This window comes from Helianthus annuus, chromosome 3, assembly GCF_002127325.2.
Source record: "Helianthus annuus cultivar XRQ/B chromosome 3, HanXRQr2.0-SUNRISE, whole genome shotgun sequence".
NCBI classification, from domain to species: Eukaryota; Viridiplantae; Streptophyta; class Magnoliopsida; order Asterales; family Asteraceae; genus Helianthus; species Helianthus annuus.
In genome coordinates, this window is record NC_035435.2 from 149,037,278 (window position 1) to 149,109,366 (window position 72,089).

The 72,089-nt window shown below is 37.8% G+C and overlaps 6 protein-coding genes and 1 long non-coding RNA gene across 15 annotated transcripts in view; 6 read left to right on the forward strand and 1 right to left on the reverse strand.

The window, feature by feature from the left end:
* Positions 1 to 12,287: 12,287 nt before the first annotated feature.
* On the reverse strand, positions 12,288 to 17,468 carry LOC110930011 (alanine--tRNA ligase). The gene is made up of 8 exons (XM_022173218.2): positions 17,190 to 17,468; positions 16,945 to 17,094; positions 16,115 to 16,215; positions 13,424 to 13,516; positions 13,183 to 13,285; positions 13,017 to 13,091; positions 12,794 to 12,889; positions 12,288 to 12,600 (listed from the first exon to the last, which is right to left on the reverse strand). The coding sequence occupies exons 1-8, from the start codon at positions 17,271 to 17,273 to the stop codon at positions 12,541 to 12,543; spliced, it is 762 nt and encodes a 253-aa protein (XP_022028910.1). The 5' UTR covers positions 17,274 to 17,468; the 3' UTR covers positions 12,288 to 12,540.
* Positions 17,469 to 22,142: 4,674 nt separating this feature from the next.
* Positions 22,143 to 22,673, forward strand: LOC118490526. The gene has a single exon (XM_035988215.1). The coding sequence runs from the start codon at positions 22,143 to 22,145 to the stop codon at positions 22,671 to 22,673; it is 531 nt and encodes a 176-aa protein (XP_035844108.1).
* Positions 22,674 to 28,850: 6,177 nt separating this feature from the next.
* On the forward strand, positions 28,851 to 39,599 carry LOC110930010. Of its 9 annotated transcripts, none has more exons than XR_002587591.2 (10): positions 28,851 to 28,993; positions 30,063 to 31,581; positions 32,017 to 32,181; positions 32,297 to 32,416; positions 32,496 to 32,582; positions 32,660 to 32,730; positions 32,846 to 32,958; positions 33,049 to 33,149; positions 33,237 to 33,330; positions 33,418 to 34,810. It is a non-coding gene; the product is annotated as an uncharacterized LOC110930010 (long non-coding RNA). The 9 variants fall into 9 exon arrangements; XR_002587595.2 differs by adding an exon at positions 39,384 to 39,599 and having other exon boundaries at positions 28,858 to 31,581; positions 33,418 to 33,582; XR_002587593.2 differs by having other exon boundaries at positions 28,858 to 31,581; positions 33,418 to 33,582; positions 34,660 to 34,810.
* Positions 39,600 to 45,014: 5,415 nt separating this feature from the next.
* Positions 45,015 to 47,308, forward strand: LOC110932220. The gene is made up of 2 exons (XM_022175572.1): positions 45,015 to 45,019; positions 46,876 to 47,308. Exons 1-2 carry the CDS (start codon positions 45,015 to 45,017, stop codon positions 47,306 to 47,308), a joined length of 438 nt encoding a protein of 145 aa, XP_022031264.1.
* An 8,785-nt stretch (positions 47,309 to 56,093) lies between these two features.
* Positions 56,094 to 56,963, forward strand: LOC110932219 (protein ALP1-like). The gene has a single exon (XM_022175571.1). The coding sequence runs from the start codon at positions 56,094 to 56,096 to the stop codon at positions 56,961 to 56,963; it is 870 nt and encodes a 289-aa protein (XP_022031263.1).
* Positions 56,964 to 58,859: 1,896 nt separating this feature from the next.
* Positions 58,860 to 59,521, forward strand: LOC110930009 (protein RALF-like 33). Its single transcript, XM_022173217.2, has one exon. It carries the CDS (start codon positions 58,938 to 58,940, stop codon positions 59,316 to 59,318), a length of 381 nt encoding a protein of 126 aa, XP_022028909.1. The 5' UTR covers positions 58,860 to 58,937; the 3' UTR covers positions 59,319 to 59,521.
* Positions 59,522 to 71,385: 11,864 nt separating this feature from the next.
* Positions 71,386 to 72,089, forward strand: part of LOC110928087 (glutathione S-transferase T3-like) — a 1,201-nt gene continuing 497 nt past the window's right edge. Inside the window, exons 1-2 of the mRNA XM_022171300.2 lie at positions 71,386 to 71,452; positions 71,790 to 72,089. The exon at positions 71,790 to 72,089 is cut by the window's right edge and continues 497 nt beyond it. Of these exons, the coding sequence (XP_022026992.1) occupies positions 71,846 to 72,089 (244 nt within the window). The 5' untranslated portion in view covers positions 71,386 to 71,452; positions 71,790 to 71,845. The remainder of the gene's footprint in view (positions 71,453 to 71,789) is intronic.

The following is a 72,089-nucleotide window of genomic DNA, read 5'->3' on the forward strand; positions in this document are numbered from 1 at the left end:
TACCCTACAGAAGTTCAAAATTACTCTACTAGAGTAATTTTGAAGTTGCTGATAATTACCAAAATGCCACCGCCACTTTTTTGACTTTCTTTCACTTCGTACGTTTCGTACGATAACTTTATTTTTACAGGAACTTAACTCTATACAATATGGCAAAAGATCAAATACAAATAATCTTAACATACTAAACATACAAATTGAAGGAAAACCCAAAAAGACAAGGTGGCATTTTTGTAATTACCACCAACTATCAAAGTTACAACCAAAAATACCTAAAAAAACACAAATTTTTTTTTAACATTTTTTATTAAAAAATCGCAACATTTCGTTAGCAAAAAAAAAAAAATTTTTTTTTGGCTGCTACTAAAAGTAGCGATTTTTTAATAAAAAATGTTAAAAAAATAAAATAAAATAATTTGTGTGTTTTTTTTTTTAGATTTTTTTAGGTTTTTAGCATTTTAGCTTGGGTGGGGGGGGGGTGGTTTAGGTTTTTTTAGGTTTTTGGGGGTGGGGGGGTTAGGTTTTTTTTTAGGTTTTTGGGGGGTGGGGTGGGGGGTTAGGTTTTTTTAGGTTTTTGGGGGGTGGGGGGGTAGGGTTTTTTTAGGTTTTTGGGGGTGGGGGGGGGGTTTAGGTTTTTTTTGGGGGTGGGGGAGTGGTTAGGTTTTTTTAGGTATATTTGTAGAGTAACTTTGATAGTTATTGATAATTACAAAAATGCCACCTTGTCTTTTTGAGTTTTCCTTCAATTTGTATGTTTAGTATGTTAAGATTATTTGTACAAGAACTTTACCCTATACAATATATAGGGTGTGATTACACACACGTCGGCTACGTTACTAATAACACCTCTATTGATATGATGTTATTCAGTTGCTTAAAAGATGAAAATAGTTAAACGACTGTTTATATGGTTATGTGGCCGTTTAAATGGATATTACATGGCTATACACCCGGATTAATTGGAATGTCCAAAATCTAAATGCTCGTTTCAGAGTTGAGATGATTGGTGTGACGGATACCAAAGGTGTGTGTATGCAAAGGACACCACTCTTTCGTTTACATGACTATATGACCATTTAATTGTCATTTAGATGGTTACATGGCGTTTAATTGAAATGGCAAAAACATGTTTCAAAGTTGAGATTACTAATGTGATAAGTATCATAGGTGTGCGCATGCAAAAGACACCACTCTTCTAAACTCGCCCTTTAGGGCGGCTTTCTTTTTTTTTGTTTCTAAGGTTATATATTTACATATTTAAATTGTTATTAATATATAATACAACATAAACTAGTATGCTTTTAGATAAATGAATCCATGTTCACATGGTTAATATGATATAACTATAACATTTCACCTAAAAGAAAAATGCGTTTATACCAAATTTTAATATTTCTTTTCATGAAAATGCTACTCTCAACGTTGAACATCTTCTACTTACTCGAAGAAATGTGGTAAGAGAATCTTTATAAACATTTTATTTTGTAATAAAGTGAATTGATGTTTACTTTAAGCTCATTGTCAAAATGACTAATATCCAAACATTAATTTAAGAAAATCTTCTAAAGATGTTTTTATATATACATGGTAGGGATGATCATTTGGTACCGGATACTGGTATCTAATTTCCCGTATTGAATTATTTTCGGTACTAATTCAGTACCAACTGTTTGATGTTTTCAGTACAGGTACTTTCAATTCGGTACGGTATTGGTGTTTTACCGAGTTTTACCTTACTCATATTTGGTAACGTACCATACCGAGCATACCGAGCATTTTCGCTACCGGTACTGGTACCCATATTTGGCGATTTTCGGTATCGAGCTCATCCCTGTACATGGTTATGGTTATATTAAAAAGCAAATCACTCATTTAAGGGGTGTTTGGGATTGCTTTTGAAAAACAACTTATTGACTTTTCAACCTTCTTATCTCCTTTTTTCAAAAAGTCATTCCCTCCTAACTTTTCCATTTCTCCTTTTCAAAGCGTTTTTTTTTTTTTTTTTTGAACGGCAAATTTGGATCACTGACGGACCACTGGAGTATCATCGTGCCACCAGCAGAACCACCCGATCATATCCATCTCCACTAGGCAATAATGCCTATACACCAATTCAGGAGGAAACCCAATAAATATAAGAAAAACCCCCTTTGTGGTGTAAGACCCTAATACGTATTTGACTAAAAGTCGCAGCGGAAGTTCAAGCCATAAACTTTCTTTCATTATAACACCTTAACTTATTTAAAAATTAACTTTAACATAACTCTTTCACATAAATCCATCAATCGACTTATTTACTAAGTAAAAACATAGCTTATGTTTACTACATTATATACATCAACGTTCCCGTACAATCTCACTAGTGACTCGATCCTCGATCTCTGTTCCTTGATGATCCTCATGACTCGTACTACCTGCGCTCACCACATTAAATTCATAACATTAGTACGCATTATAAACATACAAGATTTATTCACGTTTACTTTTGTTCCGTTAATTCTTTACATCCCAGCTTTCCATCTGATCGTACATTCCGTGGTGAGACTTTCTCATTGTACCTGCGTTACACTTCGTTCACAAGGCACACTATTATTATCGTCAATACTCAATTTCATTGAATACATGCGTATATACTTTCATACATACTTACATATGTGCATCCGTTCACACATAACTACTTACAAACCTACGTACCTACATTCATACGTACGTTCCTACATACGTGCATACCTACATACATACATGCATACATGACTACATACATACCTATTACATGCCTTCTCACAACCCTACATACGTGCACACACTTTCGTACATACTCACTTGGATATATATATACACATACACATACTACCTACATACACACTTACATACATACATACATACATTCATTCATACATACCACTTATATTCACACATACATACATACATACATACCTTCATACGTATCTACTTAAGGAAATTCTTAACTTAGAATCCCACATTTAGGTACCATATTACTACATATTCTTTAGGATCCCACATTTAGGTACCATATTACTACATATTCTTTAGGATCCCACCTTTGGGTACCATATTACTACATATTCTTTAGGATCCCACCTTTGGGTACCATATTACTACATATTCTTTAGGATCCCACCTTTGGGTACCATATTACTACATATTCTTTAGGATCCCACCTTTGGGTACCATATTACTACATATTCTTTAGGATCCCACCTTTGGGTACCATATTACTACATATTCTTTAGGATCCCACCTTTGGGTACCATATTACTACATATTCTTTAGGATCCCACCTTTGGGTACCATATTACTACATATTCTTTAGGATCCCACCTTTGGGTACCATATTACTACATATTCTTTAGGATCCCACCTTTGGGTACCATATTACTACATATTCTTTAGGATCCCACCTTTGGGTACCATATTACTACATATTCTTTAGGATCCCACATTTAGGCCCCCTACCCGTCGGCGACGCCCTCTAGTTTTTGCAGTTTTCTGCAGGTTCGTTTCGTCGTCCGTACGCACTAAAACGCACGTAACTTTTAAACCGTTTACCCGTTTGACCTCCCGTTTCTTCCTACATGCTTGTAAATTCACATTCTATCATATGAACTTAAAATCTTACTTCCGGATTACGGAAATCCTTAACTTGCATACGTTCGACTTAACTATTTTCTAACTATTTGACCCGTTAAGGGTATTCGCGCATTAATTGGTCTATGACTGACCAAACCATCATCCCCACTTCCATACTTGTCCTAAACATTACTCTAATCGAATAACTTGCTTCTAAACCACTTTTAAGTTCGTTTACCCCAAAATACCCATCATGGGCATTTTGGTCAACCTTAAACCCATCATTTACGACGAAAGACTTTAACACATATTTGACCTCAAACATCATATTTAATTCATTACAACACTTTATTACTTACTTGTACTACGAAGTGATTACGGAAATCACTTACCTCGTGCATCCATGTTCGTAACCGCTTCCTTGCCTCATTTCGACCCGTTAGCCTTTCATGCTTGGTCCATGCTAGTGTGGTTCCTATCCTTTCATGTCGTCATGCCATAATAATGTTAGTACTCATGCTTATTCATATTAATACACATTTTCCAGCTCTTATCTACATTGACTTTCACTAACACGCATACAACATAAATTGTCAACCACATTGTTCAGTTAGACAACCTAACGAAATTCATAACATCATCCTTTACTAGCATGGTCATATATTATATATTTAGTACACATTCACTTCTTGATTGAAATTAAGTGATTAATAAAAACACATGGGGAGCATCGCCCGTTCAAGCACAATGTACAAGCTTCTAATGCATAGTCTTGACCAACACATACATTCAACCCGAATTCTTGTATGAGTTCCATCTAAAGCACATTCCTCAAGTTAGTATACTACTAATTACATCATTATCATGTTTCATTCATATATGTCAAGCCATTTCATACAATCTCACATCCTAACTTCACCTAGACATTTCATCAAACACTTGGCGTGCGTACTACTAGCTATGCACAATGTACAACTAATTTATGCATGATCTTCCAAGTTCATACATAATTCATCAAATGAAACTAGAATAAACTAAATTACATACCATACTCAACCTATCTAGCAATAGTCCATTACATACAACATACACATTGATGATTCAAGCAAGGATTTGACATGGGTGAAACACCTATGTCATCATCTTCACCATAGAAGTGGGTTTCACTTCTAATCATCAAATTACTTCAAATCCTTCCCAACACAAGTTCTATTTGGTGACTCTAACACACAATCATGCTTAATTTCATATAAATTCACGGATTAATCATAACCCACTTCATACAACTTCACCAAATTACAAATTTCAACATACTTTATGTAGAGAACTCTTAGATGATTAAGAATTTCATCACATGCATAAGAATCTTGTCCTATTTCATCCTCAATTTGCTGAATTTCTACATGTAGTTGAAGAGGTGGGTTTTGTTTATTTCTTTCCTGCTTGAACTCGACACACACACATAAAAAATGCCCACCATTTGCTAAAAGTTTGTGTTTTATTATTTTCATAGCCATATTTCACTTTCAGCCCCTCATGTTTTCATAACATGTCATTTTCATATCTAACCATTAACCAAGTTACTTTCCTCTTATTTAGTTTTATTCATTCTAAATAATTAGACTTACTAGCAAAATTAACCGACTATTATTATTGTAATAGTCTAAAATTACCATCTACCCTTACGGCATTATACATATAGTTTATATTAAAAGATATGAAATTTGGGGCGTTACAAGTCTACCACCCTTAATTGAGGTTTCGTCCCCGAAACCTTTCTTACCTTTATTTAACACCAATTACTCCTTCTTTACATGTACTCGACACAACCACGAGCTCATCACAATGACTATCATTCAATTTCAAAAACATTCCTACTAATGTTTCTTTCATGTTTATTTCATTATTCATATCATTGACTTCTCCCTAACAATTCCATACCTTCCTTATCATAATTTCGCATATCATTGTCATTTCCTTGGTCTGACAACCACGGTTCAATATACATACTTCTTTGACTTGTAATCACACACACCTATGTACTTAACTCTAACGTGATCATCCTTCTACGTTTTCTACAATTACTTGTACCATGCATACCTTTACGTTACTTTCTAACCATCTTTTTTCATTTCACTTTACAATTATTCTCACTTCGTGCATTATTTAGTTTACATACGTATGTGTATCATGTATTTCATCTTACGAGAATTTAACCATTACCCGAAATCTATACATACTCATATATGCTTAACTTTAACGTTAACCTTAATCTACCTTTTCTACATTTACGTATACCTTGCATACCTTTATAGTATCTTTAAATCATTCCGTTCATTTCACATTACTATCGCTTTCACTTCATGCATTACTTAATTCACGTGTATAGACAGTTCATATCTCTCCAATCATGAGTTAGACATTTTACTAACCTCTTTTTCATTTCCCAACCACGATCCGCAACCCTGATCGATCATCTTCTCCTCGTGCACTAGCCGTACAGGCCAAGTTTCATTCCTTCGTGTTATGAGCTTCCGCTCGTGCACGTCCTTTCACCAATACGATTGGTTTCATCGCATCAATAGTTCTAACATTATCATTAACAACATCGGCGGTTAGCATATGTCATTCAAACATTCATAACACTAGGTGATTACACACCTATAATTCTGTTACATATTTCCTGCGTACATGCTATAACACATCTTACATTCCATTTTTTACACGCAATTCTTTCATTTTAGTTACTTATTTCGTCAACCTTTGCAGTTTGACCTTTTAAGGTTAAACTGAATTTTCTTACTTATCATAGATGCATTGAAGTACACATTCGTGCTTCCTTCCATTCATGCTTACTTACAAAGACATTCATTACATCGTTTTAGTATTCTTAACAAACTTACCCTTTTTGTTCATACTTAAACCATTGTCTGGGTCATAGCCCGTCATTCATTCTAACTTCTAAGAGTCGATTTCTAACACATTTAACACATACCTTGTTCAAAACTTCCTTCTTTCGTTTTATAACTTAGGTCTGCATGCTCATTACGATCATTCTTTTGTTTCTTTACTTTACGTTTGCCCATATGACTCATTTAACACAATCACGGTCAAACTATCGACACTTCTTATGTAGACTAGTTTCGTCTTTTATACCTTAAATATGTTTCGCGGATTCGAATGCATTATTCATACCTTTCGTACCTTCTATGTTTTGAATCCGTCTTGCGGATTCAAACATTGCATTCGCATCTTTCATTCTTTGAATCCGTCTCGCGGATTCAAACATTTCATTCATACATTGCTGATCCGTACTGTCTTACGGATTCAACATTCTTCATTCTTATCACTCATACTTTTCACTCTTACATAGTACTTCTCAATTTCCCGAGAGTCTTACTACCCATTTCACCGCACGCCCACCTGTTACCCAATTCTACAGATATACCTGCGATAATTACCACGGTCTCACGAACGTCATATGCTTCTTGCGCACTGGCCAGGTGCGCAATTCACATACTAATTCCGCGCCTTCAGGTAATCATCGCCTTATGTCCGCATTAGTGGGTCTCAGTTCGTGCTACATTTTTACAATTTTACCAAGACAATATCGTTGTCTTCCGTTTAGTACTTACCCTCCCAAGGAGACTTCCTCCTTTTTCTTTTAACAACGGTACCCATACATGTCAACATTGTGTACCTGGGGTCCGTCTGTCCATTCGCATCCTTGCCTGCCTTAGCATCCACCTTAGACTGCATTCACGGATCATCCTCTCCAAACTTTTAAGCTTACCTTGCACATAGCAAACCGTTAGCTTCTTCATATGAATACATACATACACGTTTTCATTCCATTTCTACCTTTGGATCTTGATCGAGTCATGGATTGTACAGGTTCCTTATCACAAGAGCACATAGGTTTGAGTTCAAGTACCTACCTTCTCGTACTTGATTCCCTCAAACCAGGGCTCTGATACCAACTTGTAAGACCCTAATACGTATTTGACTAAAAGTCGCAGCGGAAGTTCAAGCCATAAACTTTCTTTCATTATAACACCTTAACTTATTTAAAAATTAACTTTAACATAACTCTTTCACATAAATCCATCAATCGACTTATTTACTAAGTAAAAACATAGCTTATGTTTACTACATTATATACATCAACGTTCCCGTACAATCTCACTAGTGACTCGATCCTCGATCTCTGTTCCTTGATGATCCTCATGACTCGTACTACCTGCGCTCACCACATTAAATTCATAACATTAGTACGCATTATAAACATACAAGATTTATTCACGTTTACTTTTGTTCCGTTAATTCTTTACATCCCAGCTTTCCATCTGATCGTACATTCCGTGGTGAGACTTTCTCATTGTACCTGCGTTACACTTCGTTCACAAGGCACACTATTATTATCGTCAATACTCAATTTCATTGAATACATGCGTATATACTTTCATACATACTTACATATGTGCATCCGTTCACACATAACTACTTACAAACCTACGTACCTACATTCATACGTACGTTCCTACATACGTGCATACCTACATACATACATGCATACATGACTACATACATACCTATTACATGCCTTCTCACAACCCTACATACGTGCACACACTTTCGTACATACTCACTTGGATATATATATACACATACACATACTACCTACATACACACTTACATACATACATACATACATTCATTCATACATACCACTTATATTCACACATACATACATACATACATACCTTCATACGTATCTACTTAAGGAAATTCTTAACTTAGAATCCCACATTTAGGTACCATATTACTACATATTCTTTAGGATCCCACATTTAGGTACCATATTACTACATATTCTTTAGGATCCCACCTTTGGGTACCATATTACTACATATTCTTTAGGATCCCACCTTTGGGTACCATATTACTACATATTCTTTAGGATCCCACCTTTGGGTACCATATTACTACATATTCTTTAGGATCCCACCTTTGGGTACCATATTACTACATATTCTTTAGGATCCCACCTTTGGGTACCATATTACTACATATTCTTTAGGATCCCACCTTTGGGTACCATATTACTACATATTCTTTAGGATCCCACCTTTGGGTACCATATTACTACATATTCTTTAGGATCCCACCTTTGGGTACCATATTACTACATATTCTTTAGGATCCCACCTTTGGGTACCATATTACTACATATTCTTTAGGATCCCACCTTTGGGTACCATATTACTACATATTCTTTAGGATCCCACCTTTGGGTACCATATTACTACATATTCTTTAGGATCCCACATTTAGGCCCCCTACCCGTCGGCGACGCCCTCTAGTTTTTGCAGTTTTCTGCAGGTTCGTTTCGTCGTCCGTACGCACTAAAACGCACGTAACTTTTAAACCGTTTACCCGTTTGACCTCCCGTTTCTTCCTACATGCTTGTAAATTCACATTCTATCATATGAACTTAAAATCTTACTTCCGGATTACGGAAATCCTTAACTTGCATACGTTCGACTTAACTATTTTCTAACTATTTGACCCGTTAAGGGTATTCGCGCATTAATTGGTCTATGACTGACCAAACCATCATCCCCACTTCCATACTTGTCCTAAACATTACTCTAATCGAATAACTTGCTTCTAAACCACTTTTAAGTTCGTTTACCCCAAAATACCCATCATGGGCATTTTGGTCAACCTTAAACCCATCATTTACGACGAAAGACTTTAACACATATTTGACCTCAAGCATCATATTTAATTCATTACAACACTTTATTACTTACTTGTACTACGAAGTGATTACGGAAATCACTTACCTCGTGCATCCATGTTCGTAACCGCTTCCTTGCCTCATTTCGACCCGTTAGCCTTTCATGCTTGGTCCATGCTAGTGTGGTTCCTATCCTTTCATGTCGTCATGCCATAATAATGTTAGTACTCATGCTTATTCATATTAATACACATTTTCCAGCTCTTATCTACATTGACTTTCACTAACACGCATACAACATAAATTGTCAACCACATTGTTCAGTTAGACAACCTAACGAAATTCATAACATCATCCTTTACTAGCATGGTCATATATTATATATTTAGTACACATTCACTTCTTGATTGAAATTAAGTGATTAATAAAAACACATGGGGAGCATCGCCCGTTCAAGCACAATGTACAAGCTTTTAATGCATAGTCTTGACCAACACATACATTCAACCCGAATTCTTGTATGAGTTCCATCTAAAGCACATTCCTCAAGTTAGTATACTACTAATTACATCATTATCATGTTTCATTCATATATGTCAAGCCATTTCATACAATCTCACATCCTAACTTCACCTAGACATTTCATCAAACACTTGGCGTGCGTACTACTAGCTATGCACAATGTACAACTAATTTATGCATGATCTTCCAAGTTCATACATAATTCATCAAATGAAACTAGAATAAACTAAATTACATACCATACTCAACCTATCTAGCAATAGTCCATTACATACAACATACACATTGATGATTCAAGCAAGGATTTGACATGGGTGAAACACCTATGTCATCATCTTCACCATAGAAGTGGGTTTCACTTCTAATCATCAAATTACTTCAAATCCTTCCCAACACAAGTTCTATTTGGTGACTCTAACACACAATCATGCTTAATTTCATATAAATTCACGGATTAATCATAACCCACTTCATACAACTTCACCAAATTACAAATTTCAACATACTTTATGTAGAGAACTCTTAGATGATTAAGAATTTCATCACATGCATAAGAATCTTGTCCTATTTCATCCTCAATTTGCTGAATTTCTACATGTAGTTGAAGAGGTGGGTTTTGTTTATTTCTTTCCTGCTTGAACTCGACACACACACATAAAAAATGCCCACCATTTGCTAAAAGTTTGTGTTTTATTATTTTCATAGCCATATTTCACTTTCAGCCCCTCATGTTTTCATAACATGTCATTTTCATATCTAACCATTAACCAAGTTACTTTCCTCTTATTTAGTTTTATTCATTCTAAATAATTAGACTTACTAGCAAAATTAACCGACTATTATTATTGTAATAGTCTAAAATTACCATCTACCCTTACGGCATTATACATATAGTTTATATTAAAAGATATGAAATTTGGGGCGTTACATGTGGGAATCGAACCCATGACCTAATGGTCATAAGCCTTATCCCAACACCAAGATACCACTAGGCTATGATGCCATACACTTTTACATCAATATTAACTTAAGCTAATGTGATATGCAACACCATGTCACGTATATATTCATTAATGTATTGTTATCGTGTATACATCCGTATATGTATTGTTATTGTTATTCACGTATATATCAGCATATGTATCGTTATTCGTGTATAGAATAGTATATTTAGGGCACAGGCAAGTAAAAGTAGATACATGACCAAAGATTCACGTATCTCATAGCTATACATGTGATATTATTCTAACATAACCAAATAGATATAGCACAATTATAAATATTACTACTTTCTGGAATTTCTTTAAATTTAACTCAAAAAACTTTTAAAATCTAACAATAAATTAATTATTAAATTAAATTGTCACAAACTTGTATAAATGTCAAATCTATTGATAGAGAAATGGGTGGATGGGAGAAGAAAGAAGAAAAAAGATGTTAAACTTGTATGTCATTATCAAGTTGAGGTTTATGGATCTGTAATGTTCAATAGAGACACTCTATATGTCCCCATCTTTTCTAGACATTCCTAGTTGATTAGTTTCATACACAAAACTTGGTGGTTTGCTTGGTATCCAATATTTTTAAGTAGAATATACTGATTAATTGATACTAATTTTTAATCGATGTAAAACACGTATACAGTTGATTTTCTGTAAGTATCAAATTTTGGGAGTAATCAGTTCTTGATCCTATCAACCTCATTTGTTAGGATCTTAACCGCTTACAACCAACAAAAAAGGGAATAGATTTATATATGAAAGATTTGATATTGAAAATACAAGTTTTTAATTTATTTTGTAATATACCTTTTAAGGCCCCTTATGTGCCTTCAACACAAAGGTAGGTTATAGTATAAAGATGACAAATAACCCAATAGTGTAAAATACTTTGTAACTCCCTTCTTTGTGCTCATTTGAGTAACCTGAACAAACAAACCCATAAAATCATACCAAAAAATATACGAGCATGTACGAATACGATTCTATACCAAAACAGGTATACATATTACCGATGGCGTCTTGAGAAAGTTTGTTAATTTTGTTGCAAAAATACAGAATGGAAACATATAGGTTTAGACGAAGATAGATACCAGACCTTCACGTATCCCATTACTATATACGTGAAATTATTCTAGCACAACCATATAGATATAGATATAGATATGACGATCAGAAATAATGCAACTTTTAGAAGAAAAAAAAATAGTTTTTTTTTTTTAATCCAACACATCTCAAAAACAATAAATGTATGATTCAATTAAAATGTCACAATCTTGTCAGAATGTCAAATCTCTTGAAAGAGAAATGGGTGGAGAGGAGATGAAAGAAGAAAAACTTGAATTTTAAACTTTTAAGTCATTATCAACTTTGTAATGCTCCATGGAGACACTACATACACACAACTTGGTAAGCTTGGTATACAATGTTTCTAAGTAGAAAATAAAGATTTCCTGGAAATCGATATTAGTTTCAAATAATGTATAAAAGGTGTATACAATCGACTTTCTTACTGTAAGTGTCGATTTTGGTAGTAATCGGTCGTGATCCTATCAACCTCATTTATTAGGATCTTAACCGCGCATTAAAATATAAGTAATGGAAGATTTGATATTAAAAGTACAAGTTTTTAATTTCTTGAAACCAATTAATATGGCTTTTCTTTGCCTTCATTATAAAGATGAGTTATGATCCAATAGTGTAATATACTTTTGTAACTCCCTTCTTTGTCTTCATTTGAGTAACCTGAACAATCAAACAAAATCTCACAAAAAAGATATACGAGCATGTACGGATATGATTCTTTACCAAAACGGCAAAACAAGTATATAAATATTACCTATGGCGTGTCAAGAAAATAAATTCATTTTGTTGCAAACATCTAGAGTGTATATATCTAGTTAGAATTTATAAGTATCGTATCAAAAGTTACAAGTACCTTCACATTGACAAGATCTGAAACGTTGGAAACATGTGTACCACCACAAGGGCATCCTGGAAAATCACCTAACTTCACGATACGAGGAGTGCTTCCCTGCATAGTTGCAACATCAACTCGATAAGAACCATTAGACTTTCAGAGTCAATGAGACTGCTCCAAAGACATAACTTTGGGCGCACATGGTTTTAAATCCTGGATTCGCACTGCTTATACACATTACCTTAGGAATGTATTCCGGAAGGGCCCCACCACATAGCATAGAAGCTTCTTCATATGGATATACAGCAACAGAAACCTGAAACTCGCAAAGATATGTATATATATTATAATAAATCTATCTGTACAAAAGTAGATAAATAATAATTAAAATCTATAAACATACATACCTTCATTCCCCTGGATATCAAATTGTTTGCTTCTAACTCTAACTCCTGCATCTTGCTCTGTAATTCAGCCTGTGGAACTTTTCCCTCGTATTCAACCCATGGCCTAAAGAAAAAGAACAAAAAAAAAAACGATTTTGTAGTCAGCATCAGAAAATAGGTTAGAACAAGACTGTAACGAAATTATTAGAAAAGAAAAGAAAATTAATCACAATGTGTAGCGTGTTTAATCATATTCTCATACCCATCAGGGAAATGATAGGCTTTGCCTGGCTTCAAATGGCTTAATCCTACTTTTGGGAGACATACATCCAATAGATGTCCAGCCGAGTGTAACCTGAGATATAAGTGTTATTTTGATTAATAGTTTTGGAAACATATACACGCAAGCGATGTTGTAAAAGCAGTATGCATAGTTAGGTGGTTAAGTGACATTTCGGCACGTAAGCAAGATGTAAGTGGACAAATTAAGCAGTTCATTCACCACATATAGATTAGTTATCTTCAGATTACGCACACATATTAGAGTTAACTGTTTGATACAGTGTAGCTATGTTAGGTGTTGTTCTAGATTAAGCTAACTAACTGCATATAGGGCTGATCTCGTTCATGCTCAATTCAATGCTAAATAATCAACTTCGATGATAATTAAAGCAACTTTATGTAGGCTTGGACACTGGGTTTCATTGATGATTTTCATAAATTATAAAACAATAAACTTATGTTGTTTTGGTAATTACACTATTAAAAAAATTATATTGTTAAACATATTTAGTATTATTAAAGTTGAGGTATTGTGGCATTACCAATCCCCGACAAAACTTCATTTACAAATTTGAGGTGTTGCACTTTTGGCATATGTATAGTATACATGTAAATGCTTTCTTATTTCTCACAGCTATCAAAAATCAATTTGTGTTTTTTTCATATGTCTGTTGCTTATATAGATAGATCTAAACAAAACATCTCCATATTGATCCATCCACATGCGTATAAAAAGATAGACTTAGACTTATTGGAGTAATTATTTTCATTTTGTTGGTGCAAGTGTGTGGAAAACTGAAAATTAACCATTATTCACAAAACTTTACACTTTTCACCCCTGATGATCGGCAAACAAATCCATAACTTTAGTACTTTAGTCTTTACTAATAGAATGTTTAACTGCTCTTAGTTTTGATTAAGGAAAAAAAAATCCAAATCAAATATCATCAATGCAAAGACTATAGTCACTCTATAGATTAACAGAAAGTGCTTTGGGAATGACGGAATGAAATCTAGCTACTTAACCGCCTAATCTTGGAAGCATCGTGTGAACGTTTTACCTTGATCAAATATTTGTCTTTGATCAGACTTGCTAAGTGAAGCATGCAACTTGTATATTTGGCATTTTGGCTTAGGCGAAGTTGCAGCTTTGATCAGCTTGAGCAGACATGATTTACAACTAGCAAGAGATAAAGATGTCATCTTTAATTCTTGGTGTTCCAAGAAATCTGGAAAGGAGGTATAACCACTATATGTCCAGCTCGAGACTTCCGAATCTTTTTGTCAAAGTTGGATATAGAAGTTGATCTAGACTTCCATACTGAACAACCCATGTTCAGTGTTTGGGTCCAGTAGTTGATTTGATTCTCCATTGGACAGCCGTAAAGCGGGATATGTGTATCGTTAGCTTTTATTTTTCAAGTCTTTTAAGCTTGATTTATCATATAAGGTTTTACATTTACATACCAAAGACTTTTTATTCTCTTTTTGTTCTTCTCAGTATTCAGCTTTAAATCATCATCACTTACAGTTGTTAACACGGAGACCTAGCAATTGCTATTAGCGCCTAAAAACGATAATCTAAAACCATGAACTCAAATCCTCATTTACTCCCCAATTTAACAACTTAAAGCTCTCTACTTCATTGAATACTCATCATCATCATACTCAGTAAATCCCACAAATAGCAAAGCTAAGGTAGGGTCTGAGGAGGGTAGACGTAGACAGCCTTACCTCTACCCCGTAGGAATAGAGAGGCTGCTTCCAGTGAGACCCCCGGCTCGATTGTAGTTTTGTATCAAGCCTTGGACCTAAGACACATAACACTCAAAACAATCGGGACAGAGACTGACTGGTGCATGTACCCCCGTGTCTTTCAGCTATCAACATCACCACATGATGCATAATTAACCATCCCCCACTTTTAACGTTATTTTCACGAAAATAACATTAAAGTTTGTACCATTTCACTTTTGCCCCCCGAGCGCTCACACATATATACATTATATGTGCACACCGCAAGCGGGGCATTGAATACTCATCAATGGCTTTAATTTCTTAATCATTGAGCTTCAATTGGTGAATCACAAAGGGTTCCAAATCCTATAGTATATTAATCATTTGGATCGGTTATTCAGTTATAAATCATCATCGAGCTTACATTTGTTATCACGGCGACCTGGCAATTGCTATTAGTGTCTAAGATAATTTAAATCGAAATTCCCATCTACTCCCGACTTAACAACTCAAAGCTCTCTACTTCCTTGAATACTCATCAATGGCCATAAGTTCTTAATCACTTGGGTATCAATTGGTAAATCATAAAGCTTCCCAAATCCTATAGTATACTAATCATGAGGATCAATTATTATGCTTGCATAATAACACAAGTAACCACGAACACTAAATGACTAAATGTTGTGTAAGATTTTGCTCTGTTAAAAAATAACACTTTACTAGCGCATTCAGCTCTCAACTCTCACAAAAGGGTAGCAATTGTGAAGCAACCGAGTGCAATGAATGTTGTGAAAAGAGGTACCATTTGACTAGCCGACTCTACAGTAAGCAAACTAATCTCCAACTCCAAAACCAATCTAGTTCATCTTTCCAATTTATCAAACTTAATACTTTATATTAAAAAAAATGCTTGTGTTAGACTGAAAGTGCTTACCTAGAATAAAGCTTCCGTTTAGATTCATCAACTGATAGCACAACTTGAACACCTCCCTCAAGATCCTCAGCAGGCTTCTCAAAAACACCATAATGATAAACCTAATTTGATGGAGTTTGCCAAAATCAGAAATCATACCAAATTGAAGTAGGGTTGCAAATGAACTGAACGAACATGAACAAGGCCTTGTTCGTGTTAGTTCGTTAAGGAAATAAATGTGTTCATGAACCCCTCAACTCCGTCTTCGTATTGTAAAAATACCCCTCAACTCCGTCTACGTAGTGTAAAATTTTTATTTTTTTTCGGATTTATACAAAGGATACCCTGATCGATCCCTAAAAAAATTTGGGATACGCCTAAATTTTTGGGCTAGCTCCGCCACTGCCATGAACACTTACGGAAAGAGACTTTATGTTCGTTCATTAAGTAAAGGGACGTGTCGGTGTTTGTTCGTTAATTTTAGGTAACGAACTCAAACAAACGATCATGAACGCAAATTAACCAAACGAACACATACAAGCATTCATAAATAGATTCGAACATACACTAATATTTATCAACTATTTTATTAGTGGAAATTTTAAAGTATTTAAATAAAATATATAAAAAATAAAAAACCCTAATGAACCATTGAACACAAACTAACATAAACAAAAGAGCGTAAACGAAGTTCACGAACACAAATGAACAAACTCAGACTCACTTTATTTTTGTTCATTTAACTAAACGGACGAAACATTATGTTCGTGTTTGCTCATTTATGAACACAAACGAACTTTGTTCAGAAACGGCCCTAAATTAAATTGACAGGAAATGATACAGATACATACGACAGCGTTTCTGGATCGAACATCTTGAACAATAAAGTTGAATCGAGAAGAAGAAACGTCAGTTATAAAGCCAGTGTCGGAAGGCTGGCCACCACCTTGAGGGTGAAAAACGGTGGAATCCAGTATCAACACGTGTCTGCCATCATCACCCTGTATTTCACACAATATTTAAAAAAAAGTTAGGGTTGGGGGGGGGGGGGTGTTTATAAAATGGGAAATTGAAAGCGATATAAAATAACTCTGACCAGAAAGGAAGAGAGGAGGGTAGCAGTAGATTGAAGGTTGAACATGTCTTCATGGTATAAGAGGGTTGTTGGAGGATGATCCATGATGCTAGCTAGTTGTTTGTTAGAAACTTAGAATTTGGGGGATATGTATATAGTGAGTGTTCAAAGGGTGTAATTTGTTAGATTATTTCCGTTGGATGACGGAAGTTGCAAATGGCCGCCGTGGGAGCATCCTTGAAACTTCACTCCGGAGTCCCGATTTGTTTTATTATTGGAAAGAGAGGCAATATATAATATATTGTTTTTTCAACGGCCAACAGCCGAGCATTTTCGGCAGTGGCGGATCTAGAATTCCGACCAAGGTGTAACGTGTTATAAATAAGCCGTAACGAAATCGAAAAAACGTCAAATTTTTCGAAAATTTACACTAATTTTTCCAAATTTTTTTCGACCAAGGGGTAGCGAGGGTTACCCCTACCAAAGAGGTAGGTCCGCCCCTGATTTTCGGGACACTCGCTAGACGAAATGGAGTACTCCGAGTCCACCATCAGTTATAGGGAAATTCTGGTAACCCACTCGTATGTAAGCACGACGGTGAAATTACCTGGGTGTCCTATTGCTCACATGTACCTCACTCCGAGTCCATGTGACCCGACTCCAGCGTGGGATAGAACGAGCCCAATGGTCAAACCGGTTTCAAACAGTTTGGGTGTGAAACCTCGGTTTGTGTGTCCAGGGGGTGAAATCTACACACTACGTTCTCTAGCCAGTCGTTGTAGGAATTTAGGATAAAACTCTCTTTATCTTTGGTCGCAGCTTTTGTCAAAACTACATTGTCTAACTTCGGATTTTTATATGGGTGTTGTATTTGAGTAACTAATGTTCTTAGATCACCCGTAGTGGGGCGTGGTTTTTTAAAAAAATTGAAAAAAAACGCCTAAAAACGCCCCCAACCCATTACATAGGGCGTTTTGGGGCATTATTTTTGAAAAAAAATTTGTTTAGCGTTTTTAAAACAACGCTCAATATCCGGCCAACCATGTTGACTAGCCAATGGGTTTGGGGCACTTGTAGTTTCCTTTTTTTTTAACCTCAAAAATAATTGTTTAATAATTGGAAGGGGCATTATTTGGGCATTATTTCCACTACGCCACTTTTGCAATAACGCCCTATGCTGACTGGATTGCCACGTGTCGAATAATGCCGCATAATGGAGGCATTATTTTACTAAACCACTACACATGTTCTTACTGGAAAGTTTGGGGGATTGTAGCATTTCATTGAAGTTAGGAAGTGTGTTTTTGTTGGGAGTTACTATGTATATATATGTATGGTTGGTGGCATATCACATAGCCCAGAACTTTATCAGCCCAGTAATCATCCAGCAGCCCAGTAAGCTGTACTTAGTAATTTGCTGAATATATCATCAACCCATCATTAAAACTTAATATTATTATATCTTTAGGCCAGTTCAGTCTTAAAAGAAAACTAGTAATTTTACCATTGGTATTACGGTGTGAGTTGGTTTGGTTTGGTTCATCACGTTAACAACGAAAAACACTAAAACGTGAAGTACCAAAACGAAAAAAAAAATAGATGGACTAAATATATATACTACCAAAGTTAAAAGTGTAAAAGTAAAATACGAAAGACATTAAAATGAAAAAAAAAAGATTGTCATGTGTTAGCTTATGATCGGGTAAGATGAATAGTGAGACAAAACAAGTTGTCTTTTATATGTATATGCAATATGCAATATGTAATGTAGTGTAACATGGGACGAATCGTTAAATACAATTTTAAACGGGCAAATCAAACTGGATGATTGGTTGGGTCGGCAGACATGTCAAAACGATAATGTTTGCGATTTGAACCGATTTTTTTATGGTTTTGTTTTTATATTGTATGTATTAAAAACTTTAATAATGATAGGGATGCTTCATGATTGTAATACATACGGGTAAACAGCTGGTTCAATATCTAAATCGTCGGTTGCACCACTAAACCTGGAACTTGATATCATAAACCGTGAATCGAATCGAATACATCTCGATTAAGTTGAACCGGCCCATTTACTCAGCTAGGATGGTTTGGTCGTTTCTAACGATATCTAAACACCACTTCGTACGTTAGCGTCTTAGTAATATGAATATGATTCTCTAGTTAGGCGATTGCTTAGGCTGCGAGACGATTACATGAGGTTGTTGATACTTGATTTCATAGTGTAATGGAGAAACATTGAATTGTTTACCAACATATTATTTGATTTATTAAAAACAATAAATGTATCTTTAATTGTTTGGTTCAGTATTGAAGGAGGATTGGATAACAATCGTACACTAGAGGTAGGAGGTTATCATAATGAAACTTTATAGTGGGCCGGTTCAAAATTAATTTTTTTTAACCACGGCATCCTATGATTATAGAACAGGTCAATATATACTGTAAAACCTTAAATGATTTGAGTTTTCTCATTTAAAGGTTGTGATAAATATCATATTATTGACGAAGAACCAAGAGATGAACCCAGAGCCGTCCCCAAGAATGATAAAAAAAAATTTGGGCCTTGACGAGGTATGACCCGCATCAGCTAACCTGACCCGATCATTACCTATTATTTTATTATAAACAAATAATTATAAACGGTTATTCTAGAATATTCCGTCTTTGCATGGAAGATCACGCAACCAAATCTCCAACTTTTTGGGAAGATTATACAAATCCCTAACTTATCGGAGCCCACCCTAAGTTAAGGGAAACCCTAATAGTAAACTATAAATAGGGATAAACACCTAAGGTATGAATCATCTCACTCTCTTACAATTCCTCTCTCAACTCATATTCTTTTACTCCCAAAACCGAGACTTATTCTCACGCCGGAGGGTGGTTACAGGAATAACCCCATTCCTGTAACGAGTCCTAACGGTGTTCTGTTTTGCAGTTAGGCTGTTCGGGTCGCCAGGTGTTGAAGTCCTCGTTGGATACTACCGTGAAGGTCAGTGTTTCTTCATTGGCGCCATCCGTGAAACCAGATCAGTAGCAACAACAAGACTGAACCCCAATGGCAAGCGATCAGAACATAACAGCAACACCGAGTTAGGTGATGGTAACTAACAATCCGTTGGAAGAAACAAATCCCGTTGTTTCCACGCCAGTTTCACCGATGGTAACCAGGTCACTCGACTTAGAGTTTGAGGCAAAAGGACCCCCACCAGGTTTTGCCAGTACCGTTGCTGCTTCTTCCGGGACAATAGCAACAGATTTATTTTCCTACACTCCTTTACAGATCCAGTCAGCTGGACCAATCACAACAGGCGTAAACGTCTTTGCCTCAGCAACAACCTCTAATGCACAGACTATACGTCACAGCACTGCGCCGGTTATCACGTCTGCTAGCCCCAGCGCCGTTATATCGCAGGGTGGCACGCCCCACTACTATCAACCTTCAGTTACGTACGCCATGCCACCCCTGTATTCGGCAGCGCTTACAGCGGCGTTATCTACTCCGCCTCATCAACCTGTGGTCATGCCCGCGGGAATCATGAATGCCCCAATAACCCCAGGAAATCAGGCTTATTTTCCCAGATATTACTTTGCACCCCCATACGGGTATTTGCCCGCATACAACACGCCAATGTACGCTCCCCAGGGTAGACCCCAAGGTTATACTCAGCAATCACCATATGCGACGTTTATACTGCCTTGGTGGACTTTCCCAGCATCCCAACAGGTCTACAGTCAAACTCCTCCCTCGGCGGAGCCCTTATATGATAGAGGAAATACATCTAGACCTCGTTTCTCCCCAGGAAGAGGCCCAAGCTCAACAGTTAATGTTACTCCTATCCCACTCACTGTCACCCAGGGTATCAGCCAGGGCGGGGTAACCCCTCCTGTGCAACCCATCAACGTGGAAGAAGACGAACTTACCAGGCCATACAAACCGGTAGATGCTACTTGCAAGTCCAAATTCACTCGAAGAATAGCGGAGGCCCTTATCAAGGAAAAACCCAAGATGCCTCAGACGGTAGGCAAGTACGACGGGTTGGATGATCCAGATGATCATCTCGACCTATTCAAAAGTGCCGGGGAAGTAGCCTGTTGGCCTATGCCCCTCTGGTGCAAGATGTTTGTCCAAACGCTGGTAGGCGCAGCTCGCGTTTGGTGGGATAGTCTGCCCACAGGGGAAATTGACAGTTTCGAAGATCTAGATGCTAAGTTCATCTTACAATTCAGCCAACAACGCAGACACACAAAAGATCGAAACGAGCTCCTTCACATTCGCTGGCGAGACAACGAAACGGTGGAAAACTTCATTGTTAGGTTTAACAAAGAAAGCCTGGCAATCCCAGGTGTCACAAACGACCTGGCCTGTGGAGCTTTCCTACAAGAAGTAAACGATGATGAATTGTTAAGGACGCTTCATGGAAGGGATGGCGTACCTCCCACAATTGACGAAATACTAAGGATCGCCAAAGTATATGTTAGACAAGAAAAGGCCGTGGCCGCCAGTCATGCTGCCAACAGAAAAAAGGAGGCTCTGAAGAACCAGGAAGAAAGAGAGCAACGGGGTGCTAAAGGTAAAGGTAGGGGAGACCGGTACCATAGGAATCATAGGACGGACTCGAGGTATGATAGATCCAGAAACACTTATTCAAGGAATGAGTCCTCTAAACCACGATCTGACTACCCCAACCTGAGCAAAACACCAGCAGAAATCTTAGCCTCGGAGAACCTCAAGTTTAATCCTCCAAAGCCGCTGAAAGACAATCCCAACAAAGACACAAGTAAATATTGTGAATACCACAAGGGAAGCGGCCACGATACGAACGATTGTTTTCAGTTAAAAAAGCAGGTGAATATTTTGTCAAAGCGGGTAAATTAGCACACTTAGTAAGGGATATCAAGCAGGGCCCACCCGCCGTCAAGGAAGAAAATGGTAAGGCGGCGGGAAAGAGACCGTGAGAACTCAACATGGTACACGCTGACAAGGGAAAAGGGGTAAAGTGGAGTTTCCCCACGCTCGAACCCTGGATGTTAGCAACTATGACCATCGAACCTCGCGTAGAAGATTTGCACCTTACCACGGATGCTCTAATCATATCCGCTGCAGTAGGGGATTACCGCATGAGAAGAATCCTGGTAGACACCGGGAGTTCGGAAGACATTATCTACGAGCATTGTTTCAACAGAATGCAACCGGAAGACAGAAAGCTGCTTGAATCGGTACACACCCCCATCAAAGGTTTCACTAGAGAAAAGGTGGACCCAATTGGTCAGATTACTTTTCCAGTTACGTTTGGACAAAAACCCAGAGAAAGAACCATACTCCTAACTTTCCTCGTGGTACGTGCTGAGTCATACAACAATGTGATCATTGGAAGGTTCACTCTAGGGAAACTGGACGCGATAGTCTCTACGGCGCGAGGTTTTATGAAGTTCCCTACCCCGCGGGGTGTTGCAACAGTGTTTCGTGACAAGATAGGGGAGATATTAAACGCTTAAAGATGTCGCCAAGGCCCCACCAGAGCCATTGGTCCAGAAAGATGGGTGTTAAGCACACGCCACCCGGATCAGATAGTTACAATCGAAGACAGCCTCTCTCCCGAGGTCAAAAACGATTTGAAACAGCTGCTGAGAAGGAACATCGACATCTTTGCTTTCGAACATTCCGACATGACAGGAATACCCCGCGATAAAGCGGAACACAGGCTAGCGACACTTCCAGGCATTAAGCCGGTCGCACAGGGTAAACGCAGTATGGCTCCGGATCGAAAGGCAGCGGTTGTTAGAGAGGTACGAAAATTACTCAGAGAAACACAGTATCACACATGTGTACCAAACCCGGTGATGGTAAAGAAGCCCGACGGCACATGGCGGATGTGCATTGATTTCAAAGATCTAAATGAAGCATGCCCCAAAGACGCATATCCATTGCCTGAGATGGACTTCAAGGTTGATTCCCTGGTCCCTTACAGGTATAAGTGCTTTTTGGACGCCTATAAAGGATATCACATGATTAAGATGTCCAAAGAAGATGAAGAAAAAACGGCGTTTCACACCGATATTGGCATTTTTTGTTATACAAAGATGCCTTTCGACCTACGAAATGTCGGGGCCACCTACCAGCGACTTATGGACAAAGCATTCGAAACACAAATTGGCAGGAATTTGGAAGTATACGTCGATGATCTTGTGATCAAAAGCAGGGAAGAGAAGCAAATGCTAGAAGACATTGAGGAAACTTTCCAAAAGCTTAGAGAATACAACATCAAACTCAACCCCAAGAAATGTTCTTTCGGGGTAGAGGAAGGAAAGTTCTTAGGCGTGATAGTCACCCGGGATGGCTTTAAAGCTAACCCGGAAAAGGTGGCCGCCATAACGCGGATTCCCTCTGCAAGAACCTTGAAAGAAGCGCAAGCATTAAACGGGCGTTTAGTGGCAATCAACAGATTCTTAGCAAGACATACCGAGAAATCTTTGCCATTTATAAAGACGTTGAAAGATTGCCTCAACAAAAAGAATTTCAAATGGACCAGCGAAGCGGAAGAAGCCTTGCAAGACATGAAACGTTTCATCGAAAGATTACCCATGTTGACAACGCCATTCCCTAAAGAAGTGCTCAAGATGTATTTGGCAGCGGCCCATAACGCGGTAAGCGCGGTACTCATGGTGGAAAGAGATGGGAAGCAGACACCCATATACTACATCAGCCGAGTATTAGCGGGACCCGAAACGCGGTATCCAACCCTGGAAAAGCTGGTCCTGGCACTAGTTCACGCCACTCGGCGATTGAGAAGATATTTTCAGGCGCACTGCGTACAGGTCTTGACGAATTACCCGCTACAGCAAATTTTGCACAAGACAGAGATCTCCGGAAGATTGGCCAAATAGGCAATAGAACTAGGCGCGTTGGATATTGAATACCGAAAACGAACAGCGGTCCAAGGGCAAGTAATCGCCGACTTCTTAGCTGAGATCCCTGAAGGAGAAACTATAGTGGACCCTGCCATCCAGGACATCCAAGAGTCCAGCACTGCCCGACAGACCTGGAAACTGTACACTGATGGGTCGTCATGTAATTACCCGCACTTTCGTGCGTTGTTACTACTCATTATACTCGTTACGCCTAGCACCAGAGATTCGGATCATAATGTAACTATATCAGATACATCGCTATACCGCGGTATAATCGAATAATTACGCATATTCTATCACTATTACAAGGCTATTTTCGTAAATAATAACACTCACGATGATGTTGAGTGAGGACCTATTCTACCCTCCTCGATAGCCTTGAGGTATCGAAACGTAAACAATCAACGCTAACAAGGACTTTCAGGTGAGTACCATGCCTCCAGCCATCGTGACGATGATGGCAATACGAGCAAGTAGTACCCCGATAATCCTTGTGGCATATCACATCGAAGAACGCACTCGAAGGCACGCGTAACTCGATCATCGCACCGAATAACGAATATATAGATACGTATATACGACCCTTGTGTGACTAATTATAATAAATAAATAAATAATAAAATAAATGTATGAAAATGTGTGTGCCCAAAATTATCGCAACGCACGAGCACGAGAACCGAAACACCGCTGAACGGACAGGACCGTCCGAACGGACAGGCCGTCCGAACGGACAGGCTGTTCGAACGGCTGGGCCGGCCGAATGGTTGGGCCAACCGATCGGACAGGCCGTCCGATCCGGACGGGCCGTCCGATCCAGGCCAACTTTCCCTCCTTTCCTTCCTCCTTGCCTATAAATACCCCTCAGTCACGCCAAGAGCACTTGATGTGACTGCTGCTGCTCGACCAGAAGTTCCAACCTCTTTATCTCTCGATTTCTCGCGATTCTTGTAAGTTTTCAACTCAAATCTTGTACTTCTTTGATCTATATGCATTCCTTAACCTTTCTATCTTTCAAATTCCAACTATTAACCATGAAATCAACGGATTTGGGGTGTTCTAGAGTGATGTCATCATGAAGTTCTTATGAACTTCAAGTGTTGGCCTCATTCCACCAAGAACAACTCAGATCTAAGGGATCTTCACAAAAATAAACAAGGTTTCACATCAGATCTACACATAATCATGAATAAAAGGATTGAAGGATGGTTTTCCAACTTTCTTTCAACTCTTTTACCCTCAAAGTATTCAACCTGTTGGTCAAAAATCTGATTCCTAACGATGAAACAACCAATTTCGGGTTAAACAAGGGAAAACCGCCAAGAACGGCAAGTTCTGGTGGAACGTGGTGATTCCCGGCCGATAGAACAAGCCGGTTTTGATGGAATTTCAGTTGTTTAACACGTCACAACAACGTCTCGACCAAAACCACCTAAAAACATGCAAAAATTTGTCGAAAACAGCTGGACGGGCCAGTCGATCGGACAGCCCCTCCGATCGGACAGGCTAGCCGATCGGACAGGCTGGCCGATCGGACAGCCCAACCGATCGGACAGGCTAGCCAATCAGACAAGCTGGCCGATCGGACAGCCCAACCGATCGGGCAGCCCATCCGATCGGACAGTCCATCCGGACGGGCCAACCTTCGGTCTGATTTTCGTTCAATTCCGTGTATTCCGATACCATTTAACGCGCTATCCAATAATCATGTAATCAGTCTGGAATCAGGGCATTCTCAGGCATTATCCCGTCAATCCAACCAAATACGCACTCTGAGTACACATGACTCCTTTTTATCGAATTTTGGGTGTAACATACGTTCCTTATAAATTGAACTCATCAGCAAATCATTTAATCAATCAAATTATCACCTGCGAATAACTGTTTGCATAGATATACGTGATGCTAGTTACATATGTACTAGGACTTATACTCGTGACGTCCCACCACGACTAGTATAGTACTATTGCGCCCGACGGGAATTTTGTTTTTTTTTTGTCTAGTTATGCCATCGAAGAATCGAGCATCGAGGACTTAGCTGGTAGTATCAGTTTTTTGAGTATATATGTCGTGTATTACGTTTATGCAAGTGGAAATTCGCAGCACTTTTAATCTATTATACTATTACATATCAAACCTGTATACTCGCCAATACTTTTGTATTGACAATATTTTAACGTATGTTGCAGGTTTAGTTGAAGTCTTCATCAAATCAAGCTAGGAAGTCTAGAAACTCACAAAAAATCTAGGTTGTCGGATTTGAATTGTTCGAGAGGACAAGAAATCTGTGATGACTTATGTGATTGTATTATTTGTTAGTATGGGATAACGAATGTAATAAATATTATCGCAAAATAGTTGTTATGGATTCTCTTGAGCAATCTGATTCGCCTAGTGCCGCGCCCCGATGATTCCGCCATCGGTTGGTGTGTGACACGTCAAGTGGAAAAGGGTCGGGGGCGGGTCTAATGTTGATAAGCCCAAATGAGATAAGACTGATGTACGCCTTACGTTTCGATTTCGAATGTTCCAACAATGAAGCAGAATACGAGGCGCTACTCGCGGGTTTAAGAATGGCCCAATCTATGGGAGCCACAAGGGTTGATGCAGATGTTGATTCCCTGTTGGTTAATAATCAAGTAAATGAGACATATGAGGCCAAAGATGAATCTATGGCGAAATACCTGGGAAAAACAAAGGAGCTCATGGCTTCCTTTGATAACGTCACACTCAACCACATTCATAGAGGCAAAAATCAAATAGCAGATGCTCTAAGCAAACTCGCCACCTCGGGCATGGAAAATGAGGTCAAAGTTGAAACACTACTGGCACCGTCAATCGAACAACGAAATGTTTCCGCCATTACAGCGGATGAACCTTGCTGGTACACCCCAGTACTGAGATTCCTCACCAATGGGGAATTACCTCCTGCTAAGGGCGAAGCACAGAAGATACAAACGAAGGCGTTGCAATACGAAGTGAATAACGGCGTCCTGTATCGAAAATCATACTTAGGACCACTTTTGCGGTGTGTCTCTCCAGCAGAAGCAAAGTACTTAATCAGCGAGATTCATGCGGGCATATGTGGCATTCATGCCGGACCCCGGGCAGTTGTGGCCAAAATCCATAACGCCAGGTACTATTGGCCCGGGATGCACGAAGACGCCGTTCAAGAACTCAGAAAATGCTGTAGTTGCCAAAAATTCGCTCCCCAAACACTCAGGCCCAAGAACAACTTAATACCAGTTACAGCAGCATGGCCTTTTCAAAAATGGGCAGTGGATATTGTTAGACCATTCCCGTCGGCACCCGGAAAGCTAAAATACTTAGTCGTGGCAATCGATTACTTTACCAAGTGGGTGGAAGCCAAGCCTTTGGCCAAAATAACAGCAGAGAATGCCAAAAAATTCCTTTGGGAACACATAGTATGTCGATTCGGATTGCCGCTATACCTGGTAAGTGACAATGGAACACAGTTCACCGACCGGGTTTTTCAAGAATGGTGCGCTAACCTCCAGATCCAGCAAATTTTCACATCAGTGGCACATCCCCAAGGTAACGGCCAGGTAGAGCGGGCGAATAGGAGTTTGTTGGATGGTATAAAAAGGAGGTTATGTTATGAGGGAAGCTCCTGGGTGGAAGTGCTGCCAAATGTCCTCTGGGCACACCGAACAATGCCCAGCCTAACCTACGGCGCGGAATCAATGATACCCGCGGAAGCGGGATTGCCGTCACTATGCCGCCTCACCACAGGCGACGACGATGATAGGCTCCTAAGGGAAGGCCTAGACTTGCTGGAAGAAAGGCGTGAAGCAGTCGCGATCAACGAAGCAAAATACAAGAAGACATTAGAAAAGTACTACAACAAACGTGTGGCACAGCATACTTTCAAAGAGGATGACTAAGTCATGCGCGATAATGAAGCCAGTAGGGCGGAACCCTCGGGCAAACTGGGACCCAACTGGGAGGGCCCCTACGTCATTCAAGAAGATCTGGGCAAAGGGGCCTACCGCTTGTCTAGACTAGACGGTACCGTCGTACCGCGTAGCTGGAACATAGCCCAACTGAAAAAGTGTTATTTGTAGTGCCTTGCTCCTAACAGCAAGAGTAGACTTTTTTTTGGAAAACAAGGGTAATTCATCCACAGCGATATCACCTCGTTTCATTTAAGTTTGAGTTTAATAAAGTTATTTACCTTTGTTTTTCATCGTTACTTAAACATATAATGAAAATTACCACCGCATTATAACTGCACATAACGGTAAATCACAAAAAGTACCCTTAAAACACGAAATATTTTCAAGCATATATGTAATACCCTGATAAAATACTAAAATAATAATAATAATAATAATAATAATAATAATAATAATAATAATAATAATATATGTTAAAATATTTTGTAAACTATACATAAACGTAATGTTATTTAAGCTATATTTGTTGGTTAGTAATTATAAAACATATATACAATTTTCATTATATCCAAATATATAAGAATTTGGAAACAAAATAAAACAAGTAAACGTATGTTCAAAAAGAAAAGATAATAATTAAAATAATTTTATTGAGAATTTAAAAGATAATATCAAATGGATTCCACTCTTTATTTAGTTGAATAGTCATACCTGTATGTGACAACATTGGATTTGAACATTTTTGTATGAAGCCTCCATCCAACACGTCAATACCTTCATTAATCACTCTAAACTTGTTAACTAAGGAATTTCAAGTTTTCAACTATAAAAGCCCATATTATATCTATCAAATTCATCATCTGTGAACTCAAAATATTTCTTCACCAAAATATTCATTCTGATCTTTACTTGAAAGTCATGTTTTCTATCATCTGGTTTAATTTTCCGACAAGGTTTTCGTCAATCTGATCCATCGTTTCATCTCAAGATAAGGTATAAATATATTTTTTCCTACTTATTACATTCGTTTAATGATTCTAAAATATATTACTATAGAACCAATCGAACCAAGTAATTATCCTAACGGCTTTTGTTAAAAAAAAATTGATTTTCTATCTTCGTTTTCATCTTGGTTTGTCAATATGGTCTAGAAGAGCCATGGTTTAGATTATAAAAATATTATTTTTCTCACTAGCAGTATTTTAAAAATAATAACATGTTTATATTATTCGATCATATTTAGCTTTAAACTATTGAATATGAATATTTATACTACTAGTTGCTTTTAATAGTGAATATGTAAACAATATTTGATGATTTATCTTTCAGATTTTAAATTATCCTTTGTATATATATACGTTTATTAATAAAGTTTATCTTTTATTAACTATCCTATATTATAATAGTAAATATATAACTACAAAGCAAATTCCTCTTTATTAGAGTGTAATTTTATATATGTATCTACTAGGTTAGAACCCCGTGTATTACACGGGTTGATTAAATATATTTTTATATAATAAAAAATTATATCTTTAATTACCCGTGTATAACATGAGTTGAATAAGAACGTGTACTACACGGCTTGAATAAATATAATGTAATCAGTTAACACACACAGTCGTCAAAATATGTTTTTGGTAAAAAGAACTTTGATATACTATTTACATATTAGAACATTTTACTTTGTTGTTTTTTAATTTATTAACAGGTTAACAACGTGTGTGTTACATGTGGTCGGATCAATAAAATATTAAATAGTTATTATTATTAAGTTTAAAAAATAAAAAATAAAAAGACTCAGGCCCTCAACCACCGCCATTAGAGACTTTTGAGTATGAAATGAATCTATTCACAATTCAAAGAAACGTGAATTTTGCACCCAAATATACATTCAGTCCATTAAATCCACTTATTTCTTCTTTCCCCATTTATGGCCCGTTGCTTTGTACCTAAATATTAGTTTTTATTCTTCCCTATTTAATACATGTAATCTCAATCAAGTAATCAAAACTAAAGAGGAAAACAATTACAACACTTTTCAGTTTGAATTAACATGCAGAACTAACGTGAGGCTATTAACCTGCAAATATGGCTTGTTTGGCATTTAGTCAGCGAAACGCGCCCTAGATCTCTCCTCCAAGTGGATGTTGATAGCTCGGAATGAAAAGGGGCTTGCTCCATGTGAATGGCCCCATAAATTTAAGAGATCCAATTGTGTTTGGATTACATCTCCGGTGAAAACAAAGGCAATTTTGCTTGGGTTTCAGGCAGTTTTGCGTTTGCACCGCATTTCCGTTCCATTTTGCAATACAATTGATGTCGGTCATCAAACGATAGTGGGACCCTCACATGTTAGGCATGTGAGGGAAATAAAATGAGATAATTAACTTTGTTAGTTATAAAGGATTAAACCAACAACAAAAATAAATTTAAAGGATGTTTTTAGCAAGTTTTAAATATTAAGGCTGGAACCTGTAAGTTTGAAGAAACATAAAGGACGTTTTGTGCAATTTACTCGCAAAATAATAAAATAAAGATAAGTATATAAAGATTATGTTAGAAGATAAATATAAATATAGAGATATAGTTATAGATAAACGTTGACTTAAAATATGGGATAACTTGATAAATTATTTTAAAACTTGTAATTTTTAAGATAAAAATAAACATAGATATATGGCGGGAAAACTAAAATGTAGATGCCTCTCATATCGACACGTGTCCATCAATTGGTTTCTTTTATTATATGTATAGATTATTTAATACATATATAGAATATATATTAAATTTTATACCTTCATAAACTCAGTTTGTACAAAAAATTTATCAAGTTTATCACTCATAGAGGACATAACTAATGGCAGCCGTTTTAAAAAGGTTTTAACTGTGATATATAAATAGAAGTCTCCATAAACTTCATTGACTTATGAGTATTTTATTAATTTAGATGTACTAAATGAAGATCCATAAATGAAAAGATTTTTAAAGTCTTAAGTCACTGGAAATTTAATAAATGAACAAAAGAGTACAAATCAAAAGTTTAACACCTCTAAATAATATCACAATAGGATTTTGTGATCGTCTACACGTATTTGATTGTCTCAAATTGTGATCATCGCTTAAGGTACGGATAGAATTCCTTCCTTCAATACATGTCATTTGGTCTTCGGGCATCTGATTCCTGATTTTTAAATTATGCACTAATTATATAACACTCTAATTTTTAACATTTCTAAGCATAAGAGGTTGTACTTTGTGCTTGGTTTGTGGTTTGTGATGTTATAGGTAGAAATTGTTTTCATACCCACAAAACAACAAACCCTATCTCCTGCCTTTTCATTCATCGATCATCTACTTTTTTCCTTCTTTTTGTTTTCATACCCACAAAACACCAAACCCTAGAGAGAGATAGAGACAGAGTTTAGAGGCAGGGAAGTGCAATGGCGAAGGTGATGTGGTTTGAACCTCCGCACGAGCACCTGCCGCTGCCTAAGCATCACCACCGGAGTTCCCTGCCACTGCACGAACACCACCGGAGTTCCCATCCGTTCACCGGAGCACCTCGATCGTTCGCCTAGGTATGGGATTTGTTAAATTGCTGCTTATATTGCATTAACAGAGGCTAATGTTTGATTTTGTGGTTGTTGTAGTTTACATATATAAGATGATTTTCATGTATTCTTTAGGTTTGATTTTGTGGAGGTTTGATCTGTCGATGTTGATTCTATATTGATTTTGAAGTATTATAGAGTTCACATTTGAAGAATAAGGGTTCTTACATAGTGTTTTTGAGTGTTTTTTTTTATTTTACTTTTAGTTTTATTATGAAAGTAAGGATCTGATAAGGGTTCTTGAGTTAATGTGATATTATAGATAAGCATGCATTCTTGATTTTTGTTATATGAATAGTAATTCAAAAATATAAAGATCAGAGTGTGAGTGATGCAAAGATCGCCATTGGTGATGAGAAATGCTGGTTCTGATGAGGTGGTTTTTGACTTTTTGTTTGGCAGAAACGGTGTATGCATGATGAAGCTGCACCGCATTATATTGACATGATTGATCAAACAACGTATGGGCATAAGTTTATAAAAGAGTAGTTTAATGTAACGCCATGTATTGGTTGGCGAATAGACCTTGGTCATTCGGCTGTGCAGGCTTACCTATTGGGGGCAGAGGTTAGTTATTCTGTTCTATCGATAGTCTGTAAACCACCGTTATCGATGCATCTTAGATTATAATCTTGCTACATGTTTTGAACTCATCTAAACTTGTGTTCTTATGGTTGTTTAGCTTGGATTTGATTCTGTTTTCTTTGGGCGAACTGATTACCTAGATAGAGCTAAGCGAAAAGGAGATAAACGTCTTGAAGTTATCTGGCAGGGCTCCAAGAGTCTTAGTTCATCTTCACAGGTATTTTTTAATTTTGGTATCATAATTATCGATTTTTGTAATTGGAAGTACTGCCTAACATGATCATTAATCTTGACAGATTTTCGCAGGTGCTTTCCCCGAGAGCTACGAACCTCCACCAGGTGGTTTTTACTATGAAGTTAACGACGATTCCCCGATTGTCCAGGTAACCTATTAAATAAGATTCAAGGTTTATGAATGTTAATGCAGACATGTAACGTAATTGTGTTATTTATACTGAAGGATGACATTGACCTGTTTGACTACAATTTGAAGAACGGGTTAATGATTTCGTGGCTGCAGCCTTATCACAGGTGAGCTACACACATATGTTTTAAACTTTTAATGGCTACGTGTCTACTTTTTCTTAAAAGAGTTCAAGAGGAAAGATTAACCAAATAATTATTTAACGTTTTCTTATACTATCAGGCGAACATTACTCGCAAAAATCATGTAATGTAGACAATGAGAACAGACTCAAATATCAGTATGCAGATTCATGGTTTCGGAATATGGACAAGTTTATTCATTATGTCAATAAAGTTAGTTACTCCATCAATCCTTTCTGAACTTCACATCTCTTTGCTGTTATATTTGTTTGGTTTTTGAAGTTTGACTATATATGCATACAGGATGGCCGAGTCAATGCTCTCTATTCAACGCCATCTATATACACCGATGCTAAACATGCTGAGACTGACTCGTGGCCTCTCAAAGAAGACGACTATTTTCCGTAAGTACAATTATAGAAACTTTACAATATACAATCACATATGAAGTCCAAATTGCTGATATTTTTAGCACTAAATTTGTTTGTTAGATATGCAAGCGGTATAGATGTCTACTGGACTGGATACTTTACTAGCAGGGCAGGTCTAAAGTGCTATGTCAGAATGTTGAGTGGCTATTATCTGGTGGGTGACACGTTTTTTAATTATTTCACATTATCCGTTAACGTTAATGTCTGATATTGATTTTCATTTGACTTCAATTAATATCAGTCAGCAAGACAATTGGAAGTAATGAACGGAAGGAATAAACGGGCCCACTACAGACTATTTGGGTGATGCTTTGGTGATTGCCCAGCATCACGATTGTGTTAGTGGTACTTCTCAACAACATGTGGCTAATGATTATGCAAAACGGCTCTCAATAGGTTAAAGGAGGTACAACTTAATTCTATTTTTTTTTTTTTGCAAATAATATTTTGAGTAAAATGCCATTTTCGTCTATGAGGTTTGGCCATTTTGCGACTTTCGTCCATTGCGAAATTGTTAGCGCATGGGAAGCATTTGGGTTTTTAGTTATGTTTTATTCACGGTTGACAAAATGGGCCCACGTGGGAAGCATGGGGACGGTGGTGAATGGAAGTTTAAGAGCCTCGCAGACGAGTCAACTAGACCACAGTTGATAATCTTTATTTTTCTTTCAATTTAAAGTTATATTTATTGTTATTTTGTTGATTTTTTGATTGGCATGAGAGGGAATTCCAAGTTGCAAATTTACCATATAAGCCGGATTCCAAAGTGATGCCAGAGAGTCATTCATATGAGCATTTGAACGCATTTTATGAACAGTTTACGTGTCTTGATGTCGACTGACTAGAAATATAAATCCAGCCCCCGCCGCATCGCGGCGGGTTACGCTTCTAGTTTATATTATAAAAATGTTACGAGTTTACGTGTTTATATATGTACAAGTTTAAGGTTATGTACATGTATTATGTTACCCAAGTCAGTCCCTTTTTCTGTGAGGATGACCACAGACCCATCATTGTGGCATAAAATGATGTGGCACCATCCGTGACGGTGAGTTGAGTTCACGGCGTCTCTTCTGTTTTAGTCTACGGACTTCTGTTCAGAGGCGTATAGATCGATCCTAGGAAAAAAGTAAATAAAGTCTGATATCTGGTGAATGGTCGGTGTGATTTGCCCACACTCCGTTCTCCATTCATGTCTGGATACATGGGCTAGCTACCCTGTATCAACCTCTGTAATAAAATGAACCTTCTGGACTTCTGGTAAATCTGTATATCATATTCTGATAATATTTGTTATACTTATTTAATATATTTTGAATTATGAAAACTTAGCGTTTTTGCTAAAACAAAGGTTTTTTTTTTTGAAGAACTTTGCCTTTTTCTCAAATAAAATAAGCCTTTTTGTTTCCCTTTATCCGCACACTGGGCAAAACTTTCAAATTTTGCTCAGACGTACGTTTTTGTGTTTTCTTCTTTACGTCAGGTTATCAAGATTTCTGGGTCGGGAAATGGAAGAGTGCTCGAGTGTTTGGAAAAGACCGTAGAAATAAATGTACTGGATTAGATATCCTATTTCCATTAAGTTGTAAACCCTTGTAATACATTTAAGTATTAATGGAATTATGTTTTTGATCTGACTCTGTAATAGTGACACGTCGACCCATTCCGGGTTGGGGTGTTACAATATAGGTCATGGGGTCAATACATACAGCGCTGACAGCGGGTATCTTGGTAATAGATACGCTAACCACTACAAAAAGATATGCATTTTGATAACAAGTGCATACGAACTATCTTAGTCAAACCAAGTACTTGTCCCTATTGCTAAAAATCAACACATGGGAACCAAAAAGAACATGTTCTAACACCTACTCGTGGAAACAGGTTGCCATCACCTCTACAGGGGTAGGCAGCACCTTATCACCACAGCCCAACAAAGGATGATCAACGGCCAAGTCATCGGTTGATCCTCCAATCGCTATCATCCCCGGGTCATCCACGGGATCCCTCATGGAACAACCACCACGACGACGTTCATACACTAAATGACAACGTCGGGCACGATCAATCGGTATAAGCTCCATCAAGGTGTCAGCCGATAGTGATGCTATATCCGGGTCAGCTGGCAGAGGATCTTCATGCACAACACTCTTGCATGCTCGATTAGCCCGGGACAAGGCAGCATGGGAAGGTGACCCTCCCCTTCGAATCATCGATCTCGTTACCGGATTCTGCAGTTGCACCAAACCATCAACGGCGTCTAAGCGCCTGAAAATATCGGAAAGCCTTTGTCTATAACTTTTCCGACTCATCGTGTCAAGTTACCAAATCAGGAAAAGCAAACTCAATTTATAGATGGACAAATAGTTAAACAATCTTGACAGTGATGACGATAGCAGCATTAATGAAAAACAATCATTACACGTCAAATAGCCACATTTCAGAAAAACGGTGGCGTCAGCAATCATGACATTAGCATTAAAACGTCTGACAAATCATGCAGATATTTTCACAAAACCCAAGTCAAATAATGTCATTACAAAAGTTGCAAGGAAGTACAATACATGCTAAATAAACTACTTATTCCTCTTCAGACTCCTCCGCGGGGTCCAGCAGTAAGCGTAGAGAATCTATGCCATCCTCGTTCACTTTATCCATTAAATCCTCATACGAGGATAGCGGTTCATTGTATGCTACCTCGAGGGCCTCAGCCATGTCACTTTGGAATTTGCCCCTCGCTGCATGAAAATCAGGGGCAACCTTCTCCAGCTGCTGGCACTCCATATAGCCCTTATAAACGCCATCATGATGACCAGACTGATACGCGGCGGCGGCGGACAAGCGGTCTATCAAAGCTGTAAAAGGGGGCGACTGTCGGAGATACTCAAACGCCCCCACCAGGCCGTTACATATTAGCCAATTCCTATCGCCCCGTAAAGCCGCCAGCTGGCTAGTCAAGTCGTCCACTTCGGCATTTGATTGCTCCAGGGCACCTTCCACCTCCTTAAGGCGGACGGCAGATGACTCGGTAAGCGCGTTGTTCTGGGAAACAAGGGAGTCGCAGTGGTTTTGAAGTTTTCTAAGCTTCTCTTCTCGCTCCTCTAGCTCAGCTTGTAGCGACCGTGTGACCACTGGCACCAAACCGGTAATTTCCGTACGCTCTAATTATTATTTAATGACTGCAATTATGTGCTTAAATGTCAACATTGTCTGATTACGTACTATACAAGTGAATTCATGCACGTTTTATACTATAAAATATTGCTTTATGCATTAACAAGAGCGTTGCGTCAGAAATACTAGTAAACTCACCGGTAAGACACATTGTGTCAACAGAACTGCAGAAAGCAGTCAGACATTAGAACTGAGGCTTAGGTGTAGGTCCAACGTCAAGAATACATTAAAACCCAAGAAGTATATACAAGGGTTAACATATAGACTATACGGAAGCTAAAATACGCACTAAAAAGCACCCGAAACGCACTTTAAGTGCAGAATTTTATTAAATTCAGCTATAACCAGCTTTTAAACATATAAATATCATGCAGAATTTACGTTTTATTGTCCAGAATATTTTCCTAAGCGTTGGGAATTAAAAGGGTACAAGAAAGACGCTAAACAGTGCAATTTAACGCTTAACGAACCGGTATTTAACCGAACAACCGGACATTACCCGGGACACTAAATTTTTGTCAAACACATTGTTTATTTATTTCTTGGCTAGTCGTGATCCCCGAACACCCTAACACCCACTAAAAAGCAACTAACTAACATATAGAAGCACATTACTTGAAATCTAACTAGTCCTTACCATCTAGTTACAAAATGTTACAACCAACCCCCCCCCTAACCGATTCGGTCCCAAGGACCATACCCACCATACACTCAAATCTTGTCTAAGATTTAATTTCATTTTTTTATTGGATTGGTTGCTTATGGAGGTGAACAAAATATGTTGAAGGATGGCTATAAGTATGGTGTGTGATCACCACACCATTCCTCATATCATTCACAAGATCACACTCCCTCGCCCTCACTCTCTCTCCCTCCTCTCGGTCACACATAACCACCCCCACCACCACCATTTCACCACAACAATCTTCCATTTTCAAGTTCCATTCAACCATTAGAAGGTGCTTTGTGAAGGAGGAAGCTTGAAGGACTTGAAGGAACTTCATTTCTAGCTTTCTTTCACCACTTTCATCATCATTTTCATCATCTTCTTCACTAGGAGCATCCCTAGCCTTGTGCTAGTAGTAAGTCCTTGCTACACCTTGTTTCATCTTGTTTCTATGATCAAATGATGTAGGATGATAAGTATGATCAAAACACTAAAGTAACAAGAACACTAAGATGATGAATATGAAACTTTACATGAAACTTGAACATAAAAGATTACATGAAGATGAAATCTTGTTGGATGAGGTTGGGTAAATCATACATGATATTTGATCGTTGGTTTTTTGATAAACCCGTTGTTCGAACATTTGTTGATACGATTTAGTAACATTTAAACTATAAAGAAACATGCTGAATTACATTTTCAGCCAACTTCAAATGGCTGTAAACAGACCATAATAAACCGAAAAACAGAATTTCTGAAGTCTAAATTATGTAATTTCGAAAAAACGAAGCAAATGGCATTGGAATCATATTTTTTGAGGTCGTTTGCTATTTTTAAAGACCCGTTTTGTAACAGCAGCTAAAGCTGAGTTTTTACTGTAGTAAATGGGTGGTATGTTTTTAGTCATAACTTGAAACCCATGTTGAATCAGCTCATGAAAATGGCAATGTAAATGACCACTATTGTCGTAGTAATTCTCCCACTGGAATTTCGTCAATCGGACTCACGATAAATTTTAGATGAATTAATTCGTAAACTGCAATCAGAAAGCGACAAATCTGATTGCAGTCCGGGAAATAAATTTTTATAAAATATTGGTAATGAACTGGACCCCGATATTTTTACACAATAATATTTGGATCGTATAAGACGTTCTGTAAAAATTTGGGAATTTTTGGAATAAGATAACTATTTTATTAAAATGTCCGAAAATAGTCCAGTTTTATATATATTAAAACTGAAACGACAAAGGTAGTATCTTGCATGTCAGAATGTCGGGTTGATTATTTGAACGATCTAACGTGTTATATGTTAAAGAAAATGATATGCTACTTAGCATGGACACCTCCATTTACAAAGGAGACTATGAAATTTTCTGAAAATCCTAACACTTAGTAAATATTTTCTAGACAAATGTTTGCTAGTGTGTTCTAAACTATGCTTTTCGAATATAAACCTCGCCATAATTTTTGTAACAAAAATGCACATACAACATACAAGATACATAATTCGGGTGCAAAATAGAAGGAACTTATATTTATTTTTGAGAAAATAATATAAGTAAGACGCTTAGTTAAAAATATAAATTATTTTTAACACAAGAATACGTACACAAAAGATAGTGACTTATACTTGTGCGATACAAGTTCAGTGACTAACGTTAATAAAACACGTTTAGGTCACGACGCTATATAAGCAAATCCGGTGAAGTAACGCAAAGTTGTGAGTTCATGCTCCCCCTTTTCTTTAACTGTTTTTGGTTTTATAACTTTGGGGGTGAAATACATGTTACAAATGTCACAATGTTTACAAATGATATGATGTTTACAAAAACAATAAGCACTCTTGGAGAGGACGAGTACCAAGTATGATGCGTTTTGAGAAATGATACAAGAAATGATACAAGAAATGATACATGATACGAGAAATCGTGTCACGAATAGGGTACCATAAGCACCATTAGTCAACAATATACCTAGACCGCATAACAAAAGGTTAGATCTAACGGGTGTCGGGTAGCCACACTCTTGGTGAGAACGAGTACCAAGCAGTTTTTTTGTGTCTCAGAATATGCCAACTAGAAAAATGCCTAAGGTTTGGTTGCTTCCTATGTCGTGTCACATGTTAATGGCCTTGCAACCCATTAACAACCTTAATACATACAAGATTACTTGATTTATACAGGAATACTTGAGTTGTACAATATACAGACATGCTTGACTTACATGAGATACAGAACTACGTGATTTATACGAAATGCATACCATGTTTTCATACAAAGTATACAAACGTGAAATACAAATACTGCATGAATTCACACCAACATTATGTTGACGTTTTTCCAAAACTCACATGTATTTCAGGTAACTAAAGTGGATGTGCGCTCGGTCTTACTCATGCTCTTGGATGTCGTTATGTTTATCGATGAATAAAGTTGTAACTTTTAAGACAATATGCCGTATCGTGTTGTAAACACTTAAACTATGATTTCAGTTATGTAATGTTTTGCATTCGAAGTTATTTTTATGAGCATGTAATATGTTTACCAATCGTATGCAATGAAAAACCTTTCATGATCACACCTCGTGCTTCCGCCTTAGAAAGGGGTGTGACAGACCGGGCTTTGGCATTGGATGCCTCTACCTCCGCAGTCAACCCCTGGTACCGCTCTTGAACCTGAGACACAAAATCAGTGTCAATTTGGAACTTTTCCAACCTAGCAGACATTTCAGATCTCACCTTTTGGGCTTCCGCAATGGCCTTACGCTCTAACTCTTCTTCCACACCCCTAGCCTTAGCAAGGACCCGGTCTTTCTCCGCTATATCGCGGGCCCACATAATTCGCTCTCGGCAAGGTGGGCGGTCACCCTTTTCAAATAATCCTCGGCCTTGTTCTTTTCTGACAAAAACCTAGCTTCTTTCAACCCGGCAGTCTGGAGCTGACTCTCCAAACGGTACTTGTCATCTTTCAGCTCTTGGATAGTAGCCTGCGCTTGGTGGAGCTGGGTGTTATCATGCATCCACCGGCGCCGGATCTCCGCTAACCTCCGAGGTTGACTGGCGGAATCCGCCATAGTGGAGTTCATCAGATTTTCGTTGTTTAAACCTTCAACATATGCCACTTCAGCTGGGGGATAAGCCCGCTCAATCCAGTGTTGAACCACTGGGGGGAAGATTAGCCTAGAAGACTCGGCAATTTTCCATTGGGGCTGGAAGCGTTTATCTCGGGCATTGGGATCCCAGCTGATAGTGGGCAGGTAGAGGTCATCGACCAGGCGGGCACCATCGTCAGCAATACCACTACTAGACCCTCCAGCGTCACTGGCAGTGGCACCCCCGGCACTGGTCGCCTCTTGGACAACGGGCACCTCCTTGTCGGCAACAGAAAATATACTCAGTGGTGAATCAAACAAAGAGGAAGGAGCGGCGCTGGAAGTCAGTGGCGTGGAAACTGGACTAGCTGTTACAGTTACAGCAGCGATAAGTGTAGGCGGCGGCATGGCACAGCTAATGGCGGCAGTCACGCTAGCCTGAGGTATAAGCCCTGTAACGCTGCTACTGCCAGAACTGGAAGCACTACCCCTAGAGAGGACAAATGGGTAAGGGTCACACCTTCTGTTTGAGCCCCACTAGGAGTACCTGGGTAAAAAGGCAACAAATTTCAGTAACACGAAGCTCATAATCCATAATCACATTTGAAGACAACGAGTACATACCAAGCGGCAGGGCATAGACAGCTTGCACAGCCTCAAACGCAGTCAGAGTAGGAGCAACAAACGTTTTCCGTTTTTTCGACACATGAATTGGGCTTGTCAGGGCAGCGGTAGTGGAAATATCACCCCCGGCGGGCGCTGTCCCACCAACGGAAGACGTGGCCGCACCAGCGGCCATGTATTTCCTCCCGGTAACCTTTATCCGGGTGGATTTTTTCTCTAATACAACAGCACCGCTACCTGCGCTGGGAGAACGAGGAGAAATATAGGCAACACGATCCGCTGGCAAGGCGGGTAACAAAAACTGCTCCAAATGTACCCTTAATACATCCGGTTCCTTTTCGTCGAGCACGCGGTCCGCGGCCCTCAGAGCAAGATGTCGCGGAGGGTCAATAAAGTCAAACAAGCTCCATTCCCCTGTAATGTACATACATGTTATTTCAAAATGGTAACACACATGACCAGCAAATAACACGCATACCTGCATCATCCCTTCGAAAGGAGGGAAATTGCTTGATGTCACGCCATAGCAGACTCATCCCCGCCATCACCAGGGCTCCTTCTGGGATTACTGTGCACTCGAAGGGGCGACCACACAACTTTGTATACAGGGCGTTAGACACATACGCATCCTTAGAAGGACCATCGTCCCTAACCTTGTATTTTAGTCCCTTTTCCCTCCAGTGCATCTCGCCAGGGATCACAGACGCATCAATATAGAAGAATTTCTTTTTATAGTCCTTGTCCTTGGAACTGGTAGGAATATCCCTCAGACAGGACACATCGGTATCTCTTCGGTCGAAGGTGAAAAAGGGGGATTTCCACACAAGAACAAAGAAAGCCCTAAACACAATAAGTTCCGGAATATGGCCTAGGGCGGCACAGGCAAATTCGAACTGCCGGAGTTTCACCAATCCAAGCGGATGCAGTTGGGAAATGTGAATACGGTAATGGTCAAGCACCAATTTGAAAAACTTGGTAACGGGCAGTCGAAAGTTGCAAAATGATGAAATCACTGAACAATGTAATTTTGCCCTCCTTTAACGGAAATGCTGTGTCCGTTCTCGATGGTAACACTGGATTCCATTCAGTCCTCATACCATAATCTTGCACAAGGTTGTTGTAAGATACAACACCCCATTTGCAGAACAGGGCATCAGAGCTGGCGGAGACGGGGGCAGAAGATTCACCGGTCTTAGAGGCCATTTGTGCGAAATAAGGAAGTGTAAGAAAAAGATGTGAAGAAATGGAAATGGAATTCGAACCTCGCAAATAGAGGTACTATTTATACAAAAAGGTAACTTTTCAAATTCAAAAAGGCGAACGGACGGAAATACGTGTCAGAGCAGGGTAAATACAGTTGTCATCCCAATGATGATTTAACTGTCACATCCTATCATATCGCCGCCATTTTCTCATAACACACAACGACACTTCACTCAATAAAATTTGCCTTAAACAGGATATACTAATTTTTCTTTCTTAGTCCGATCTCAAGAAATTCATTTCATAACTTCGGACTAGGGGGACATGACGAGGTATGACCCGCATCGGCTAACCCGACCCGGTCATTACCTATTATTTTATTATAAACAAATAACTATAAACGGTTATTCTAGAATATTCCGTCTTAGCATGGAAGATCACGCAACCAAATCTCCAACTTTTTGGGAAGATTATGCAAATCCCTAACTTATCGGAGCCCACCATAAGTTAAGGGAAACCCTAATAGTAAACTATAAATAGGGATAAACACCTAAGGTATGAATCATCTCGCTCTCTTACAATTCCTCTCTCAACTCATATTCTTTTACTCCCAAAACCGAGACTTATTCTCACGCCGGAGGATGGTTACAGGAATAACACCATTCCTGTAACGAGTCCTAACGGTGTTCTGTTTTGCAGTTAGGCTGTTCGGGTCGCCAGGTGTTGAAGTCCTCGTTGGATACTACCGTGAAGGTCAGTGTTTCTTCAGGCCTCGTGCGAGACATAAAATTTGGGCACCCTCTCTATAATGGTATTTGATCGAATCTTGGTTTCGTTCGGTATGATACGACACGGGTACTCGATATAAATATTATTATGCCCAAAAGGGTTTTACAAACATAAGTATAAAATGTAATATACTAAAGTCGTATATTACATTATCACATAGAACATTGCATCAATTAATGTGAAATTAAGAAAAAAAGGTAAAGAAAAATTGTTTGAAAGGAAGGATCGAAACTGCGCGCCCATGTTTAATTTCTCTAAGTAGTCAACCAGTAGACTAAAGGCCATGATTTAGTTGTTTAAGAAATAAAACCTTTTGACATTTAAAATTCTGAAAATCAAAACATACAAAAAAGAAACGCAAGATGACGGAATCGAACCCTAGACTTCAAGTATAAAACACAGCGCGCTTACCAACTGAACTATTATAGATGATTATATAAATATTTATAGTTTGTATTATATATATAACCCTTTTTAAAAAAATCGGGCCCTTTAAAAATTTGGGCCTCGGGCTGTCGCCCGGTTTGGCCGGCCCAATAGCCGGCTCTGGATGAACCATCATGGGATTATACGGCTAGTGTAAAGATTTTTAATTTAAGAAAATCGTGAACACGTGCTATCTTCGTTTATGTTAGTTCATTTATGTTTGTTTACGTCTTTATTCAGATAAGCTGGGTCCATTCTTTTTGAAACCATTGGCCGAGTCCAACCAAAATTGTTGTTCATTTTTAAAATGTTATTAATACCATCTAGACTGTAATTGAAATATTGGTGTTTATTTTTAATTGATATCCGTCTGTTTCATTTTTATAAATTAACAAACGAACACGAACATGTTAGTTTCTTTAACAAACATATATGATCGTTTAAGTTTCATGTTCATTCATTTATACATACAAACACAAACAATCTTATGTTCATATTCATTTGATTCGTTTTGAAGAGCGTTAAGACCATATGTGACATAGTCATATAAAATTTATATAATCTTAAAGAAGAAGGTCGGTGGCTGTATGTTAGCCACTCTAAAACTCAATACTCTAATCTGGTCTGGTGGTTGATTGTGGCAAGTTTGAATCAAAGAGCATGGGTTCGACTCCCCATTTCACCCCTCTTTTCTTTCACTTTTTTCTTTTACTGTTCCTACAACTAATCTTTTCTTTTACTTTTTTTTTCTTTTACTATTGCTACAAATAATCTCTTAACTTACCCAAAATATATTTTTCATTCTAATCCAAAACAATAACATAAGCTTATTTATGTACGGATCATGACTTACATATAGGTCGGTCCATATTTGATTTTTTACAATTAATTACATTTTATTATTATTTAACTTGAAGTTTTATTTTATATTTAGGTTTTCTATTTTATATTTTCTTAATACTTAATCAATATTTTTTACATCAAAATTTCACCTAACTTTACACTTGCATGTATTTGAATCGACATTACTTTTGTATTACTTTTGTAGTGAGTCGAATACCATATCACTTGGTTATAAGAGTTTTTTTATTAGTTAACTAAATAACTTTGTAATTGATGAATATAATGTCCCTTGATATGAAGAACCATCAAAATTTAAAAGCTAACGAACTAGACACATGTTGATTCGGTTGCTGTAGCGATTGGTGGTATCGTACCGGTACCTTACCAGTCATGTAACAAACCGAGTCAATATCGATTAAGTTCTCATTGTGTCCTCCGTCGCAATGTGCGGGTTAAATAAATGGTATAAACTTAAAAACCATTGTTGGTGAACCATGGTATTAAGTTTTCTTTTTTGACCCTCAAGTTTATAGACATTACATATTCACCCCAATCTTTTGGTAGGTGACACATTGACCCATGATTTATTTCTACTTAATAACTTCACACCTCATCTTCTCCAACACTTCAATTCTTTTGTTTAAATTACTCTTACGACTTTACACCACAATCTGCAAGACATTATACTCTTTTTATCTATGTCTAACCACGTTAATCCCACTAACGTAATGTGTATAACAAAGTTAAAAACAGTCAAGTCACGTGTGGGCATCGCACGTTAATGTCATCATCGTATCGCATATAACGAAGTCAGAAACTGATGTTGCCGCCGCAACGCGCGACACGGGTAAAAACCTAGTAGTTACTTATAATTATATTTTGTTTTGTAATTTTATGTAACTTACTCAGTTTTTTTCATATTTTTCGGTCTTCTTATGTAACACAATATTTGAAGCTTCAAAATAACAGATTTCAAATTAAGCAAACCCAATCTACAAAAAGCAAATAGCTTCAATAATGAAGTATTCAATTTAAAGACATAAAATGTATAAAAAGAAAAGTAAGCATATACATGAATAGTGGGGGGTGGGGGGTCATCAATTCGGATATTGGTTTATTCAGTTTTGATTTTTTTAGCCTAACCGAAACCCGAACCAATCTGAATTGAAAACATGTCTAATCGAACCAATCAACTGATTAAACAAGTTTATTCAGTTCGATCATCCGATTAAACATATTATTCGGTTTATTCAATGAATTTGGTTCAGTCATCTAAATAAGTAAGATTTGTAAAACCGAAAACCAAATTCACAATTATGATACGCTTAGGAACCGAACCGAAAGCCCAATTCACAATTCAATTCTTTTTTTTTCGGTCTTTTTTTCAAACCTCATATATATATGAGTGTGTTCGTGTCCGTTGTATAGTAAATTTTAAGTAGAATCATATTTGTACGCAATGCTTTAAGAATAAAACTGGATATATGAAAGCAAAATGGTTATGCTTTTACATGATTGCCGTATATACCGTGATTAAAACGATACATGTGAATAATTATGCGGCTCTACTGTTCTCGACATCCATTGTTTAAATTATGTACTTAACAACTATTGGAATATATCTATATATATTCTAAAGTTTAGTTATATGTTCAATTTTAAAACCAAAATTTATGGTTGTTTTAAATGAGGTCATTTACATATATCCCCCTTCTAAGATCATTTATTACATATATACCCAACCCATAAAATCAATTACATATTTCCCCATTTTAAACCATACATATTACATATTTACCCATTTTATTAAAATCACTCCTATTGAATTACTATTTTACCCTTAATGAACTTATTAAATGATTATTACATTTTTCCCTTTTCTAATACCATTACTTACATATTTTATGATTTAATGTGTAATATAATTGTTTACAAATAAGATATTAACTTAATGATATGAATTCATTTTTTTATAAGCCCTGCCTATTTTTTTATAAGCTTCTGCCTCTGTTATGTGAAAATTGAAAGTTTTGCTTATATATAATACGTCCTAGCTCTTAAGCATTATTTTTTTTTTTTTTAAGAAAACAGTCATGTGACCATGGTTTAAAAATTTACTTTTGTTGTAAAACAGTTTTTTTCAATATTATTTTGAATGTTTAAAACATGACAATTAGATTTCTGAAATAGCATTACACAAAAAAAAATGGAAATTTAGCTCCTGCTTCAAAACAATTAAAATGTTGATGATCGAACTAAGATTTAGGCTAAAGAAAAATTGATTACGACTTGAAAAAAACAAACGTATATTGTATAACAATATGTTTTTTTATATAAGATATTTTAGATAATCAATATTTTAACGTAAATTGTTAGTGTAGTTAACTAAAATTTAAATGTATAATGGGTCGGTTGTAAAAAATATGTAAACTTAAACTTAACCAGTAACTAGATATGTAAAAAGGTCACTTGTTTTATAAAATGGGTATGACCGTTTTTTTTTTCAAAGAAATATTTTAAAGATTTTATCACAACATATAGAGTATTGACTAGATTGATTTTGAAGTTAAGAGATAAGAAATTAAGAAAAAGGGTAAAAGGGTAATTTCATAAAGAAAGGGGGAAATATGTAATTGATTTTAAAGATTGGACAAATATGTAATAAGGACTTTTAATAAGGGGATATATGTAAAAATTCCTTTTAAATGCACCAGCCTATAAGAATCCTATTAATTTCATTTAATTTACTTAATAATCACAAGTTACATTACTTTAATCATTTGGGTCAAAAACAATTCCAGTTTAATAATCACAAGTTACATTACTTTAATCATTTGTGTCAAAAATAATTCCACAAAAATAATTCCACAAACCCTAGATCATCTGATAATAACAATAAGAAGAAAGCTCCGGCCGCACACAAATCTCCGGTATTCGACTGCGATTGCTTCGATTATTACACGAACTACTGGTTCCGGTGGGACACGTCTGTTAACCGAGAGCTAATTCATCAAGTAATTGAAGCTATTGAAGAAAACTTTACCAGTAGTGAACAGGTTAACTGCCGCGACCGTAAACCTAACCAGAAGAAAGAGAAGGCGAGTCATCGGAGGTTCGCCGGAAAAGCTTTAAATCCTCCGCCAGAGGTTTCGGTTTCGCCTCCGTACGACATCTCATTAGTTGAAGAATGTGCAAAGGAAGAACATGAGGTAGTGGAGGAGTCGCCGGAGACGGATGCAACGGCGAGAAGAGGACTTCCGGAAGTGAAAGGGTTGTTTAACTGGCGTTTGTGGGGACTTTGGAGTCCGTGATACTCATTCTTCGCCTCTCAATATATGCTCTCCAATCCATAATTAACTTCTCCCTAATTGAAGATCTTCATCGATTAGGCACACAACTCTCAGACATATATCTTCGATTGATCTCCTGCACAGGCTCGCCATCAGGCTCTCCATCAGTCGGCAACTCAATTGGAATCGTAATTAACTTCTCCCCAATTGAAGATCTTCATAGATTTGGCACACAATTCTCAGACATATATCTTCGATTGATCTCCTGCACAGGCTCTCCATCAGTCGGCAACTTCAGTTGGAATCAAAATGGGTCATTTACTTGCTCCTTTAATTACACATCATCCTCCTACTCTCCAGCAACCTTTAAGTGCAATATATATATTTCTAAGATGAAGATAATGTATGGTAATGAAGATTTGGAGCAGCAAGAGGTAAAAACAGCCCGAATTTTTCCTTTTATAAATTCGATTCGTGAGTGTTAGTGTGTGTGTTTATATTGATTAGGGTTTCATCAGATGCAATGTGAGGGTTTCCAATCGGTGTTTATACAAATAATATTGAACCCAATTTTTATGTATGTGTATGCAGTGTGTAGTATGGGGTCTTGCTTACCTCATTCAAGGAATAACAATGAAAGACAGGGGTCATTGATTTCGAAAAACTCCGCCTCTTTGTTCGTCTTCTTCCTGATTTTAAGTTACAGTGAGTCAATTTCCTTTTTCTGATTCTAATCGATTAAGAACTATACGTGATTAACCAACGAATTGTGGTAGATTTTATGTTTCTATTGCAGTATTTGGATTGAATTGACTGTTGCAATTTAATGATCGTTAGTTATAGTTCGTTTTTTGAATATAGAGAAACACTGACTTATTTAAGGTGCTTGATTTGGGTGAATAGTAGCAATACAAACTGCTATTGTAATTTGGTGTGATATTCAATTCAGTATCAGCAACCTAATCAAATTGTGCCCTAAACATAGGTAGCGTTTGGTATGAAGGAATGGAAGGTGGAATGGAATGGATCATTCTGATGAAATGAAAAAAAACATGTTTGGTTATAATGTGGTAATGGAATGGAGCATTCCAAAGGAATGTAACTCCTTCCAAATATAATAATTTCTATTCCTTGGTATGTAGGTGTTTTTTTTCCATTCCTTCAAGGAATGAAAAGAAAATGTTGTTGTTATTATTATTATTATTATTATTATTATTATTATTATTATTATAATACTTATACTTTTATTTGTATTTATATTTATATTTGTATTTATTAATATTCATACTAATATTATTAATTTTTTATCATTAATATATTATTATTATTATTGAGGCAATTATATTTTTATCATTTTTAATACAGTTGTGTTTCGTTATTTCATCTTTTTTTTGTTTATCAAATTGTATAAAGTAATGATTCATTCTATTCACATATGAGTAACCAAACATCACAATGGAATGGAATGATCCATTTCATTCCGTTGTCCATTCCATTACCTCGTCCATTCCATTATCTCATCTATTCCATTACCCCATACCAAACAGACCCATAGAGTAAATGTGTTCACCAACAAGGTAATAATATGTACTAATTTTCAATTATCATTGACTTCTAATAAGGAAATATAGCTATTAGGTTATGTCAAGGTAAGCATAGTTTATAAAGAATATGTTGCAGAATAAAGTTAATACAACATTTTAGTAATAAATAATTAGCTGATAGTCAATAACAATTTTAGTATGCTAATGTTGTTAGAGTTAACAATAAGGACTATCAATTGTTATTTAACAATTTTAGTAGAACTGGTGCAACATTTTTTGTTAATAGAGCTGTTAGTGACTCGGTTATTTATTACTAACTGCTTAATAGCCCATTAGCATACTAACTCTTGATTCAAAGTAATCTCCGAACAATTGATAGTCACTAACCGAGTCACTACCGTTGTTAAGGTACCTGCATTTTTGTTGTTCGTTAACTATTTGATTGTTTTGCTACCACATACTAATCACCCCTGCCAGGTGTGAAGGTGAATACTTTATTAACGTGACCGTTTTTATTGTCGGGTCAATTTTGAATCAATTTTGTTTACTTTTATCAGTTTTTGGTTTCGGTTTGGTTTTAGGTTGTTTTATTTTTTTGCATCGTTTTGGTTTTGATTTTTCCCAGCAATTGTTTTGTTTCGATCTAAGTTTTTTGAGTTCGTTTCGGTAAGATCTTTTACGTTTTTTGTTCCGTTTTCAGTTTTTTTTAGTTTTGTGTAAATTTAGTTTCCTTTCCGCTTAGATTCGCTTTATTTGTTTTTGGTTCAGGTTCGGTTTTCATTTCAGCAACATTATTTGTCTCAGCTTATTTGTTTCGGTAAAATTATTCAGTTTGTATAGGTTCATTTCGGTCTGGTTTTGTTTTTTGGTTCGTTTAGGTTTGGTTTCAGTTTCCTTGGTTTTCGCTTTTAGTTGGGTTCCATTTTTTATTTAGTCCCCGGTTCGCTTTCTATTGGCTCAAAACTATTTATGCGGATCAAGTTAAAAACATATATTCACATACACACACACACGCGTGGTTAAGGTACGTTGCATAATCTATACATCTTGCTTTAAACAGAAGTAGGTGCAACCCGTAAACGAATTGGAGGTTCAATGTTATGTTCGTTTATTTTCGTTCATTTATGTTCGATGATTGACTTTCGTTTATGTCTGTCCTCTCTCTTATTTGCGTTCGTTTGTAACTATTCTTTATTTTCATTTGAATGTTCGTTTAAATTTATACATTACTAATATTCATTTGAAATAGTTTTCATATTATCAAACCATTTGTTTACTTTTAAAAAGTTGGATGTAATGATACTGGTAGAATATTGACTTCCACCATGCTGGTAAAATTAACACAGTTTTATAACCCACCAACCCGATTACTACTCGCCTGCCTATTTAAATAAATGGGTTAAATAAGTAATGAACCACATTCAGGTTACATGAATTTAAGCGTGACGGAGTTAGACTTGCATGGAGTTTTCCTACATATTTTGATAGGTCTGTTTGAATTTGCATATAAAAAATAATTATCTGAATATGATTTATTTCAACTTCAACTTTCAGTAAACAATTTCTAAGTTTAGCTATATCTTATATTTAAAATCAAAATTTATGGTTGCTTTAAATGCATTACAATTAACTTTAATGAAATAGTACCAGCCTTTATGACCATGTTTAATCAATGAGCCTCTTCCTTTTCTCCATATATTAATGTTTAAGTTAGGGTTTACAGACTTTTCATAACAATTCACCTTAAAGGATTGATTGGTTATTAGATAACTAATACTTAATATTACAATTAATTTTAATGAAATAGTACGAGCCTTTATGACCATGTTTAATCAATGCGGCTCTTCCTTTTCTCCATATATTAATTGAAATAGCGCTAGCACGGGATTTCTGGACTCTGAGATACACTACCAGTTTAGCAAATGGTAGTCTTGAGGTAAGTTTATTGTACCATTGACGGTTCACCATTATCTTTAGAAATTTACTTCTGATGTATATGTTGCTTCTTTAAATAACTGAGAAATAGAGGCGAAACGAGTTGGTTAACGGGTATTAAATCAACATCACATGACTATAAGCACAATGACAATTGTCACAAATAGAGGACTACATTGTACCTATGCGTCAACTAAAAATAAAATTTAATTAAATGGACTAAACAACTACATGTTTGAGACCAGGGTAAAAATCTAAAACATCATTTTTGTTTATTTTTTACTTTTATAACCAGATGTGTTGCAGGCATCTGAAAATGTTACCATGGAGTCGGTACACAAGATTGGCAAGCTGAAGTGACATACGTGTCCAGATAACACTTTTTAAGTCCTGCATACCCTATTTATTAAGTATTGGGTTAATTGTAATAAATTTTAGTAAATAAATATATAGATTATATAACTAAACACTTGAAGAACTGTTAGGATTTGTTAATTTTGTTGGTTTATAAACTGCTTTCTGATCTATAAAAGGGAACAAAACCTGCAATTTGACTTTTAGATGTTAAAACTAAATTTATATGTATATGTGTATGTAGTATAATATGTGTGTGTGTGTGTATATATATATATATATATATAACATCTATTTTACACCATTTAAAACACAATGAAAAAGAAAAAATAAAAAAATTTGAAAACTGTGACGTCTTTTGAAAAGGATTGAGAAACCACACGTCCATAGATTTGAAGTTTTGTGAGACCACATGTGGTGGGGCGCAAACCTCTCTCAAAGCGTCTTAAAAACGTGGGGGAACACTGTACCCTCGGGTGTTTTGGGCCTTTTTTGACTGGTGGTGCTACCACAAAGCGCTGAATGAGGAGTGGACTTTGGTCAAAATAACCATGGTCAAACGGCTAACTTTAAAGAAACCCGGTTTTTGTTTTAAAAATCTATACTATATTCGCACTTTCGTACCGTGTCACGCACTATCTATATCAGTCGTCGTTCCAGGAAAAAAACAATAACTATTATGCATGTCGTGCATCGCACGGGTATTCCCCCTAGTTAAAACTAAAAAAATATGTAACTTTTGAAAGTTATATTAAATAAATAAATCTTGAAACCGTTTTCAAATTATTGGATTAAACGGCACAATTATTAAAAGCTGTAGTTTAAATAGTCACTTTTTTATATTTAGTTGTCTACAACTAATGTATTTATCTTTAAATCATGGGAATCCAATAAATTGTTTCCGCGTTTTGAAAATAGGTGTATAATTTGAATTCTATTAATGGGTCCACAAACATACATATATATGTGAAAGGGAAAAGAAAATGAATATTAAATTATTTTTGAAAGAGTTTAAGCATCTAAAGATTATTCTCTCAAAATTATAATAATACTAGGTTAGTTTTCCGTGTGTTACACGGGTTGAACAATTTAAACTATATAATATAGGTATTTCCTGTAAATGCAAAACAAAGGCAGTAACATTTATATACCATATTGACATAAATGAGTTAATATAAATAAATGTAACCCATCAACTCGTACATGTTAATTATTATGAGTCGCAATATTTAATAAATAACTAATAAAACAAAAGTGGTTAAACATGGGAAACTAACTTTAACTAATAAAAAAATAAATAAAAGTGGTTATCTACAACTTATTGGAAAAAAAATAAGAGTGGTTATCTATAACTTATTGAAATTATAAATTTCGAATCATATATGAATTAATTGTTTTGATTAACCAATTAAAAATTAATTGTTTTAATTAACCAATTAAAAATCATGATTGATTTTGTTAGTGAATCAGTTATCTTTTATTAGTTTTTTCTTATCTAATCCATGTACCTATTCTAATTTAAAGTTTTAAAATTGGTTATCTCTAAAATTTGTGTTTTTTTTTAATTTTATTAACAATATCTATTTGTTTAGGCGGGAAAACATAATTGAGATCACCCCATAGAGTGACATGTGGCACCAAATGGAATTGAGATCACCCCATAGAGTGACATGTGGCACCAAATGGTTTACTTTATTATATGTATATGGTTTACTTTATTATATGTATAGATATACACCCGTCAAGTATTTTTAAAATTTTTATGATTAAATGATAGCACGACTTATTAATCTTTTTATAACTTTGTAACTTTTTTTTTTCTTCCAACCATCATTTTTGTATAACTTGAATAACTCAATAAGAATTACTATTAATATCATATAAAAAGAGTTCATGAGTGTTAATAAAGCTACACCATTAAATCTTGTTTTCACACCTTTTATATGAGTTGTCTAATGTTATACGATCCGTATAAAAATATTATGACATGACAAATATTGGGTCATATAATGCTATACAGCTCGTATAAATGGAGAAAATACTGGGCCGTATAACATTATATATGGGTCGTATAACACTTTATACGAGTCGTATAACATTATATAGGGTATGGGTCGTATAGCATTATATGAGTCGTATAACATTCTGTACGGGTCGTATAATACTATACAACTCGTATAGATGGAGACAAAAAAACATTCTCTGACATTTTTTTATGCAACATTCTTCTATATGACTTGTATAACCCTATACAGATAGTATAGATGTATGGGTAAAATTTTTAGAATGTGAAAATAGCAAGAGGCCATAAAAAAATTATAATCTATCGATAAACTAGGTATAATTATATTATAGTTATAGGGTTGAGATCCTGTACAAACAGTGCTAATTATAAGAACCGTAAGAACAGATCTGAACCATTGTTAATTTAAATCAAGGGTTGATATTGATTATAAATAAAACTCTTATAATTAAAAATTACTACTAACAAATTAGGGGTAATTTTGTAAAATTGCTAGTCATTTGACCATTTTCTATTAAATACAAATTCCACCAAAGTTTTTTAAACTAAAATAACTTTTATATACTTCATTATTTTTTTTTAAAAATATATACCATAAAATCAAGTATTTTTTTATCTTTAATATGAGTACCATATTGCTATACCTTTTTGTATTTATAAAAGTGTTTTTTTAAAAAAAAGTTAACAAAAGGTGTTTTATATTTGTGCTAATAAGGTGCTGATTATGTGTTAATTACAAAATAATACAAACAAACACCAAAAGTAGATATAATCAGCACATCTGGTGTGCTGATAATGGAGAACGATTGAAGATGTTGTGCTAATGTCGTTTATGTTGATAATGGAGAACGATTCGAGGACGATGTGCTGATAATGAAGAACGATTAATGATGTTGTGCTAATTATATAGTGTTGTGCTGATTATATTTTTTGTAATTATTTTTAATTAGTTATAAATAAATATGGTCAAAAAGTCTAAATTACCCCTAAACTAATTTTTTATTGATGGACACTTGTCAATTATGTATTGGTTCTTATGGTTCTTACAAACTTAAGTGTTTGTATTTGATCCCATTCCTATAGTTATATTTAAAGTACATAGAATATTATTATTTACAAGTGATATAAGAAAGAAAAAACTAAAAGAATAATTGTATTAAATTAAAATTAAAATTAAAATATATAAAAAGGACAAAAAGGAAGCAGAAAACCAGCTCAAAGTTAGTGGGCAAGCATCACTCATGCATCCATCAAACATATGCAAAGGTCAAATTGGTAAACGGCACCTAATTCTCGTGTCATTTTGGTAAATCTATGGAACTCCGATGGCAGTTGCGCATGCTGATATTCTATAATGTCATTATTTACGTTTTTGCCTCTTGACTTTGTTTAAAGACCGTTCTAGTCCTTTAGACGTGTAAGATATTTTGAAACTTATGTTACACTTACTTTTTATCGTTGGAAACACGATCATATATCAAGTTAGTTGTTTAAAATGGTTTTTTTACAGTTATCACTTATCAGTGTTAGGCTACAGGGTGTGGGGGTCATGATTGGGTCATGATTTGCCACATAGGCCCATTATTCATGCCCTATACCACCCCCCTTAATTAAATCACGGTGGTTCGCGTGGATTAAACCACGGCAACCACGACCCCTTTTTTATCCATTATTCACGCAAACCCTAACCCCACCATCAAAAAAGAACGGCAACAAATTCTTTTCCTCTGTGATAATCAAGTTCACGGTCGCAAATCACATCAAGAAGAACGATAACAGGTACTTGTTTTCTTATGATATGTATTACAATTATAGTTCTTCTTGATGTAATTGTTTTTTGTTTGGATTGATTGTTTTCTAGTTGAATTGTATGATAGATCGGTTAATATGATCTATATAATGTTCATACACACATATAATCTCAACCAGTTAGGGTTTATTCGTTCGTTTTCTGTCACGATTTGACTCGAATGATATGAACACGAGGACGTTACATGTTAATCTGTACCAACAGCTTGAATTAGGTTATATGTAGTTGCAGATCACTAGATAAGTTCTAGCACTGGAATTTTGGAGTTAAAACCTAATGTTATTTGGTTAATTGGCTCAAACACATTATTTCAGTTTATTAGGTTATACTTTAAAAGATATTAGGTCAGATAGAGAGTAAGTGATATGTTTCTGTTTTCACAAATTTATTTAAGCTAGGTGTGAATAGAAACCTTTTCTCATCATGTTGGATATGACGGTCAGGTAATGAAATGGACATCATGCTTCTGAACCAGCTTCTAGAAAATGATATATGAAGAGCAATCTTTTTATTTTAATCACTGCAAATTACATGCTTTTTTACTATGCTTGTTTATTGTGCATACAAAGTGACTATTTGCAAAATTGCTTAAACTAATGTAAATTAATGGTAACTTGTATTGTCTCCGGCTGATTGCCGCATACGAGTATAGTTAATTGTTGCAAAATTGCTTTAACTCACCACCATGGTGTCACCAACTTCTTCCGACGAGATCAACGAATTTTTTTTGAACGTGGTGGTGGAAACGACACAAATAATTATAGAGGAGGAAGAAACCTCGTCCAAACGGAGAAAACGACAACAATGTTTAAATAGGGATCGTGAAGGTATTTTTTTCGTGCATTATATTTTTTAAAGTGTCGTTTATGTCTTAGTGTAATTTATATTTTTGTAAAATATGTAGGTGCCCACGATAGGTTGATGGCCGATTACTTTGCCGAAAACCCGGTATACACGGATGAAATGTTTAGGCGTCGTTTCCGAATGAGTCGTCGTCTTTTCTTACGTATAGCCAACGATTTGGCTAATTATGACCCATTTTTCACACTAAGATGGGATGCTACAGGTAAAAGGAGGTTTACCACTTTACAAAAGTGTACGTCGGCAATTCGCCAATTGGCTTACGGTACAAGTAGCGACATGTGGGATGAATATCTGAAGATGTCTGATAGAACTTCACGTGAGAGTTTGTATCATTTTTGCAAAGGGGTGGTCAAGCTATACAGCACGAAGTACTTACGAAGGCCAACAAAGAATGATATCATAAAGTTGTACCAGGCACACGAAAGTAAACATGGTTTTCCTGGAATGCTTGGTAGCATAGATTGTATGCATTGGCCTTGGCGCAATTGCCCTAATGCATGGCGAGGTCAATTTACTCGTGGTGATCATGGTCATCCCACAATAATTCTAGAAGCCGTGGCATCAAATGATCTTTGGGTTTGGCATGCTTTCTTTGGTGTTCCTGGTTCGAATAACGACATTAACGTTCTTGGTCAGTCAGATGTTTTCAATGATATCATTAATGGTACGGGGCCTGATTCTAGGTTTTCGGTTTCAGGAGTAGAATACAAGCACGGGTATTATCTAGCTGATGGAATATACCCAACATACACAGCGATTGTTAAAACTATACCGTATCCAGAAGATGAAAAAAGAAAGAAGTTTGCAAAATGTCAAGAATCTGCTAGGAAAGATGTTGAGCGTCTATTTGGGGTTCTACAACAAAAATGGCACATAGTTGCAAACCCAGCACGAGCACTTGAACTCAAAACATTGAGATATTGTATGTATGCTTGTATCTTGCTGCATAACATGATTATCGAAGACGAAGGTAACGCCATATGTGAATATGATCCTAACGACATTCATGAGAATGTTGTACCAGTTGATGAAGGGCAACAAGAATCTAACATGTGGGCGTTATACAACGAGACTACGCATAACCATCTTCGTTCGGATTTGATTGAACATGTTTGGCAATTTGGTCTGGTTAACAACAACGAGTAGTTTTTTTCTTAATTTATTATATGTAGTTTAAATTTGGATGTTATTTTTTTTTTTATTAATTTGACTGTTATGTAGTTTAAATCATAATTGTGTGTTGGTGACAAATCTTATAGAAGAGATTAAAGTGATGGGTTATTTGTGGATGAGAAGTAGGTCAAAGGGTGAGGCAATAACCTGGGAAAATTGGCTTGAGTTTGAGTTAACAAGTTCGGGGATTTAAGATGTATTTTTTTTCTCTTCTGTTGTATCGTGATGTGCTGGTTAACATGTCTCTTAGCCTATGCCCACCATAGATTCTTGCACTATTAATCTTTTACTAGTAAAAAATAAAGAGCAAGGGCTTCTCTTGTATGTGTAAAACACACGTAATATACTCTAGTAGACTAGGCAAATATGGAACCAACATGTAGATGAAAAAGGATTGCAGCACTGTTGTACCAAGTGGAGTGAAAGGTATACTAACAATCATATACAGGGCAATAGATATTTTCTAGTCTAAGAAATTACTCTTGAATTATCCATTTGTCTAATTGCCATGTAAATAATATTTTTCTTATTAAATTGAATGTTATGTAGTTTATTACTAAAATTTATTTGTTGTTTATTTAAAACAAATAAAATATATATCACAAAAAAAGGGTGGATGGTGGTTTGGGTCATGACCACACCCTTAGGATAGTGGTTTTGGATGGTGGATGAGAGAGTGATGACATGGCGCTGACATGGAGGGTCATGGTGGTCATGAGGGTCATGACCACACCCTATAGCCTTAGTAATATAAAATTTATTCTAACCATAATTCATAACGGTATACTTTTGTTAATTTTAATAGCAACGTATTTTGAAATAGCATTTGTATAATTAACTTTTATAGTATAATTTATTTATTTGGTGTATATATATAATACAACAATGTTTTCATTTATTTTCATCCAAACACAGCTTTTAAATTTTTTAAGGTTTGAATTTGCAACCTAATGCGAGAAATCACTTGAATTTGCAACCTAATTTATTTTCATACAACAATGTTTTCATTTACTTGGTGTAAACACTTGATTCTTGTACCTTTTTACACAAATGGGACAACAAAAATACGAGAAATCACTTAATCTGTAAACTTCACGGCTTAGAGTAAAATAATTATTATTTTTCTTTAAATTATTAACTTAGACCTTTTAATTTTAAAGGAAGCCAATGACTAGGCAACAGGCGTAGTTACTTTTACACCAAGAGTAGTTCTCTATGATGACATGAGCGTGTATAACTGGTTTGCGTTCTATCATGCAAAAACTAAAATTTTAGTTGCAAAAGCATATTTCTCGTGCACCAAAATGGATCTTTTAACACATCTGACATGTTTAATCAATTGTAACTATTATACTAATAATAAAAAATCTTATTTTTTTTAATGGCCAAAAAATTCTCCAAATTGGTTACTAGTGAAATTCACCACATATAGATACACTCGCCTCCGAACCGAGTAAAACCCTCATTTAGGGCCGAAGCTCGTGAACACTCTTCCGAAGACACAACTGTACGATGAGGTAAAACCCACTCAGTTCAACGATCAAACTAGCGATCGTCGCCTACTCGTTAGTCTCCCACAAACATCAGGTGCCGTCGAAACTAAACAGTGGGGTAGGAAGCAAACCTGGATCACTTGAAATACCAGGTCTCTCTCTTATCACTCCACCACCAACTCATTGGCTCAAAAAACTTAACTTAAACCACAATAACTCAATAACCATTTTCTACAAAATTGCTCATCAAACAATGCGATAACACACTTTCCAACTCAATAAAATCCAACAAAGACAATTCTCCAAAACTAAAAGGACTAAATATAACACAACTCTCATCTTTCAACAATATGCTCCCCTTTAAAACCTCCTTTTTGCATCTCTTCATCACTCAACCCTGTCAGCACCCATCTAGAGAGAGAAAACCCTTCTAGAGAGAGAAACCACCGCAAAAATGTCCAAATCAACCGCTCTCCTCGTGATCTCTGCATCAATCCTCGTCATCCACATGCTCACGCTCTCATTCCCCGCCGTTGAAGCCGCCGGGGACCACCACATCGGCTGGATTCCGACAACCACCGGCTGCCGTGGATCTATGGCGGAGTGTCTCGCTGAAGGCGGAGATCTGGATATTGACGACATGGAGCTATCAATGGACAGTGAAATAAACCGGCGCATTTTAGCAACAAACCGGCGCTACATCAGCTACGGTGCGCTGAGCAAGAACAATGTTCCGTGCTCGCGACGCGGCGCGTCGTATTACAACTGCCGGTCTGGAGGTCAGGCTAACCCTTACTCACGTGGTTGCAGTGCCATCACGCGCTGCCGTCGTTGAGCGCGTGGCGTTTGTTTGTTTGTTTCTATTATTATTATTTTATTTATTGGATTTATGATGTTATGTGAAGTAATTAAATTTTTATTATTAGTTTGATGGAATATCATATCATATACTTTTTCTTATACATTGATACAATTTGGAAATAAATCTGGTGTAATTTTGAATTGATTGCTCATAAATACTGATTTTGTGTGTGAAAACCCTTGTGCGTTGTGGCTTGTACATTACGCATTGGATGTTGTACTTTGTTTGTTATTGACTTTTTGGTAATTTTGACTTACCTTGTGACATATTGTGTGGAAATTTACCTTTTTACCCCTAGATATACACATCAAAAGAGATGACGGTCACGATCATGATGATGGTTGTGAGGATCAAATGTTGGGGATAGAAGATCAGGGAGCATATCGGGTTGGTGGAGCCTTGGGTGATGGGTTATGGGGTGGGTCGCCGACGGTTATGAGGTGGGTCACCGGACTTATACGATTGTCGAATGTGTGGTCTTAGCTTTTAATTTTTTTGTTTTATGTTATCTCTAGTAAATTACACAGATGGCTCTGGTTATATACTGTAAAAGGTAATATTCATTTTAGTGAAGCTAAGATCATCCGTAATGGCTAGTGCCTTTCAAGGCTATGAGTAGTGGTTGTGGTGAATAATGTCCCAGCTTTGGGCGTTGTCTGCCACTGTCGTCTTAGTCAGCAAAATGACGTTTTTCTAAAATAGGTGTAATGGGGATGTGACGGTTATGTTAAAAGGGGTGTAAAGAATTAAATAAATAAAAAAACATGCAAAATATTGATTGGCTAAAGAAGAAGAGGGTTACATGTGATTGGACCAACAAAATGAGGCTTTGGCGTTGTTTTTAAAACGCCTGGGACAAAAAAAAAAAAAAAAAAAAAAAAAAAAAAAAAAAACGCCCAAGGGGGCCATGACCGGGGCGTGCTTTGGCATTTTCACGCAAAAAAACGTCCCAAATCCACACCACTACGGCTTGTCTAAGAGATATTTTCTGTCATACCAGTATAATTACATCCTTTAAAAAAATATGTATTGGTTAACGTATTTTAATGTTATTAATATAATTTAGGGCTTTTTAAGAGAAAATGTTACTGTTCATCTGTATATTTGGGGACACTGTTCACCCCCTATAATTTTTTAATATATTTTGAAAGTGGTTGTGAGTGGAGGAGAGAGAAAAGGTAATGATAAAGGTATAAAAAATATTATTTAATTGAAAATGAGAGATAAAATGTAGTGTTTTTTAGGCTATACGGTATGGGGGTCGGCCCCGGCCCGTCGCGGGTCGGCGACGGTCCAAACACCGTGCCGCCCCCTACCGTCCCCGTCTTCTCCGTCCGAAAATGGACGTTGGCGACGACGCAAAAAGTGTGGGCCCCCCTATTAAAATATGACCGTTAATAAAAAAAAAATTAAATTTCTATATTTTGAATAAAGCCAACGGCTATAATTTTAAATTATATAAATTAAACATCCATTTTCACTATCAAACACCAAATTAACCTCCACAATTCACCATTTTCTCCTATAATTTTTACACTCTCTTCCACTACACTCTCAACCTTCTTCCACATAATTTTCATGGATCCGTTCAACAACCCGGATACTCCCAACACTCCTTCGAACAACCCGAATACTCCCACCAATCCGACCCAACCAAATGTTTTTTCGGTTCCGGGATATTATCCAACGCTAGAACCGAACCAATTCTCCCAATTTTCATCGAACGCGTTTGCGTCATTCCAACAATCGCCCAACCAATTCACTCAAATCTCCCAAAATCAAGCTCTTCAACAAATGATGATGCGGGGTGCTTGGAACTTTCCACCCGTTCAACCTCAACCGATCCCCACACCCCCCGTTCAACCCCAACCGATCCCCACACCCCGTTCAATCCGAAGATGATGTGGAGATTGTGCCCGAAACCCAACCGCCTAAAGGGAAAGGAAAACGAAACAAAGGGAAACAAGTAGCGGGTGATCTGTCACACCCCCAAAATCCCACCTGCGGAGTACTACCGCTTGGAGGCGTGACTGACCAGGATCCAGCCACCAATCATACTGAACAAGCATATAAGTAGTTATAAAAGTTTAACCATCACGATTGGTGTTCCAAAACAAATAAGTTTAAGTTGCAAGCGGAAGCATAAGTTTAAAGTTATAACATAAGTTCCAAAGGTTTCAAGTTTAACATAGTCTTGTAGCAATCCCTGTCCCACAACGATCCTCCTCCATGCAAGCTCCCACTGAGTACCTATGGTCCTGCAAAGCATGTAGTAACGAGTCAACAACTAGTTGAGTGAGTTCACGGGTGGGCGTTCGTTTTAGTTGTTTTCGAAAACAGTTTACTTTATCTGGCATCCTGCCGTGGGGGTTACCCCATAGTTTTAAAAACGTGACCAGTTCATTCCCAGTTACTCCGGCACTCCGGCCGTGGGGGCTACCCCATGTACATCATCTGGCTCTCCAGCCGTGGGGGCTACCCCATGTGTATACTAGACTCGTTACCGTATCGATTGCTGACTGTAGTCATGTTTATGTGCCCTGAAAACATCAATGTCTATCATCATTGACGTGCCCCAGATCCATTAGTTCACGCCCGTCCTCTGCGGCACGGTGTGAGGCTTGTCAGACCTAAATAGCGCTATCTAACTAATGACCCGCTCGCCATTGGCCCGGCGATTAGTCGATACAAAAAGGAGGGACTTCGTGATAGAGTTTTAGTCTAGTACGTTTATCCGTCCATCCGGACGAGGAATCACATTCCTGAACCACTGACGTCCTACCCGAGGTAGACGAGGAACCCACGTTCCTTAACCCCGTTCCCAACCCAGGGAATCCCATGCTTTGTAAAGGGTGTGAACTCACCTCGGTTTGCTCGGCAGTTAATCACAGAAAGTCAATCAAGTCGCAAGTATTCAATAACGTCCTATCACGGTTATCACGTATAATCAGAGTCGAACCAAGTAGTGCACAAATGTTCAGTACGTTTGGCAATCACGTATAATCAGTAACAGTTCACAGTTAACATTCAAACACAATCCACAGTCTAAGTGTAAGGCCCAAACAGTTGGGCTTGTGATAACAGGCCCAAGTAACACATCAACAGTAGCACATAAATTCGGCCCACTAACTTAGGCCCAAAAGTGAGTCGCAACCGGACTCGCAAGCATGGTCTCGAGTCATGCTGTGTGTTGATCATGGATGGTTGCGAGTCGCAACCGGTGTCGCAACCGTAGTCTCGGTTCATCATGCTAAGGTCTCGAGTCGCAACGGGACTCGTAACCTGTGGTTTCGGCTTGTCCTGTTATGGTTGCGAGTCGCAACCGCGTAGTCTCGAGTTGTAACGCTGTGGTTGCGAGTCGCAACGGGTGATTGCGAGTCGGTAAGCTGTCGTTGTCAAGTTCACGTGTTGATGCAGATATGGTCAGATTAATGGTACATTATAATCAGGCCCAAATCAGGAAACTACCAATAGCATTCCACTAACAGTTTTCCTAATCAGGTTACTAGTCAAAGATGGATCAAAATCACAAGGGTTTTCACATTCTTAACTATCATTCAAAGTGTTCTTCACATATTCAAACACATATTCAACAAGTTCATAACATATTAACCACTTATTCACCCAAAATCATGAACAACTATCAAGATACAATTTTACTAGCATGCATCCTACTTGACAAACATATTCATTAGCCGATTTTCTTAGTATAAACACCCAAACTTTTCGGATCTAATCCAAGTGCAACCAATATCATCATCCACCCTTTTTAACATACAATGAACCCATTTTCATCATCAAATATTTATGTATAGTTCAACTAATAACAAGAAACATTCATGAACCGATTTCTTTTCAAAACATTATGTATAACTCATCTTAACATATTGTCACATAATCTCATCTTACAAACATAACATGAACACACTAACATTCAACAAAGCATTAAGAACACTAACCGGTTATGGGTTTCGAGGGTGTGTGAAAAGCTTCCAACCGGGTGTGTGTGTGAGCCGATCCAAGTCCAAAGATCCAAGAATGATGGAGTGTGTTTGTGTTCTAGAGTTTAGGTGAGAGAGAGAAGTAGGAGAGTGTGTGTTGTAATGTTCAACAAAATGGTAACACTAACTAAGGTAGTGTATTTATAGTCAAAGTTCCAAGTGTGTGCACCCTATGGGTTTCGGCTAAGGGTTTTCGGCCCAATGGCCCAACCGGCCAAAGGCCCAAACCGGCCTAATGGTTATGGTTCACTCGAGACCACATGGTCTCGAGTCGGGTCCTTGTTGTTTCGTGTCGGGTTCTCGGTTCACAATAACACACATACATATATACATACAATGCACACAAAACAAAGCACATAAAAGTTCACGTTATCATTAAGTTTAATCATTCAACTAATCACATAACGTACAAGTATATCGCATCAAGACACAACGAAGGTTCTAGGTTTCGGGTTGTCACATCATCCCCAAGTTGAAAGAAATTTCGTCCCGAAATTTGACGGCACTCACTGAGGAAGCTAGTTAGGTTGCAAGGTTTTCCCGGTTATCCTGGGGTGTCACATCCACCCCCCGTTGATCTGGAATTTCGTCCCGAAATTCCGTAGCTTCAGCCTCAGTAGCGTTTGTACTGTTCTCAAACAGTTGGGGATACTTTTGTTTCATCCGATCTTCGCGCTCCCAGGTAAACTCTGGGCCGCGACGTGAGTTCCAACGAACTCGAACAAGAGGTATTCTAGTGTTCTTGAGGACCTTAACATCCCGGTCCGTGATCTCGACAGGTTCTTCGACGAATTTCAACTGTTCGTCGATCGTAAGTTCCTTCAGAGGAACTACGTGCGTCTCATCTGACAGACACTTCTTCAGATTCGACACATGGAAAACGTTGTGAACTGCACCGAGTTCTGTTGGTAATTTCAGTCGGTAGGCCACCTTGCCTATTTTCTCAAGAATCTCAAAAGGTCCAACGTACCGTGGGTTGAGTTTCCCTCGTTTACCAAAACGAACCACACCCTTCCAGGGTGAAACTTTGAGTAATACCCGCTCCCCAACCTGGAGCTCAAGTGGTTTCCTGCCCTTATCGGCGTATGCCTTCTGACGGTCACGAGCGGCCGCCATGCGTTGTCGTATTTGAGCAATCCGCTCAGTAGTGTCTACCACATGTTCTGGACCAGTGATCTGACTATCCCCCACCTCTGCCCAACAGAGGGGTGACCGGCATTTACGTCCGTACAATGCCTCAAACGGAGCAGCTTTAATGCTGGTGTGGTAGCTGTTATTATACGAGAATTCCACGAGTGGCAGATGCCTTTCCCAGCTGTTGCCAAAGTCGATTACACATGCACGAAGCATGTCTTCTAAGGTCTGAATAGTTCGCTCGGACTGCCCGTCCGTCTGTGGGTGATACGCTGTGCTCATATCTAGACGTGAGCCAAAAGACTTGTGCATTGCCTGCCACAGTTCCGAAGTAAAACGTGCATCTCGATCAGAGATAATAGAAGTGGGCACCCCGTGCCTCGAAACAACTTCCTTGAGGTATATTTCCGCCAGAGTGGAGAACTTATCCGTCTCCTTGATTGCCAAGAAATGTGCGGATTTCGTGAGTCGATCCACGATCACCCAGATAGTATCGTTTCCGCGCTGGGATCTAGGTAGGCCAGTAACGAAATCCATGGAAATTTGCTCCCATTTCCATTGTGGTATCTCTGGTTGCTGAAGTAGGCCTGAAGGTTTCTGATATTCTGTCTTGACTCGCGCACAAGTCAAACACTTGCTGACGTAAGTTGCTATGTGGGCCTTCATGCTAGGCCACCAATACGTAGTTTTAATATCGTGGTACATCTTGTCCGAACCAGGGTGTACCGAGTAGCGAGATTTGTGCGCTTCATCCATCACAAGTTCCCGTAAATCGCCATAGTGCGGGACCCAAATGCGTCCTGTTACATAATAAGCACCGTCTTCCTTCTGTTCTAAGCGTTGCCTTGACCCGCGTAGAGCTTCTGCTCTAACGTTTTCTGGTTTCAGTGCTTCTATCTGAGCAGCTCGTATTTGCGAAGGTAGACTAGAATGTATCGTGAGTTGTAAAGCTCTTACACGCTTAGGCGTAGTGTCCTTTCGACTCAGGGCGTCCGCCACTACATTGGCCTTGCCCGGGTGATACCTGATAGAGCACTCGTAATCATTCAGCAGCTCGACCCATCGTCGCTGCCGCATATTCAGTTCCTTCTGTTTGAATATGTGTTCTAAACTTCTGTGGTCGGTGTAGATGGCGCACTTGGTTCCGTAAAGGTAATGCCGCCATAACTTAAGTGCGAAAACAACCGCTCCCAGCTCTAAATCATGTGTCGTGTAGTTCTTCTCGTGAACTTTAAGTTGTCGTGAGGCGTAAGCTATGACTTTATCTCGTTGCATCAATACACAACCAAGACCTTGAATTGATGCATCACAGTAAACCACAAAATCGTCTGTGCCTTCTGGCAGTGAAAGGATAGGTGCACTGCAAAGTCTATCCTTTAGATGCTGAAAAGCTAACTCTTGTGCATTTCCCCAATGATAAACAACGCCTTTCTGCGTTAGTAAGGTGAGAGGCTGCGCGATCTTAGAAAAATCCTTAATGAATCTCCTGTAATATCCTGCCAATCCCAAAAATTGGCGAATTTCCTTTGGTGTGCGAGGCGCAGGCCAGTTCTTAATAGATTCCACTTTGGATGGATCAACGTGAATCCCATCCTTGTTCATCACATGCCCTAGGAAATGGACTTCACGAAGCCAGAAGTCGCATTTCGAGAATTTTGCGTAAAGCTGTTCCTTCCGAAGGAGTTCCAAAATAAGTCGTAGATGCTGTTCGTGCTCTTCTTTACTCTTAGAATAGATCAGGATGTCGTCGATGAAGACTATAACAAACTTGTCCAGGTACGGTTTGCACACTCGATTCATCAAATCCATAAAAACTGCCGGTGCGTTCGTCAGCCCAAACGGCATGACCAGAAACTCATAGTGCCCATATCGAGTCCTAAAAGCCGTCTTAGAGGCATCCTCTTCCCGAACTCTCAGCTGGTGATATCCCGATCTCAAATCGATCTTCGAATAGTAGCTCGACCCCTGCAACTGGTCGAACAAGTCGTCAATACGCGGTAGAGGATAACGATTCTTCACAGTCACCTTGTTGAGTTCGCGATAGTCGATACACATTCTGAAGGTACCATCCTTCTTTTTCACAAAAAGTACTGGAGCTCCCCAAGGCGATGAGCTAGGACGAATAAAACCCTTATCCAAGAGTTCTTGTAGTTGCGTGGAGAGTTCTTCCAACTCTGATGGCGCTAAACGATAAGGTGCACGGGCTACAGGCGCGGCTCCAGGAGCTAAATCAATCTGAAACTCGACTTGGCGATGGGGCGGAAGACCAGGTAATTCCTCAGGGAATACCTCAGGATAGTCGCGTACAACGGGAAAATCTTCTAACTTCTTCTCCTTTTCTGTGGTATCAGTAACTAAAGCCAAAATCGCAGTGTGGCCCTTTCGTAAGCATTTCTGAGCCTTAAGAAGAGAGATGATGTTCTCAACAGCACTTCTCTTGTCGCCACGAATCATGAGAGGTTCACTACCTAAACCAGGAATACGAACGATCTTCTCGTTGCAAAGAATCTCTGCTCGGTGTTGGGATAACCAATCCATCCCAATGACAACGTCGAAACTACCCAAGACAATAGGAATAAGATCGATAGCGAAGGTCTGATTAGCGAGAATAAGCTGGCAACCCTTGACTACGTGCGAGGCTTCCAAACTCTTACCATTAGCTAGCTCTACGGTGTGCTTGTCGCTCAGGGGTGTAGGAATACGCTTAAGCATCTTACTAACTTCTAGTGACACATAGCTAGTATCGGCACCCGAATCAAATAAGACTGTAACATAAAAGTCGTCGAGAAGGAACTTACCCGTCACCACGTTGGGATCATTCCTTGCTTCACCTTGACCAATCACGAACACACGTCCCCTAGCACCATTGTTGTTGTTGTTCCCATTGTTACCATTCCCCTGATTGTTGTTGTTCTGGTTCAGTTGGGGACAATCCTTCTTGAAGTGGCCTTCAGCTCCACACTGAAAGCACCCTTTGTTGTTACCCTGCTGCTGTCGCTGGTTCTGCTGAGGTTGCTGACGATTCTGGTTGACGGGGTATGCGCTTCTGCAATCCTTTGCAACATGACCAGGCTTGTTGCATCGATGACAGTTGCCCCTGGTGCATGGCCCACTGTGGTGTAGGCTGCAGCGATTGCACTTGGGGTGATTCCCCTTGTATCCACCATGACTTTGACCACCAGACGACTGCTGACTGGGGCTCTTGTGATCGTCCGTCTTTCTCTGCTGAGACTGAGTTTGCACTGAAGTTGAACCCCTGCTTGAAGTTCCATCCCATTTCCGTTTATCCCCACTAGAAGTACCAGTAGTAGTTGCAGCACCTATACGCTTCGGTAACTTGTTCTGCTCCACCGCTTGGTCAGTGAGACGGTGAGCCAACTGTACAACCTGCTGGATAGTAGTCAACCTCGCTGAAGTCACATGACTTTGGATCTCTGGCACCAAGCCCTTGAGATAGAGTTCAATTCGCTTGTAGGGAGGATCCACCATAGTAGGACACAACAAAGCAAGCTCATGCGATCTCTTAGTGTATGCCTCAATTTCTGACCCCGACATCTTAAGATTGTAGAACTCATCTTCCAGTTTGTGAATGTCGTCACGACTGCAGTATTCCTCCCTGATCATTTCCTTGAAAGTTTCCCATGGGGTGGCGTTGGCAGCAACCAACCCTAACATCTGCACCTGAGCATTCCACCACGTGAGGGCCAAACCCTCGAGAGTACCAGTAGCATACTTCACCCTGCGCGCTTCAGGGCATTCGCACATTTCGAACACAGACTCCAGTTTCTCAAACCAGTGTAGGAGACCTACTGCTCCTTCGGTGCCGCTAAAAGTCGTGGGTCGACAGTCCATAAAGGTCTTAAAAGTGCACACCGGTGCCTGAGCATACTGACCTAAGGTAGGTGAAAGAAAAGACAGAGATTAACACAAAGGTTGGTTCACGAGAGTAGGATCCAAATGATCCTAGAACAATTTCGGACTGCAGGATATACCTCCTGCGTGTGCAGCTGCGAGCGCTGCGGCAACTCGTTCGTTGATCAAAGCCGTCAACTGGGCTTGTGTCATGTTAACGCGTCCAGACATGGTTCTTCATAACAAGAGTAACACGTGTGAGAGAGGTTCGCGAAAGCACGATAGTAGGACAGAGTAAGCACGCACGTGTTCAAACAACAGTAGCTATACTAATCAAGCATACCATGAGCAGTGTACTACGCAACTAACAAGTAGGCAATATACATACATCATATTACCTAGAACGTCGAGCCTTGCATGAGGAGCGAAGTGTCGTTGTGGACCGTCGAGCGCTATACCGGTTATAGTCTGGTTTTAACAAAAACGTTTCTCCTTTATTAAAACCAAGTTCACTATAACCAATGGCTCTGATACCAATCTGTCACACCCCCAAAATCCCACCTGCGGAGTACTACCGCTTGGAGGCGTGACTGACCAGGATCCAGCCACCAATCATACTGAACAAGCATATAAGTAGTTATAAAAGTTTAACCATCACGATTGGTGTTCCAAAACAAATAAGTTTAAGTTGCAAGCGGAAGCATAAGTTTAAAGTTATAACATAAGTTCCAAAGGTTTCAAGTTTAACATAGTCTTGTAGCAATCCCTGTCCCACAACGATCCTCCTCCATGCAAGCTCCCACTGAGTACCTATGGTCCTGCAAAGCATGTAGTAACGAGTCAACAACTAGTTGAGTGAGTTCACGGGTGGGCGTTCGTTTTAGTTGTTTTCGAAAACAGTTTACTTTATCTGGCATCCTGCCGTGGGGGTTACCCCATAGTTTTAAAAACGTGACCAGTTCATTCCCAGTTACTCCGGCACTCCGGCCGTGGGGGCTACCCCATGTACATCATCTGGCTCTCCAGCCGTGGGGGCTACCCCATGTGTATACTAGACTCGTTACCGTATCGATTGCTGACTGTAGTCATGTTTATGTGCCCTGAAAACATCAATGTCTATCATCATTGACGTGCCCCAGATCCATTAGTTCACGCCCGTCCTCTGCGGCACGGTGTGAGGCTTGTCAGACCTAAATAGCGCTATCTAACTAATGACCCGCTCGCCATTGGCCCGGCGATTAGTCGATACAAAAAGGAGGGACTTCGTGATAGAGTTTTAGTCTAGTACGTTTATCCGTCCATCCGGACGAGGAATCACATTCCTGAACCACTGACGTCCTACCCGAGGTAGACGAGGAACCCACGTTCCTTAACCCCGTTCCCAACCCAGGGAATCCCATGCTTTGTAAAGGGTGTGAACTCACCTCGGTTTGCTCGGCAGTTAATCACAGAAAGTCAATCAAGTCGCAAGTATTCAATAACGTCCTATCACGGTTATCACGTATAATCAGAGTCGAACCAAGTAGTGCACAAATGTTCAGTACGTTTGGCAATCACGTATAATCAGTAACAGTTCACAGTTAACATTCAAACACAATCCACAGTCTAAGTGTAAGGCCCAAACAGTTGGGCTTGTGATAACAGGCCCAAGTAACACATCAACAGTAGCACATAAATTCGGCCCACTAACTTAGGCCCAAAAGTGAGTCGCAACCGGACTCGCAAGCATGGTCTCGAGTCATGCTGTGTGTTGATCATGGATGGTTGCGAGTCGCAACCGGTGTCGCAACCGTAGTCTCGGTTCATCATGCTAAGGTCTCGAGTCGCAACGGGACTCGTAACCTGTGGTTTCGGCTTGTCCTGTTATGGTTGCGAGTCGCAACCGCGTAGTCTCGAGTTGTAACGCTGTGGTTGCGAGTCGCAACGGGTGATTGCGAGTCGGTAAGCTGTCGTTGTCAAGTTCACGTGTTGATGCAGATATGGTCAGATTAATGGTACATTATAATCAGGCCCAAATCAGGAAACTACCAATAGCATTCCACTAACAGTTTTCCTAATCAGGTTACTAGTCAAAGATGGATCAAAATCACAAGGGTTTTCACATTCTTAACTATCATTCAAAGTGTTCTTCACATATTCAAACACATATTCAACAAGTTCATAACATATTAACCACTTATTCACCCAAAATCATGAACAACTATCAAGATACAATTTTACTAGCATGCATCCTACTTGACAAACATATTCATTAGCCGATTTTCTTAGTATAAACACCCAAACTTTTCGGATCTAATCCAAGTGCAACCAATATCATCATCCACCCTTTTTAACATACAATGAACCCATTTTCATCATCAAATATTTATGTATAGTTCAACTAATAACAAGAAACATTCATGAACCGATTTCTTTTCAAAACATTATGTATAACTCATCTTAACATATTGTCACATAATCTCATCTTACAAACATAACATGAACACACTAACATTCAACAAAGCATTAAGAACACTAACCGGTTATGGGTTTCGAGGGTGTGTGAAAAGCTTCCAACCGGGTGTGTGTGTGAGCCGATCCAAGTCCAAAGATCCAAGAATGATGGAGTGTGTTTGTGTTCTAGAGTTTAGGTGAGAGAGAGAAGTAGGAGAGTGTGTGTTGTAATGTTCAACAAAATGGTAACACTAACTAAGGTAGTGTATTTATAGTCAAAGTTCCAAGTGTGTGCACCCTATGGGTTTCGGCTAAGGGTTTTCGGCCCAATGGCCCAACCGGCCAAAGGCCCAAACCGGCCTAATGGTTATGGTTCACTCGAGACCACATGGTCTCGAGTCGGGTCCTTGTTGTTTCGTGTCGGGTTCTCGGTTCACAATAACACACATACATATATACATACAATGCACACAAAACAAAGCACATAAAAGTTCACGTTATCATTAAGTTTAATCATTCAACTAATCACATAACGTACAAGTATATCGCATCAAGACACAACGAAGGTTCTAGGTTTCGGGTTGTCACATGATCAAGCGTCAAAACCGAAGGCGATTAAATGGACCCCAATCGAAGAAGAAGCCTTAGCCAAGGCTTTCATTGGCACTTCCGACAACCCGGTAAAAGGTTCGTATTTTTTTAAAGTTTACATCTTTTTAAAGTTTACATCTTTATAAAGTTTACATCTTTTTAAATTTATAAAGTTTACATTTTAAGTGTTATAGTTTTTTTTTGGTTTAAATTTAATAGTTTTTAAGTTTAGTTTTTAATTTTTTTTAATAACAGTAGGTTTTTTTAAGTTTAGTTTTTAAGTTTTTAAATTTAATAATTTTTTAATTCTTCACAGTTAGTTTAGTTTAAGTTTTTTAATTTTTTAATTCATAACAGTAAGTTTTTTTTTATTATTTTATATGTTGTAAGGTTTGTTTTGTTTATTTACTTTTATTTGTTTGTTTTTTTATAGGTAATAACCAACCGGGTGACGGGTTTTGGTCCAAGGTATTGACCAAGTTTCTCGCCATGATGGACCAAGGCCCGTATAGAGATATCGACTCGGTTTCATCGAAGTGGCGAAAATTGAACTCGGCCATTAATCGGTTTTGCGAGGAGTATAACAAATTATATACAAGTGACCGTCGTAGCGGGTGGAACGACGAGGATGTGTTCAAAATGGCATTGCAAAAGTATAAGCAAAATCATGGTTCCAACTTTCCTCACGTTCGCGCGTGGATGGTTGTAAAAGACGACCCAAAATGGGCGCCCA

What these genes read in the sequence shown, in the direction of transcription:
- LOC110932219 (XM_022175571.1), top strand. Translation starts at nt 56,094, where the DNA reads ATGTGGGATGAATATCTGAAGATGTCTGATAGAACTTCACGTGAGAGT.
- LOC110930011 (XM_022173218.2), bottom strand. Translation starts at nt 17,273, where the DNA reads ATGGATCATCCTCCAACAACCCTCTTATACCATGAAGACATGTTCAAC. An exon ending in CCCTCCTCTCTTCCTTTCTG is followed by an intron (nt 17,095 to 17,189) that starts GTCAGAGTTATT and finishes TGTGAAATACAG; the next exon opens with GGTGATGATGGCAGACACGT. An exon ending in AAACGGAAGCTTTATTCTAG is followed by an intron (nt 13,517 to 16,114) that starts GTAAGCACTTTC and finishes CTTATATCTCAG; the next exon opens with GTTACACTCGGCTGGACATC.
- LOC110930009 (XM_022173217.2), top strand. Translation starts at nt 58,938, where the DNA reads ATGTCCAAATCAACCGCTCTCCTCGTGATCTCTGCATCAATCCTCGTC.
- LOC118490526 (XM_035988215.1), top strand. Translation starts at nt 22,143, where the DNA reads ATGGTACACGCTGACAAGGGAAAAGGGGTAAAGTGGAGTTTCCCCACG.